We start from the raw sequence: 72,089 nt of genomic DNA, 5'->3' as shown, positions 1-72,089 counted from the left end.
TCCTATAAAGCTCAAGTTGAAAATGAACTTGGAAAGAAAATTAAAATTGTTAAATCTGATTGTGAAGGTGAGTACTATGGTAAATATGATGGATCAAGTGAACAACGTCTAAGACCTTTTGCAAGATACTTACATGAATGTGGCATTGTTCCTTAGTACGCCATGCTAGGGACTCTAGGTCAAAATGGTGTAGCTGAGAGACGAAACCGAACCTTGAAAGATATGGTAAGAAGTATAATAAGTCATTCTTCTTTACCAAAATCACTTTGGGGAGAAGCCTTAAAGATTGCAGTTTATATCCTTAATCGAGTTCCAAGCAAAGCGGTAGCTAAATCCCCATATAAGCTATGGACTGGAAAGAATCCTAATATTAGGCATCTTCATGTTTGGGATTGTCCAACTGAGGCTAGGCCATATAAGCTTAATGAAAGAAAACTAGACTCAAGAATAGTAAGCTGCTACCTTGTTGGGTATTCAAAAGGGTTAAGGGGATTTAAGTTTTATGATCCCTCAAGTAAGTCCTTTCTGAGACGAGCAAGGTTAAATTCATTGAGGATGTTGAATATGGTGGGAGTGCTGGACTCCAGAGCTTTGTCTTTGAAGATGAATATGTTATTATTCATATAGTTGCAACTAAAAATGATTAGGTAACTATGCCTGCCATTATTTAGGATGCAAATCTAAAAAATCTAGACACTCTTGAGTTACCTCCTACTCATAATGAAGAACCCATCCCTATTCATGAGGTGGAACAACAACAACCTCAATTGGAAGTGCCATTAAGGAGATCCATTAAAGAGAGGAGAACGACGATTCCAGATGATTATATCATGTATCTTCAAGAACATGAGTTTGATATGGGATTAGAAGATGATCCAATATCTTTCAGTCAAGTCAAACAAAGTGTAAAATCCCATAAATGGATAGAAGCCATGAAAGATGAGATGAAATCAATGAAAGATAATGATGTTTGGGATCTTGTTGAATTGTTTAAAGGAGCGAAACCGATTGGTTGTAAATGGATTTATAAAACCAAGTAGGATTTGAAAGGCAATGTCGAAAGATATAAGGCACGTCTAGTTGCCAAAGGTTCACTTAAAAGGAAGGCATTGATTATAAAGAGACTTTCTCTCTAGTTTCAATAATAATAAAAAAAAAAAACTCTTTTAGAATCAGTATGACACTTGTAGCTCATTATGATTTGGAGTTACATCATATGGATGTGAAGACTGTGTTTCTCAACGGTGACACTAAAGAAACCATATACATGGTGCAACTAGAGAATTTTGAATCCAAAGAGTCAAAACATCTAGTATGCAAATTAAATAAATCCATCTATGATTTAAAGTAAGCATCTCGTCAATGGTATCGAAAATTTGATCAAGTGCATACCTTTTTTGGTTTTGAGGAAAACACTGTTGATCAATGTATTTATAACAAGATCAGTGGGAGTAAATTTATTCTTTTAGTGTGAGAAAATAAAGGCTATGCTTAAATGAGAAAAACACCCAAGAGGGGGGTGAATTGAGTTTTTTAAAACTTTTTCAACACAACAAATTCAAGCACTATATAATCAAGAAATAAGGAGATAGAGTTAGAGAATTCAAACTCAGATTTTATAGTGGTTTAACACTTCCTTGCCTACGTCCACTCTCCTCAATCTCCTAACCGAGCGAGGGTTCCACTAGTTTGAAGCTTCAACCAAGCTTCCAATTCTTTACACTTGGATTCCGGCTCCAATGAGCTCTTACACAATCTCTTCAAGATTCAAACCTCTTGAAGGCTTTAATACTCAAGTTTTACAAGAAAGAATCCCTCAACCTAGCTCAAAGATAGCTCAAATACAAAACAAATCTAGGATGACTCACAAGGGTGTACTAAAAGATATGCAAGTGATAGTTTAATGCACTAAGAAAGAAATGAGAGCTTTTAATCCAAGAACAGGTAGGTAGACAATTGATTGCAAATATTCTCTCTCTCATAAATGAAGTGGAGTTCTCAATGTATAGGTTTCTAAGCTTGGGAGCCAAGAAAAGCAAAAGGCAACCTCGACCGGTCGAGCTGGGGGTTGACCGGTTCACTAGCTATTGGAGCATGAACCGTGAAGAGGAAGCTGCTGGATGAGAGAGAGTGTTTTTGACACTCCTCGACCGAACCTCGACCGGACAAGGGCAACCAGTCGACCAATTCTTCAACTGGTTGAGCCGGTTGGCCAGAGCCTCGACCGGTTCAGCCTTTTGGCCCCGAAGACCTATACTTTTCAATTCCTTTCTTTTCTAACACTTAGTCAAGGTCTTTAGGTAAATTAATATGCCAATTTTGAAACGTTTTGCCTAAGGTACATTTGATAAAACTCGGGTTTTAATGAAATCGAAATTTTAAAGAATAAACTGAGTTTTCAAAGATGCATGAAAAGGTATGAAAAACCTAAGTGCACTCAGACATTCATCTTACATTCGTTTCTTATGATCAAAAGTCTTCCAATAGTCTCAATCTTGTATCCCTTTGGTCCTTTGATGAATTTCCGAATTTATACCTGAGATTCTTTATCATTTAAACCAATTAGTCACTTAACCATGGTTTGTTATCATCAAAAACCGATTGGGAGAACCCTTGGGCTAACATGGTGTTATATGTCGACGATATTTTGCTAGCAAACAGTGATATAGGCTTGTTTCATGAAAGTAAGAGATTTCTTTCAAATAATTTTGAAATGAAAGATCTTGGTAATGCATCATTTGTGTTGGGCACACAGATTTATCGAGATCATTCTTATGGTATTCTTGGCTTATCACAAAAGGCATATATTGATAAAGTGCTTATTAGATTTGACATGAAGGGTTGTGAACCAGGAGATACTCCCATTGCTAAAGGTGATAAATTCAATTTGCTTTAATACTCAAAGAACAAAATTGAGAAAAGAAAGATGGAGAACATCCTTTATGCATCAGCAATAAGGAGTCTCATGTATGCTCAAGTTTATACACGTCTAGATATTGTGTACGTAGTTAGTATGATTGGCATATATTTAAGTAACCTAGGAATGATTCATTGGAAGGTAGCAAAACAGGTCATGTGGTATCTGTAGAGAATAAAAGATTTCATGCTCACATATCGGAGATCTGATCATTTAGAGATCATAGGGTATTCTAACTCCGACTTTATTGGTTGAATTGATAGCTGAAGATCTACTTCTAGCTATGTTTTTATGTTGACTAAAAGAGTTGTCTCATGGAAGAGTGTTAAACAATCACTCATAGCTATTTCCACCATGGAAGTAGAATTTATAGCTTCTTATGAGGCATCGAACTAAGCAATATGGTTGTGGAATTTTATCACTAGATTGCATATTGTTGATGGAATTGAGAGACCATTAGGGATAAGTTGTGATAACAAAGCTGCAGAATTATATTCTAAGAACAATAGAAGCTCGTCAAAATCGTAGTATATTAACTTGAAGTTTCTAGTTGTTAAGGAGAGAGTTCAAAATTTTCAAGTGTCTATTGAACATATTAGTACAAACTTCATGATTACGGATTCGCTTACCAAATGTGCACCACCTAAAGTGTTTCATGAGCATGTGGCTCGTATGGGTGTGGTTCATCTTGGTGATATGCTTGTGTAGTGGAAGTTTGTTAATTGATGTTCATTAGTTAATGACATGTTTTTCTGATCAAACTTAAGTATTATTCTTGTTTTGCTTATTGAAAACTCTAAAATAAGTATTAATTGATGTTCATTAGTTAATGACATGTTTTGTTGATGAGACTTATGTATTATTCTTGTTTTGCTTATTGAAAACTCTGAAATAAAGTTATATTATTTCAATTGCAATTTTGCATAAAGTTTGAAAGTGTAGTGAACTTTTTTGAGTTATAAAGTTGGACTAGTTGGAAATAGGCATGATATGGGATCACATTACATGAAATTTCAATGCTACACATCCTACTTGATCTATGTTGTTGGTTGTATTAATGTGGTGATCATTGATGGGTCTAGTTGCAAAAGATGTAATGAATACCGCTTTGATTCTATATTGATATAATTGATGGACCAAATTGTTTTGAGATGCTTACAGTTAAGATAACAAATATTGAACTCATATTTGTGATGTTCAATTGTTTAACGACATGCGTGACCTAAGTGGGAGATTGTTGGATATTTTGGTAATTATGGGCCTACATATTAACACATTGTACATTAAGTTATCTTATTTTTGGTCTAATTAAATGTGATTAATTAAGTTAATAATGAACCTTTAAAGTATCTCTCTCTATATAGAAGCTTTGCAATGTGTACAAACCAATTTTATTTTATTTATTAATGATGAGCTAATAAATAAAATAAAATAATAAGGGATATAAATAGGGTTATGGTCCTAATGTAAACGAAGAGATAGAAAAAATTGCTTATTATTTACATCCTATTAGTGAGTGATTTGAAACTATAATACTCATTTGAGACATGGAAGACAAAACCTAAGTATATAATTTCAATGGATTCAAGTATGTGTTCTGATATTATTATCCAATTGATTTAGTATGAGATTGTAAAATATTTATTATCTAGATGAGTATGATATAGGATTCTCCAACACCACCTCCTCAGGTAGGGAGATAGTCGCGGCATTGAGGCCTCTGTCTCAATCATTGGCGGAGGGACATCGGGCACAGTTAAAACTTCCTCGGATGCCACCGTCTTGGGTGGCACCGAAGATGTGGCAGTGGAGGAAACGCGATATCAGTTTCATTAGCCAGTTTTTGCTGTAGCAGTGGCGATGGGAGGTGGTGTAGAATGAGAGTAGAGGTGGTGGGGGAATCCGATGTTGGAAAAAGAAAAGAGTGAGGACAAGGAAGGACACGTGGTAGACAAAAGCAACTGATAGATATACAATCTATAAAATATTTTAATCCATACTAATAAATACTTAATAAAATATGAATTTTTGGAAATAATAATTTACTATTTTTTAAGGAGAGATATTACATATGTTAATTCTTATCTAGAAACAATTATTTTTAATATCATATTTATTAATTACATAAATGAGTTATTTTTAGCATCATTGTATTTGACTTTTTATTTATTTGAAATTAATTATCATGCAAGTAAGCATTAAAAAAAGTGATAAAATTGATTATTGATATGCAGTGATTCTTGATTAAATTTAAATAAAATTATTTATTATTTTACCATGGAAGGATTTATCATTTTAGCACTGTTTTTGTTATTATTATTATTATTATTATTTAAAATTTAATTTGTTAACTTATTTTATAAAAGATTTTCTACTACCTTAAAATTTAAAATTTATGAAAATAATTTTTAAAAATTATTTAAATCTATATTTTTGTGTAATATATTCTATTTTTATTTTAAAAATAAAAAGGGAAAACACTTATTGGCCTAGCTCATTTCATAAGTCATGAAACTCATGGATAAATTTTCTAATAATGAGTATAATACTATTATAATAATTTTTTTTATTCTTATAAAAATGTTTTTCATAGAAACACTACAGAAAGAAACACTTTTAAGAAAAACACTTCTATTAGAATTACTGTCAAACGGTTCTAAATTACTTTCGAAGGCTTAGAATGATGCATTTTCGGTATAATCAAACATCAATTTTAAATTAGAAATAAAGATTTACAATATCCAAAAATATAAAAATTAAGATATAAGTTTTCATAATCTAATATGTCATTTCTATTTTAAAATAAAATTTTATAATTTATGAAATTAAAGAACACGAAAATGTCAACTTGTTATATTCTTTTAAAATCTATATATATATATATATATATAATTATCTTATTTCATTTTTCAAATGAAAGCTATTGTTGTTTTAGTGGACTTATTTAAATACTAATTATGATAGTAATAAAACTATGAAATTCTATTTAACTCCTTTCTCTTTTTTTTTCTTTAAATAATTCCTCTATTTATATAGAGTTATAGATAAGGATACATTCATTTCAAATTTAAATTTAAATAATTATTTGAATTTAAAATGTATTTATTTTATAGGTGTTTTTTTTTTTCGATATTTATAAATGTCTCAACTTTTATATTTATTTTTCATACATTATGGAAGAAGATTATGATTAATATATATATATATATATATATATATATTTGAGTTTTACAAGAGTTAGAAATCTTATTTGAATAAAATTCTTATTTAAATTTTCTAAAAATTTAAAAAGTATTGCGTCTAAAAAATATTATTTAAATAAGATTAATAATATTGAAATTTTAGAAAATCAACTTCTCAAACAAATCTTAAGGCATAGTCATCATCGCAGAATTGAATAAATAATAAAAATGATATAATATTAATTTTATTGGCTAACTGTTCACGTGCCTTGCATGTGAAACGAACCTAGTTTCATTAGAACGTGGAATCCAAAAACAATTGCAAAATTTGAACATATTTTTTATTTAAAAGAACTGGAGGAGGAGTAGGTGTGCGGTGAGGGTCGGTGGCAGTTGTGGGGTTGTGATAGGAAAGGGGATTACGGAATAGAATCGTAGTAGAGTCAGGTTCCCACCCAACCTCCACACTCTCCACACGCGTCTACCCTTAAAAGTTAAAACTCCCCGACCCGTTTCTCGAACCAATTCTTCACGTCACCCACGACGATCCCCCTCCTCTCTCTCTCTCCCTCCCCCCTTTTCCTCGGAGACCCAATTGCTTCATCAGTTTCTCAGCAATCCTTTCCTACGTATGTGAATTTCGTTTTCTTCTTCTTCTTCTTCCTTCATTTTGTCTTTTCTTTTCCACGAGTAAGCATCATTCTCGGTTTGTTTTCTATTTTGGTCTGTTGCTTTTCCTATTGGGCTGATTCGAGTTTTGGTGGAATGATAATTGTTGCCCTATTTCTTCATCATTTAGAATCTGTAATGTGATGCGTATCAATTGAGTTTAAATCATAGTTTTTCTTTTTTCTTTTTTTCTTTTTTTATTAATTTTTTACTTTTTGGGTGTTGAAGTGAGATCTTTACCTTGACTTTGTGATAAATACCATTTTTTTTCCCCAATTCCTAACTATGGGATCTCTCTTTGGTCTGAGAAGTTGCCTCTCTTCTTGTTCCTATTCTGCTTCTTAATCAATAAACCCCATTGGTAAAGAATCCAAAATTTGGTATAGTTATCTTGATGTAGGCTTTGAGTGTAAATTGTATGCTTTCTTCTATTGGGTATTGGGATTCTATTAAAAGCGGTTCTTAATATAGGTAATAAGTCTTTTTTTTTTTCCTTTCTTTTACTGGAAATTTTATATCAATTTGGTATTTTTGTTTTTCACATGATTAGTACCTGTATTTATACTTAGAATTGTATATAAATGCTTTGGGTTCAGAAGGTTTTAGTATGGGCACACTGGATAAAACTTCCCATTTAAAGGTAGGTAGAGAAGTCATTATTTTGTCATTGGCTTATGACTATCAATTTGGAGTGGAAATTGATTAGGTATGGGTTAAGCTGTTCTTGATAGAATTTTCTGTGGCCAAGATAACCAAAACAAATGTAGGAGAAAGAGTCAGCTGAAAATTTAAGATGATTTAATCGCGACTCATATGCAGTGATGAGCAATGGCTGTACCCAGAATAAGGAATATTATGTTCTTTTGTTCAATTGAATTTTTTTTTTTATGTTTTTCTTCAAAAAATAACTGGAGAACTATTTGATATGTTGATATTCTACTAATTTCTCTCAATGTTCAGAATACATGATGGTATTCCTTTTGACATCTCTATATTTTTGCTAGTCAGATGGTTGATATCAGTATTTTATTCCTCACTTAGAACAAGGGAAAAATATTTCAGGTGGCAAAGGTTGATAGTGCTGAGGGAAATTGGTGTTTTGAATTATATTTTGGTATTTACTTTTGTGCCTAATATCATAATTTTTTCATTCTGAACTGATGAACTTTGTTATGGCTCTCAAACAATGGAAAACTCGAAAGAGATGGTGTAGGAAGCAATGCACGCTTAATAAAAATTTTGGCTTGTCAAATCATCATGATTTCCATCAAACTTGATTTTATTTAGAGCATTTTGTATTGTTTAAAGGAAAGGACCATGGTCTTTTTGTATGGTCTACAACTTGTGTTGGTGTTATTATTGGCAAGACGAAGCTTGGTGAAAACATTTCATTATTTAGTTATAATGAAGCACCATTTTATTAGTGCAATTGCCTAATGTGCTCTTGAGGCCTGGCTCAAGTGGTTAAGGGTTGGGGTGGGTTTGTGGAGGTTCCAGGTTCAAGTCCTAGTGGGGACAACAAATTTACCTATCAAAAAAAAAAATAAAAAATTAGTGCAATTGCCTAATGGACTGCCTTGAATGGCTAAGGAAGAAACCAAAAATGCTTCACATGAAGAGTAACATTTGTTTGGTGCCATAATTAGTTTGTTTAAAAAAGTCACAAATGTGTTATGAGTGGATAATGAGTTTGTTTAAGAGTTAGTTGAAACTTCCCACATTGAGTAATTTTTTCCCATCCCTCTTGCTTCTGTTAATTCTCAAGTGTGATTTCTCTCTACAAAGTACATGCACAGTGATAGAAATTGGATTAAGATGGTAGACACCAATCTTGGGATTTCATGAATGGGTTGATAACAATTTGTTGGTTGTGTTTTGGACTTGTGATTGTGCAGTTTGCTTGAATTTTTTCATTTGATATGTCCTGATAGCATGTGTAGCACATATTCAGAAAACTCGTTCATTAACAATTTGTTCTTGTGATTTGATAGGATTCATGCTAGCTACATAATGGGCTCTGCAAATGGATTAGTGAGTGTACAGGGGAAGCAACCACTTTTTTCTTTTGGGGTTATCTCTGATGTCCAGTATGCTGATATTCCCAATGGCCAGTCATTCATGGGTGTCCCCAGGTACTATCGGCACAGCATTCATGTGTTGCAAAGGGCTGTCCAAAAATGGAATAACCTTCAGAAGCTAAAATTTGTGGTCAATTTTGGGGATATTGTTGATGGGTTTTGCCCCAAAGACCAATCTCTAAATGCTGTCCAGAAAATAGTTGATGAATTCAAGAATTTTGATGGTCCTTCCTATCACATGATTGGTAACCACTGCCTCTACAATTTGCCTCGTAACATGTTACTTCCTCTACTGAATATTCCCAGTTTTGAAGACCGTGCCTATTATGATTTTTCTCCAACCCCCACTTACAGATTTGTAGTTCTTGATGGCTATGATATAAGTGCCATTGGTTGGCCTTCAGATCACCCAAAAACATTGGAGGCTTTGAAATTTCTTCGAGAGAAGAACCCAAATTTGGACAAGAACAGTCCAGTTGGACTGGTAGGCCTTGAGAGACGGTTCTTGATGTTCAATGGAGCAGTTGGGAAGGAACAAATGGAGTGGTTGGACTGTGTACTTCAGGATGCGACAAAGTTAAAACAGAAAGTAGTTGTCTGTTGCCATCTGCCTTTAGATCCTGGTACATTGTCCCCAGAAGCACTTTTGTGGAACTATGATGAAGTAATGGATGTGATACACAAGTACAATTGTGTGAAAGTTTGCCTATCTGGACACGATCACAAAGGTGGTCACTCTATTGATTCCCATGGGATACATCATCGCGTCCTTGAAGCTGCCCTGGAGTGTCCTCCAGGCTCAGATGCATTTGGGTATATAGATGTTTACGATGACAGGTTAACACTTTCTGGTACTGATCGAATGGAGAGCACCGATATGATTTTCAATCCTTGAGCAGACTCCAGAGAGTATCAGCGTTTAGAATCATACAGCTCATTATTTCTAAAATGTTTTAGACTGTACACTAACCATAGACGAACCATTATCAAAGCTTGAGATGGCTCGATGTTGAGTTCGAGTTTCTTGCAAGTGATTGGGATAAGTAGCCAGTGAGTTTCTGCTCGAGGATGCAACTGAATAGTCTCCCAAGTGCACAAATTTACATGGGACTCCCAGGTGTGCTCTGCCTTTGGTTTCTGCTAGAATCTATAATTCTAGAACCTCCCTTGGACTGGCTTATATACAAACTTATATTTATCAGAGTAAATGATGGAATGTTTCTTGTACTTTTTAATATCTTGGTGTTACAAATATGCATCTCAGAGGCGTTTCAATATTTTCTTCCCAAGTCATCAACTCATTTGATTTGGATTCTTTTTATTATGTCTTAGAATATATGTTGTTGAAGTATAAATTGCTCGAGTTTCTTGTACAGTGTCCCAACCCCTAGGTTTGACCTTGAGGTTTCTAGTATCTTTCCTTGTTAATACAATCTTCCACGATAGGATTACAATGAAACAATTTAGAAGCAAATTGATAGATCACTTCAAACTAACTTCTATGTATCAAATGGAGTACACTATTGTTAATACATTGCCAAATAATTTGATATGACAGGTAGTAAAACCCATTTGTTTCATTTTCATTTTCTTGGCAAACAAAGATAGATGATCACTCCCTACGACAATCCCAAAACAAGTAAACCACAGATACATCCTCCCCACAACCCCACATCACTTCATTGTAGGACCGTGTCATCATGGTCACAGATACATAACTAAAAGGAAAGCAAAGGAAAGGAAAGGAAAGGAAACAGGGAAACAGTCATAGTGGCTAACTTCTATGATTAGGCACCACTTTACTTGGCCACTCTACTCTTTCTCTTCTCCACCCAGAAGAACCCGCAAAGTGAAACCACTGAGAAAGCAGAGAAGCAAACGGCAGCAATGTCAAGGGATGCATGGCGGCCTGTGATTGCTTCAATGCCAAAGAGATTAGTGGTCTTGTGGGCGTCTGTGGTTTGTCCGTATGCCACCTCTTGATCCTCAGCGTCATACGCGTAGGCGCGTATGAAGTACGTGGCTGTCGGCACGTCTTTCTCTATAGTCCACTCTACGGAATTGTTGGAAGCTTTGTAGGGCTGTGAAACAATCTTGTGCTGGCAGGTTTTGTCTTTTGTTAGGTGGTCCACCGTCTTTCTCCAGGCGCGGTCCACTTGGCTTATCGGCGCGTAGCAGAGCTTGACCTTCACGGTCTTGTAGGCTGAGTCTGTCCCGGCTGGGTAAGACTGGTTTAGACCCCATGTCACAGTGATTTTGTCTTCTCCAGATTTTAGAACTGCATTTTTATTTCAAAATTAAATTAATATCCAAGAAACAAACAAATGACAAGATTCAAATTCATCACCTTCAACAAGCAAATAATTAGATTTGAGGATGTAATAGGTTTCCAATTTAACCCAGAAAATTAAATTGATTAGATCAGGGATACCAGCATCTATTGGGTAGACTGCAATCAAGTATAGAATAAAATCGAATTATTTTTTTCTAAAGTTCAAATTTTTTATGACCCAATTTGAAAAGAATTTGGGTCCTTTTCAGAAAACTTATTGGTGTGTGAATATGGTGCCACTTGGTAGTCCATGGTAGGCCATTATTTCAAGTGGCAAATTCAGAACATCTTAGTTGACTTTGAATTCAGAAAAGGAAAAAATGAAGGGAGAAAACAAACGGTTTGATGATGTCTTGTTTCTGTTTCTGTTTCTGTTTGATGAGCAAACATAAAAGAAAACAAAAACCTCAAATCTTACAAGAGGTGGAATTGAAGGGTGGTTGTGAAATTTCGTTTTTCATTTTCTGCAACATCTTGTAAATTCAACCCACCAGCAACTTGAGAAAATTTTCTGAAATTTTTTGCAAATTTCTGTTTGGTGGGAAGAAACCGACGGCTAAGAAAGAGAAAGTAGAAAAAGAAGAGAGGTGATAGTAGTACCTTCTCCAGCTTTGGGTGAAGCTGTGACAATTAGAGTTCGTTGGAGAGATGAAAAATAGGCACCAGAACAAATCTGCAACAAGCAAGAGAGAAGCAGTGAAGTCAAGAGAAACGCACGCGTAGCCATAGCTTTAAATCTCAGGTAGACACTGTGATCTCTTAATGGTGAAGAAGACAGAGACAAAGAGGGATGAAGTGGTGATCCTCTTGTAGGTCTCTATATATATAGGAACTTTGTGGGTGTAGGGTATTGCAAGCGGAAGAAGTCAAAATTTATAAAATATTGGGTGCCACCTTTTGAATAACTGGGAGAGATCTGAAAACAAAGAACAAAATATCTATGAAGTAGTGGCATGAGGGCTTTAGAGCATGTTGAAGGGGCAGGGTTTATGGGGATTTTTTCCCCTTTTTTTTAATTTTATTTTTAATTTTATTTTTATTTTTTTGGCATGTTGAAGGGGTAAGGCTTGGGTGGCAGTTTACTCGTTGACTTTGTTTTGGATGCATTGTTCTTTGGGATTCATGGGAATTTATAAATGATGTGAGGATATACTTGCATACATGATTCCAACCGTATAGTTCTATTTCTTTTTCAGTTTTGGGTTTGTCCCCTAGTGTATTTGAAAGGAGCAAAGAAAGACACCCCCTTTTTCTTCTTTTGGTTTGATGAAAGGGGCCCAGGTTGGGATAAGCAGCCAGTGGAATTTGTGGTTCTCATATTTCCTTGCTTTTTAAGATCTTCGAACACATTATTTCTCAACAAATTAAACTTTGATTGATATTATATAGGTCATTGCATTATCTGAATTCGGGATTGCTCCACGAATTGCAGGAGTGATTGAACCTTTCATAATCATTAGACTAATGCGATTAGAGCGCTCCCACTTTTTATATAAAACCTTTTGTTCATTAGTACTTTTAGAAGTAGGCTTTGTGGGTGTAGGCTCTCTTAAGGCATAGTCCAAATCCATGCAACCAAGAACAATTCCAATTTGTTCCTTCCATTTTTTAAAATTTGCCCCACTTAATTGTTCAATACCAGACAAATAGCCTCTAATAGCAATAGGATTCATTGCTGCAAAATAAAATTTAATTCAAAAGGAAAATTATTTTATATCATGACAATATTTAACACCACACTTTACAATAATCTAACTACAACAAAAACTAAGTTAGATATCATATTAATCATAAACATAAAAGATCATATCATAGTTCTTTCGTTGGACCGAACTACAATTACATAATTCAAAAGTATATTATTATAATCCCTCTATTGGGTTGGATTATAATAATTTATAAATCATATGGATATGACATAATTATTAAAATAAAAGTATTGAAACGTAAAGAAATTTAATACCGTTGGGTAAAAACTTCATCAACCTTTTATTATTAAACTTTTGTCATATAATTAAACATGATGATGATCATCCGTTGGATTGATCAACACTTGTTTCATAAGTTGAACAACACACACATAACTAATTGTTTATGATCCAAAATTGGTTGGCTCTGATACCAATTGTTAACCAAACTTTCATAAACTTTATGCGGAAATAATTATTTTTGAAAACAATTTTGGATACATAAAACAAATAAATGGAAGTACTAAAATAATTGTCATATTCTTACCTTGATCCATGAAGTGAGATTGAGTCACCTTGTGAATTGTATTGTCAAGGTTTTCAACTCACAACTCTCATATCGTGGATGAGTCACTTGTATGGTGTATGTTGTTAAAAAATAAACAACAAGAAAGAAAAAGACATAAGAATGAGAGTGTAGCTTGGGATCTCAATTTATAATAAGTTGTATATCTCCTAGTCTTCCCATCAAAGACTATATGAGAGTTATACTCATTATTTATATCCATTATGTACAAATTAATGGGTAATGGTGGGTTATGAACTTGAATGCATCCATATAATTGCATAGGTTATACCTTTCCATTTTCCTCCATTACTCATAAATATAATGTACAAATAAATTTCATAAAGATGGGGTTACAAAAATTGTAACATCACATTCATATGAGTTAAATTTTCTAACTCCCCATTTGTAATTTGAGTCTTCCATACATAAGACTTTTGGATGCCCAATTAATTGATTCACCTACCTATCAATTGATATCCTTAAATAATATTCATATAAATATAATTATATATGACCACACATTATAGGAAAAAAAAGTTAACAGCTTAAACACCCAAGCTAGAAAACCGAGGTTTTATGCTTCAATGCAATGTTCTTGTTCGATTAAGGTTCGAGCAAAAAAGGCCCCTTTTTAGACTTGAGAATTTATTGAAAAAGTTGGGTTAAATAAGTAGAGCTATTTTTAAGAAAATATTTTTATATTTTCACACTAAGAGCTGCATTTTCTCTTGCACCCCATACTCAAATCTCACCCATCATCTTACTAATGTTATAAATATATTAGAGGGTTGATGCTGTTGTTTTGATTTCAGGATGTAGAATGAAAATCATACGGGGATCTTCGAACACATTATTTCTCAACAAATTAAACTTTGATTGATATTATATTAGATGATCAATTTTTAAAAAGTTTATAATGCATATCATACTTGACATTGGAGTTGGTTATATTGATTGATATTAAGCCTCAACTCAATTTTCTCTTGCACCCCATACTCAAATCTCACCCATCATCTTACTAATGTTATAAATATATTAGAGGGTTGATGCTGTTGTTTTGATTTCAGGATGTAGAATGAAAATCACACGGGGATCTTTGAACACATTATTTCTCAACAAATTAAACTTTGATTGATATTATATTAGACGATCAATTTTTAAAAAGTTTATAATGCATATCATACTTGACATTGGAGTTGGTTATATTAATGTAACAGTTATCTATTGTGATGTACATCAGTGAGATGGTGTGGCGGTGCCTAGAATGGTGTAGGTGGGTATGATGGTGTGGCAATGCCTATAATAGTTTATAGTGCTTGTGGAAGCGATAGTAATCAAGGATGAAAATATCAGTGATCACAGATATATTGATATTTCAAATTTATGGATATATCAGAGATATATCAGTGGATATTTTGGAAAAAAATATCAATAGTCCTAAAATTGATCAAAGTTTATAAAAATATAAGAAAAACTTCATAAAAATGTAATTAGAAGTATAATATATATATATATGATTTATCATATTTAATAATAATATCATATGCATCGATAAAAATATGAATTTTATAAGTATTATTATTAAATTACATTAAATATTATTTCATAATAATAATATAATATTTTATTATAATATGTCTAATTTTAAAATATATATTAATATTAAAATTATAATTGATTTAATTCAATTGTATTAAATAATATAAAATAAATTATGATATATGTACAATTTTTTAATATTTAATTAATTTATTAATGATATTAAAAACATTATGAACAAATATTATGATAATTTTTATATTTTTTGTAATAATTAAAAGAAATTTTTATATTTAATTATAAAATAATTATAATTAATTTACTTTTTAAAATATTCTTTTAATATTTTTTTTATATAATAACTTTAAATATATATATTATTTAGTGCATAATATTTAACAAGGGGCAAGTTTATCCCAGTGGTAAGTGAGTTGAATTTTAAACCTTCCCCTTAATGGCAAAAAAGACATTTTTGAGGCAGCATGATAGCGCGTTTGATTTCCCGTTGACTATCCGATATACGGGGAAAAAAAATCGGCCATTTAGAGCAATGCCTTGGTGGTTAATGTAGGCATTTTTAAGAGTGGTTATGATGATGTGGTAGTGGCTATGGTGATGTAGTAGTGCTAATGACAGCAATATTAGCAATAGTGCTAGATATAAACGTTCTTTCAAGGGTAGTTATGGTAGTGGCAAAGACGATGGCAAGATATTTAATTCTTTATAATATTTTATTGGAAATTGAGTGTGTTTTTAAAAAAGTAAAGTAGCCAATTTTTTAAATTATTGAAAATGGTATAAAACCTCAATTTTTATCATAGAAGAAAATGTCTATAAACTTCTATTTTTGTTTTTAATTTAGTACCATGTCAATAAATTTTGATATTAAAGAATATTTAAATTATATTTGTTTGGAAGTGAGTTATGTTGGAATGATTACTTCTTCTTTATGTTAAAAAAAAAAATTATGATGACCTTTCTTTAGAAAAGTAATTTAAATTGGTATCAAAGAGTAACAAAGACTTAAAATAAGAACAAGAATGAAGATGCAAAAGACTTTTTAGATTAAGATATGCATTCGTTGTCTTTTCTTGAATTGGATAATTAATATTAATTTTATAATTTAAAGTAGTTAACTTTAATTAGTAATTTTCTAAAATAAATAATACTTCTAAAAATAAAATTAGTCCTAACTTTTATGTAAAAATCAAGAAAGATATGATAGGAAAAGTATTATTTTTATGAAATTTGATCTGAATGTTGTATTGGTAATAACATATTTTAGGCAAGTGGAGAATGTTTTACTTTTTTTGCAACAAGATTGAGATAAAATAATTAATAAGTAATTTTTCTCCATTTTTTTTTTGAAAAAAAAAAGTATGTGATTTATATCTAATTTATCAAAATTTCAAGGAGAAAAGCTTGTCTTTACCCTTGATTTTCCCCAACTAGTTAATAATTTGTTAATGATTTAAAATATTTTTCTAAAATTTTGACAATTTTCCCAACTATTTAACCTTCCTATTTTGATATTGATATTGAACATTGAAGCGATAAACGAAAGCTTATGGGCCAGAAACGATAAGTCCAACGAGGCTTGACCTGTTGTCCTTATGAGCCAGCAACAATAGCCTAATTATAAGGCAATCAAATTTATTTTATTTTATTTTTTTTGGAAAAAATGAGTTGGAGCGGTTCTTCGAGAATCATCCGATTCGAAGATTTGACCGTTGGTTTGAACAGTTCAACCTCGATTCAATCTAAGAATAGTTTAATTGAGGTTACTGAACGAGATCAATTACCAATTGATAGTCCGATTGGTTTGACTAGTCGATCCGATCCAGTTTTTAAAACTATGGTAATTTTACTATTTGAGCTAACGATTACTTGTAAATTAGTGAGTTGGAAAAGAAAAAAAATGGGTGATAAACTATTTTATACATTGCTTTCTGAGTTTTTTTTAAAGTTAAAATTTCTTTTATAAGATTATTTATGTATAAATAAGTTTTTTTATTAATTTAAAAAATGTTTTTGGGTTTCAAACAATGAAGAAGGGCTTGAAATAAAAATAAGAAAGAGACATGAAACTTTTTATATTAAAATATAGCTACATTGTATAAGATAGCTAATGTTACTTTTATTATTCAAATTATTTAACTTTAATTTTAATTTTATAAAAGTAAATAATACTAATAAAAGTAAAATTAGTTCTAACTTTTATGTAAAAATCAAGAAGCTATAAAAGGAAAAATATTATTTTTTACAAAATTTAATTTGAATGTTATTGTGAAACCAAAGTTTGATTAATCTCATTATGATGATAACAAAATAAGGTTTGGAACTAATGATTACATTTCAAGTGTGATTAGACAAGAAGATTTTTAAAGTACCAACTACAAAGACAAAATCAAGCCAAAAGGAAATCAATAAGAAAAAGAAGACCTTAAAGAGAATGTTTTTCAAAACCTAAGCTTCATAAGATCTCTTTATAAAGTTGTTAGTGCACTAAGTTTTTCATGCATTATATTCTTTACTTGTGTATCAAAATCATCTGAAATTTATTTTGTTTTAAATCTTTTAAATTTAGATGAAATCATGTTTTCAACTAAAACCTTGTGTCAAATGTTTTCCAAACTTGTTTAAAAGGTTTTAAGTTGAAAAAGATGGTTGTTGAGTAAAAAACAGCTCAACTGGTTGAATCGGATAAGGAACCAATCGACCTGTTTAGCTCAACTGGTTGAGAAGTGCAAAAACCCCCTCTCTCTTCTAGAACACTTATTTGACAGGACAAAACCTCAACAGCTAGTTTGGTTTTTCTCCTCTATAAAAAGGCTCTTATCTTCATTATTTTTAGAGCTTAACTTTTCAAAACATTTTTTTAAATATATTTGAGTCTTGGGAAAGTATTTTTGAGTGCACATTTATTTTAAAACTTGCATATCATTAGTGCATCATTTAATCCATATCTATCTTGTATCTTTTGAGCCTAAATTTTGTACTAGAATTTTGTGAGAATATTTCATATCCTTATATATTTACATATAATTGTCTCTTACATTCATATAATTTAAATTTATAAAAAGAGATCATCACCCTATTCAACCCCTTTCCCTCTATTTAGGGTGATTACCTTAGGTTGAATTAACATATTTTTTCTAACAATTATATTGGTAATAACATATTCAAAACAAGTGGCAAATGTTTCACTTTTTTTTATTCTTTTCCATTTGGGCAACAAGATTTGAGGTAAAATAATTAATAATTGATTTTTTGTCTTTTTTTTTAAAATTTAAAATATGAGATTTATCTCATATTTATCAATGATTTCAATGAGAAGACGCATGAGTCGGCCTAATTTTATCCCTAGTTAGTTGATAATTTAATAAGTTTTCAATAATGTTTTGCAATTTTGACAATTTTCCTAAATATATAACCTCCTTGTTTTGATATTGATACACTACAAGAAAAAGAGTCATTGTTGACATATATTATCTTTACTTAAGGTAGTATATGTCAATATTTTTTATTTAAATGGGCAACTATGACACATAAAACTTAGTTAAAAGAAATAATGACATATATGAATTCCAGTTATTATTCCATGACTTATGACGATGCAACCTTGACAGAGAATTTATAAGTCAATATAAAATTAATATATTTGTATGTCAAGGTAGCTAAATAAAGGCAATAATGACATATATGGAATTTGTTAAAATTTTCTTTAATTCATAGTAATACAATCTTGATAGAAAAATTATAAGTCAATATATATAGTTAAAATATTCGTATGTCAAGGTTGGTAAAAGCTATCTTGACAAATAATTTATAAGTCAATGTAATTTCATTTATAAATCTATTAAGGTTATATTAGTAAATATTGAAAATCTCACTTGTCATTTTTTTTTTCTTTTAATTCTATCTAGACCCATTCCCATCTAGAAGCAACTTGAAAGAAAATCCTAAGAGGCCACCAATAAAAATTTTGTGAAAAGTTAAAATATTTTTCATGAAAATTTATTGGACTAGATATTTATTCTCCTTGCAAATATATATCCTTTATAGGGTTTAAATTTTTGTTTTTTTTTTTTTGTTTTTTTTTTTTTGCATTTTTTATGACATTTATTAAATGATGTAACATGACTTCCTTTTATTTGGTTTATTATTGCAACCATAATAATTATGAAAAAATTCATTATAGTATTTTAGGAAAATTTGGAACTTAAAAAAAAGTGGTCCTTAATTATTTTAGGAAACTATGGTACTGTTTAGAAGTACCATTATATAATTCATTTGGACAACAAGAGAAGACATAAAAATTGTATATCAAATTTCATTAATTATAATTTTAAGATAATGAAATTGTTTTATATTTATGCATAAAAAGTTGAAAATAAAATATGTAATATTTTTAATTCTCTCTTATCTAAGTCCTAAGGATGCTTTGATCTCATAATATGATATAGACCACTGGCATGAGGTTGTCCATAATCTAACCTTAAATATGAATGAAAATTTCTTTGATCTTGAGCTCGGGTTGTGCAAGGAATGCTTACTCAAGGTTCAAGAACATTAATCAAAGGAACATGAAATTAAAGCCAAGTGAAAGGCCCATGAAATCTCCGTCTTTGATCTTGCTGCAATTCAGCTGCGCACTCTCTGTTTTTGCTCCTCATGGCATGTTTTGCTGGTACACACCCCATTGGTCCAGTGCCCGTCACAAAAACCCTTCGTGCTCCAAGCTTATATAGCCTCTGCAACCATAAGTTTAGACCATACATATAAGTCACTAAAATATATAACATTAATACATTGTATTTTGTTAGAAAATGGGACAACCCAACGCACAAAATAGTAATAGTGCTTATTTATAAAGTTTACATGCATTGGAAAAGGCTCTAATGTAACAAGTGTCTCTACCTACCAAAACAAGTCTCTTGTGATAGACTATCATATATGCAATACCATAATGCATTTGCCCTCAACTCATCCCCAATTCCTCATTAGATTCAATAGTGAATATTTTATGCAGATTAGGCCAAAATGTAACACATGCTGGGGAGAATTACCATTAGATTTTTTCGGCACTTGGAGATGAGATAGCAAACATAATTGGGAAGAATAAATTGGCGAGATCTTGTAGAGTTGGGCACCAAGTAGTAGTTGTTGACAAAGTCGTTTCTGCCTAGAGTGATGAGGACGAGTGCTTTAAACAAAAGGAAACAAGACATGTTGGCCACATATTATTAAAGAACACCTGGGAGAAGTGGAATGTACAAGTTGCACCATGTATGGAAGGCTAATAAAAAGTTATTTCTAAATCGTAATTATTTTTTTAGATGTTGACCACAGATTATTGAAGAACACATGGGAGAAGTGGAATATAAGGATGCAACACATACCAAAGGCTACTGCCTGAAAATGATGACAGACCAAGCTTGAAAAAGAAAGTGAAGCACAGGGTTGTCTCTGAAGAAATTATTAGTTGGAAAAACGAACTCAAAATCTCGTTAGTAATAGGATATCACCCTTGAGATTGTGGACCAAAAGCGAGATGGATGGACTCTCCCTATGTCCTCATCTTCCCTTTTCCGGTTCAAGGTGGCCACCTCAACGCCATGCTTAAACTCACCCAAGTACTGCATGTTGAGCCTCCAGCTCAAATACCATTGCCACAGTTTTTTTAATCCATACAACTTACAAGAAAAACAGAAGCATTCCAAATTCTAGTAAATGACATGCAAAAAATAAGTAAAGAAAACAACATAAAATAAACAAAATGATTCAAATGGTTCACCCAATAAAGCTGTATTGATAGGCAAGGGCAGTGAACAAACTTCACCAATTATATAAAAAAAATTTCCCAACCATAAAAAAAATTATGTCTAATATAATAACTTAATATTATAAATTAAAATAAAATTAATTTTGATAAATCAAATTAATGACTTAAAGCTTAAACATAATTTAACTTAATATTAAGTTTTAACAAATATAGTTTTAATTAAAAAAAAAAGTTTCATTTGAAATGATTTTACTATATCTTGGGTTTTTTTTTTTGGAAATTTTCATTAGGATTGCAATATGAGTAGGCCCAAGCCATCCAATCTAGAGCCCAGGTTGACCTAGAAAAAATTTAAAGAGCCTCGTCATTGTCATTCTACTGTATATCATCCTAATCCTTGACTGACTTAGATTTAGAAAAAGGAATGAGAAAATCAAAACCACACACACAAAAACAAAAGGGAAGAAAGACTATGCATTGAGCGAGTGGGAGGAGATGTATTCTATCGTGGGAAAAGAATCTGAGTCCACGTCTCTCAAAGTCCACTCTCCACAGCGTGGTCTCTGGAGTAAGAAAAGGGAGACGAGGACCAAAGAAAAAGCCAAAGGAAAATTGCAGCTGGGTTTGATGCCAACCCAACAAGTCACGGACTCGGCCCACACCTAATCCCACAGTCCTCACTCCTCACCCCCGAAACGGCTGATTCCACCGCTATTCTCGCCGTCTTACTTCCTTGCAATTTCTACATCCTCTATCATACAAATATGCTCATCTTATAAAAGAAGTATGCACCATACTATGATATTTCACGTCACATTTTGATGATTATATTCCAAGGGCAATACACATACTACTGCATAAACAAAGGGGCAAATTTCAAGGAACAATTTTTAGTTTCACAACAAACATTTTCTTGACCATACAAAAAATAAGGGGAAATTATTGAAAGCTAAAATGGTACTGGTAGAAGAGAGGAAACAAAGAGATGTAAGCAGGGCAACTCTCTTTTGTTAACATCTCTAACATTATTACAAGCGCTTTTCCAAAAGGCCAATCCCCGCCCCCCACCAACAACTAATCGTACCTAAATATCATTCCTAATGATAACCCTTATAGACTCTCTACTTTTCCCTCCCAGACAACTTTTATTCCTTTCCTTTTTCCAAATTCTCACCCTTGAAATCCTGAAAAACCAAAGAAGAAAAATCTCAGCAATATTTTGCTTTTGATCATTGTCTATCATTTTTTTCCTTTTCCTTTTTTCTATGTGACTTGAGCATTTCATCATAAGATTAGAGGGGCTTCATCAAGTGTCAGTGAGTCCATCCCCGAGGAACATCCATCTCCTGGTGCTTCATTGCAGGAGGCGCCGGCCAGTGCTGCTTCTGCGGTGGATACAGGCTGTTCCTTCGCCCTGGTGCCGCATCTACAGTGATTATCAACAAGATGTTTATTGAAAAAAAAAGATCAATTATCAAAGGGAAGTTTGTATAGTACCATGTTGCAGAGAGAAACGGCCACCCAGTGATGGTGATACAACACCCATTTCATCAAAGTTGAGTTTCAGGGCCTGGGCTACTCTGGCTGGTATAAGGGCAGTGGAAACTCCTGATTAAACCACAAGACACAACAATTAGAACAACTCCCAAGTGCCCATTTGAAAAAGGAAAAATGAGAACATGGGAAAGCAAACGGCAAAGATGCAAGAAGAAAATCTGTGAAAAGACCCGGCAAGTGGTCCCAAAAGAACTATTCCGATTCACATTGTCAGGTTATATCCAAGAAATAAAAAAATAGAAACCAGAAGATTAATCAGAATCTTTGAAATCAAACCATGCCATGAAAAGAATCAAAATTCAAAGCAAGTTGTGGATATTTAATGTAGTGGAGGTGTATTTTTAAATGAATAGTAACAGATCAGACAGAGAGAGAAGACAATAAGCAGGTTAAGAAAAGGCTCAAACGACCCAAATGGGCGAAAATGGTACCCTGTTTCTTGCGTGAATCTAAAGGGTTGCCGGTTCCACGAGGGAAGAAAACACCGGTGCCACAAGACCCACTTCTGGAATCAGACCCAGGAAGGAAAATGGCCCTCAGACCATAAAGCTTGAAACAAAAACTGTTTTAATTCAATTGATTTACCCCAAAGTCCACAAAAATTAATATCTAAAACAAGAGCTGAACACTTGTTGCATGTCGGATTCCACACGGTGAGTTCCGATGGAGTTGACAACCGAGTTCTACATGATGAGCTAAAAAAACGTTTGGGTCGAGCCATCCCCTCCACCTCTTCACGAATCATTTGCTGCATATTGAAACTGCTATGGTGTTTAGTTTGAAGGAAAGAAGAAGACGACATCACAGTGAGAGTAGGTGCTGCTGATCTAAATGTGCATGTGTGGAGGGATAAAGAGGGAGAATTAATGGACGGGAAGCATGGATATCATTATGACAAATGGGTTTTGGGCAGCCCAAAGCATGGGCTATGTCAGAAGAAAGAGGCGTGATGTCTGATGAAGGTGGTAGGGATAGGTTTTTTTTATTGCCTAAAGAATAGGTTGTTGCAGGGTATGGCATGGTCTGAAGTACTTGTCTTGAGCAACTAAAAATAAGCTTTAAAGAGAGAGTGGTATGGCAGATACGTTTTAAGCCATCTGAAATATGAGCAGTAACAAGTAGCAACAAAGCACAATTGATGGGTGAGAGAAATGGGAAGCTAGGCTACTATTGATGGACGGACGGTTGATGCATGGGTTAGTTTAAGGTGTGTTTGGTATGTTTTAAATTAGATGAAATCTAAGTATAAATATTTCATAAAATCATACAAGTTGCATATTTGTTTTTGATTTAGAAAATTAATTTATTTTATGTTTTGATATGTGAATTTTAATATCATATAAACTTTACTTATGATTCATGATATCTAAAAATAATAACTATTTTGGCATGTTTATTATAAAAAAAAAATAATACATTTTGTTTTATATTTTAAGACATGAATTAGACAACCATAATAAACTCAAATTTTAATTTTGTTTTTGGTTCATAAAGTATTAAAAAGAGAATTGCTTTGATATATTAATAAACTAAAATCTTTATTTTGATTTAGGATTCCTGTGATGTTAAAAAAATTAAATTATTTTATCATAAAATGAAGCTTTGAATATATATTTAATAACCTTAACATATTATTTCTCAATTTAATCATTCAATATATTGATTAATACCTCAATTTCTATAATTTATAAGATAAAGTTAACAAAAAAACTTGAATCTTATTAAATCATTCTTAAAAAAGAAAAAAGAAAAAACTCATTCCAATTCATTATCAAAACCTTATTGTATTTTATATTTTTAAAGAATATGATATCAATTATTATATTATTTTAAAACATGAATTTATTTGTAAGAATTAAGGTTTTAGAATTATAAACAAACCTAAATATGATGTAAATCAATAATAAATAAAAAAAACAAAGTCCTAAACTAATAATTAAGGGTCACTACACACAAAATAGGGATCCACTTAGTCTCTCCAAAATATCTAATTGAAAATCCAAAACTAGTGATCAATATAGTCTTAGTGGACCATCAATTAATAAGAGCTAAACACAACTTAAAAAACGACCACAATTGCACACTAAAGCATCAAAGGATGTAGGAGGACAATCCTATATGGAATGTGTCAAGAGAACAAAATACAAAGTTTATAATATTCTAAGAAAAAAAAAACACATTACCATATACATAATCACTTTGTAAAAAATGTTTTCATTAGGATTATAATTGAAATGTTGATATAGAAATTAAATAAGATGTAGAAATTCATTATGTTTCTTATATATTATTGTATTTGGATGCCATATTAAATTATAAATAAGAATTCATTGGAAAACAAATATAAATCTTGTTTAACTAACTATCAAATGAAAACTAGATGAAGCAAAATATAATTTTAAAGTATTGTGTTTTCCTTTATTTGTATTTTATAATTTTTAATTTATTTAATCTTTTCATTTTTTTTTTAAAGGCAAAAGAATTGCTCTTAAGAAGCTCCCTATATTGTTAATGAAAAAACAATTATCTGATAATGTTGTTAATTTCCAAAAATAATATTTAGTTTTTAAAAATGAAACTATATTTTGAATGGTACAGTGGAACTATTACAAAATATTGTTATGATTGACTAAGTTTTCTTACCTCATAAAACAAAAGGTTCTCTCTCCAACTACAAAATGTATGTTTTGAGATTACTTTATTTTATTTTTTTCTTATTTTCTCTCCTTCTAAGCTTTCTTTTTGTTTTATGATTCTCTAATATGTGTTTGTCTTTATATTTATTATAATAATTATAAGAGATGGATGAATGCACCTCTCTATTTCAATTTTAATTTTGGATTATTGGTCAAGTTGTAATACCATTATATATATATATATATATATATATATATATATATATATATATATTATTTCAATTCTTCAAAGTACAGTGATCTTTCTCATTAGCCATTTAAAAAATATATATATTAATACAATAAGCTTTAAAATTTCATTTCCATCTTGAATTTCTTGAATAAAAGATTCATTAAGAAAATTAGAGGAGAGAATGTATTAAGAAAATTAGGGGAGAGAAAATTGATGAATGTGAAATTTGAAAAAAAAATGTTATATTAAAACTTCATAAGTCCTTTTCTAATATGTTATGTAATCTAGATTATAATATATGTTATATTAAAAAATATTATTATTTTTTAAATATCCCATTATTCCAACAGGTGGTCTTGGTAGTGAGATACTAAATGAGTATACGTTTACTCAATTCCAAAATTGCAAGAAGCATGACAAAGAGGCTATTGAAAAATATATTGGACATGTTATCCTAGCATCCTGCAAGTGTAAAGGCAATGTTGGAAAAGTTTAGAGTAGAGCCTTGGAGGTAGTGGAGTCACGTCATCAGCATCCTAACTATCAAGTGCTTAAATGCTGCATGCTAGATGGGAAGTGGAAGACTACTTATAGGCTATAGGATAGTGGAGAAAATGTCATCTCTCCAATCATCATCCCTAAATTGTTAGCTACTTATAGCTTGTCAAAATATTGAACATTACCACCCATTCGGTGGAGAAAAAAATAATTAAAAAGCGGGAAAAAAATCCATAAAAAAGGTGTTGAGTGGGAAAAAAATCCATAAAAAGTTGTTGCTATATATTTAAACGTTTTTGATATATATAATTAGAATCAAGGGTAAAAATACCAATAATTACGAATATATTGGTACTTCAATTTTAGGGATATATAAAAAATATCAGAAAAATATCAATGAATATTTTTTCACAAATATGGGTGGAGCAAAAATTATTTAACATTCATAGAAATGCTCGGAAAAACTGTAAAAATGATAAAATAAGCAACAATACACATTTTGAAATTATTTTGTAAGTATAATTGACATAGATGTGATAAAAAGAAAAAAACATAAATAAACAAACATATATCGGTAGATTCAATATTTCAATTTTAAGAATAATAAATATGCATTTTGAAAATGTATAAAGTTAGAATAGAGTTAAAAAAATATTTGTTTTTATTGAATAAAAATAATTTATACATATGACATTGCAATAGGACTTAGTATCAAAATGAAGATCAATATGGTTCTATCATATTGTTAGATGAAGGGAGCCTATTTTGTTGAAGACAATATTTATTTTCAAAATTTTAAAATACTTTTATCATAACATGTTTTATTACATTTTAAATGAAAAATAAAATTAATTTATATCAAATATTTCATTTGAGATTTATTAAAATTATTAATAAATTATCTTATAAAATTAATTTTAATTTCTAAAATATGGCCTTTAGAAAGCAAAATTGCTGATTTCATCAAGCGAAATTTCTCATAATTTGTTTCATTGTTTTTTTTTTTTTGTACTAAATCTAAAAATAAAAAAGCCACCCACTTCCTTTGACTCGGCCATGAAGAAGCCATTTTTGAAGTTGCCTTCCACAAGAGAGAATCCCTAAAAAGGCCATTGTTTCCTTTGCCACTCTCATTGAAGTTGCCTTCCACAAGAGAGAATCCCCAAAAAGGCCATTGTTTCCTCTGCCACTCTCATTCAACGCAGGTACTATTCTAATAAGTTTATTATTACTATTATTATTATTGCAATCTCCATTTGATTCCCATGAAAATCCATCACCCATTCCATTTCCAGGAATATTCTTCCTTTGTTGATTTCGGAGACAATCCATGCAAAACCCCCATGGAAAACCATAAAAAAAAAAAAAAATGCTTTTTTCTTTGCTTTGTGTGGTTTCTGGATGTGTTGTAAGGGTCTCTTAGCTTTTGTGCCATTGGATTTAAATATTATGAACCCTAACTCCACGATTTTTGAGGTAGGCTAAAAAAACTCAACATTTACCTGCAAATCATGGTCATATTATTGAATAGCATGTTATGTCTTTTTTTTTTTTTTTTAAAAAAAAAAAACAAACAGATTTTGTATCCTGTGCGTGGCTTGGACTAGTAGGAAATATCGGTAAATTTTCCGAAAAATCGGTAAAAATACCGATTAATATCGAAATATCAGATAGATTTTGGAAAATTTACCAAAATTTCTGTGGACCAATAATTGGTTACGAATTTTGTGTTGGAGCCGGCTGATCAATGATATTTCTCTCTGAAATAGTATTTCATTTATAATTATTATGAAAGCAATGATAAACAATTTATTAAAAAACATGACAAATTTTATGGTAAAATTATTTATTAATAAAAAATTGTTTATATGAAAAAGATAAACATTAAATATGAAAATTCTAAAATTATTGAAAGAAAAATATTATAAAATAAATATCATAAATAAATTAAAATGGATATTTTATAATTCTAATTTATTTATTACAAAATTCATTATAAAATATTTTATTGCTATGTAATGATGGTCCACAATTACCAACCCATTGTAGAAATAAGCAAAGCTTTCTCAAACTGCATGGGTACGTAATGATGATCCTATCTTTTTATCCAAAAAGTAGAACAAGAAACATGAAACCTGGATAAGAAAAAGGAAACAAACAAGGGGAAAAAGAACTAAGAGTTTTAATGGATATTGATGTTCTATTTGTTGTTTAAAAGCTCATATCCTTGTACCAAAAATGCAGGTCCTCCTAATCATGGGTTAGTGTTTTAATTTCTCAATCACTAGAGGACAATTTCAAGGGACAAGTCTTGTTAAGGTAATTCTTTACTCTCTCCTGTTTCTCTCTCTCTATACTTTCCCATGAAACTCTAACTTGTCAATACTTCATTTTTTTTTAAAGGAAATTGAACATATATAATCAAACTTGTAGTTGAGTTATTTGATGGTTAGTAGATTTGGTCTAGTGGGTGGGTTTACTTTTGATTTAATTTGATTCCATTGAATGTGACGTTGATGACTTTATATTTTGAGTATTAACTTTTGTTTGTTTGTGGCCAAGTGTAATTAAATTTCTCTACTCATGAGTTTTCAAGTAAATATATTTCTTTTTTCCGCTACTAGGCAAATAACAAATATGTTAAAGGAATTAAATGTATTTCATTTTAATGTGTTAAGGATACTTAGATAGAATTTAAATAAGTTCATGCATGAAACATTAGACTTCCCGTTCTAGCATCCTTGTATGACAAAAATTTCTCTTATTACATGCTAAGGACATTTAAGTTGTTAAAGAATGCAAATGGTTCATTGATGAACTAGTTTGAAGTTGACAACTTCTAACTTAGTCTAGCATGTGAATGAGACTTTTTTTCTACAAATGATGCTTGAATTGTCCAATTGGACAATATAAGGAAAACATAATATCTTTGAAGTTACGCTCTTATGCTTCATTCATTTTTTAGAAATTTCGACATTCGTTCCTTTTGTTCTCTAGGTGCATATTTGGACAAGGCTGAATAATATGCCTTCTCCATTTTGTGTACTTAGAGAACTATAGGGAAATGCTGTCGAAAGTTTTCTAAAATGAAACGAAACATAATAGTAGTTGACATGTAGGGATTATGTTTTCCTATATGGGATAGGAACCACCACCTAAACTAGGAAGTTGGAGATGTTAGAATGCATAAGACATGTAGTTTAAGTTGATTTTAGTTTAACAAGATAGAATCATGAGAGTTAATTATGTTTCTTGGTTTAATATTTTGATATATAAATTTATTTTAATTTTACAGAAATATGCATAATAAATGATCTTCGACGATTCGCTATTGAATAAAGACTTGAAAAAGTGTAACATATATTTATTTCTCATTTGTATGGTAGTGCATAAACTAGATAGGATCATAATTCTATAAGAGAACCACATTTTTTACTTTGGTTCAATACCTAATGAAATTAAATGTATTTAATAAGATGAAATATCATGAACTAATAGGAATTTTAAATGGATAATTTGTGGCATTACCTACAATGACATGAATTGAATATGACAATTTTTATAATTAACTATCTCACTTTGATATACTTGTAGACAACATGGCTATATTACATGATGAATCCTTTTGATATATGACACAACATTAATGTTAAAATTCCTCATGATTAATTCATTGTGTATTTCAATCATAGAATGAATCGAAGTTGGATGTCTAAAGATAGAATGTCACGGGAGTATGAGGAAGGAGTTGAGTACTTCATTAATTTTGCATTAGAACATTGTCCGAATCAAAGTGGAATTCGTTGTCCTTGTATGTGATGTGGAAACTTAATACATCATACACCTAACAAGATTCGGGAACATATGTTTTTCAATGGTATTGACCAAAGTTATCATACATGGTATTGGCATGGAGAAGCAGGTCCTACTAGTAGACAACCAACTGAAATGGCACAATGTTATGACACGATGGATTGTGGTGACGTTGCTAGTACAGTACAAATGGTTCATGTTATAGATGATGAGTTCATGACAGACCCAATGTCATTTAAAAAATTGCTTGAAGATGCTGAAAAACCTTTGTATCCTGGTTGTATAAAGTTCACAAAGCTTTCTGCATTAGTTAAATTGTACAATGTGAAGGCACGGTATGGGTGGTCAGATAAAAGTTTTTCAGATTTACTCCAAATATTAGGGGATATGCTACCGGTCAACAATGAGATGCCCTTATCCATGTATGAGGCAAAGAAAGCATTGAATGCATTAGGGATGGAATACAAAAAGATACATGCATGCCCAAATGATTGCATACTATACAGGAATGAGTTAAATGATGCATCTTTATGTCCTACTTGTGGAACGTCAAGGTGGAAGGTAAACAAAGTTGGGGCAAGAAACACTAAGAGGATTCCTGCAAAAGTGTTGTGGTATTTCCCACCCATCCCTAGGTTTAAGAGGATGTTTCAATCTCCCAAAATAGCCAAAGACCTAAAATGGCATGCAAAAGGTAGAGAAAATGATGGTAAGCTTCGACACCCAGTGGATTCCCCAACATGGCAACTAGTGAACCAAATGTGGCCTGAATTTGCTTCAGATTGTAGGAACCTTAGACTTGCTATTTCAGCAGATGGTATCAATCCTCATAGCTCCATGACCAGTAGGCATAGTTGTTGGCCTATTCTCACAATAACTTACAACCTTCCCCCTTGGTTATGTATGAAGAGGAAATTCATGATGTTATCTTTGCTAATATCAGGACCACGACAGCCTGGTAAGGATATTGATGTTTATTTGGCACCATTAGTCGATGATTTGAAAGCATTGTGGGAGGTAGGGGTGAAAGCCTATGATGCACATCAACGAGAGTTCTTCACATTAAAGGCTATTTTGTTATGGACGATTAATGATTTCCCTGCATATGAGAACTTGTCTGGTTGCACTGTTAAGGGATATCATGCTTGTCCAATATGTGGTGAAGAAACAAATTCACATTGGCTAAAACATGGGAATAAGAACTCATATACTGGCCATAGAAGGTTTCTTCCATGCAACCATCCATTTAGAAAGCAAAAAAAGGCATTTAATGGTGAACAAGAGTTTAGGTTACCTCCAAAAGAACTTACTGGAGAGGAAATATTTACAAAGGTTGATATGATTCATAACTCATGGGGAAAGAAAAAGAAGGTTAAACAATGTGAATCCTTTGCTAATCCTACAAGTTGCTGGAAAAAGAAGTCTATATTTTTTGAACTTGAATACTGGAAATATTTTTATATCCGACATAACTTGGATGTCATGCATATAGAGAAGAATGTTTGCGAGAGCATCATCGGAACCGTGCTTAACATTCCAGGTAAAACAAAGGATGGAGTAAAGTCTCGACTTGATCTTCTCGAAATGGGCTTAAGGCCTGGCTTAGCACCAACCTTTGGGTTGAAGCGAACTTATCTTCCCCCTACATGCTATACTCTAAGTAGAAAGGAAAAAAAAATAGTATTGCAGACTTTGGTTGATTTAAAGGTTCCTGAAGGTTATTGTTCAAACTTTAGAAACCTTGTGTCCATAGAAGAGCTAAAGCTTAATGGTCTTAAGTCCCATGATTATCATGCACTTATGCAACAACTACTACCAGTAGCAATAAGATCTGTGTTGCCTAAGCATGTCAGATATGCCATTACAAGATTGTGTTTTTTCTTTAATGCACTTTGTGCAAAAGTGGTGGATGTGTCAAGATTGAATGATTTACAACAGGACATAATGGTGATTTTGTGCTTGCTAGAGAAGTATTTTCCACCTTCCATCTTTGACATCATGCTTCATTTAACAGTGCATTTGGTAAGAGAGGTTAGATTATGTGGACCAGTGTATATGAGATGGATGTACCCATTTGAAAGGTACATGAAAGTTCTGAAGGGTTATGTTCGAAATCATAATCGTCCAGAAGGGTGTATTGCTGAGTGCTATATCGCTGAGGAAGCCTTAGAGTTTTGTACAGAGTATTTATCGGGCATGGATGCAATTGGAATTCCTTCTAGTATGAAAGATGAATGGAAATGTGGGAAACCATTACTTGGTGGTCGTGCAATAACTATTCATGATTATAAATTGGTGGAGCAAGCACATCATTATGTTCTACAAAATACAACCATTGTACAACCGTTTATTGAGTAAGTGTCATATATGTGAATATATGATTTTAAAACTCTAACTAATGTTTATACAAACCATGACTTGCCTATTTTTGCTTGATAGTGAACATATGAAATATTTGAAGACAAAATATCCTCGTCAATCAAAAAGAGTGAAGTGGCTAGAGGATGAACATGTGCTCACATTTAGTCATTGGCTTAGAAAAAAGGTATGAAACTATTCATACTCCCCTTAAAATTTAATGCTTACAAAATTTAAATTACATTAACTTACATATCATTAATGAACCTTATAGGTTTCAGATGACATAAGCAAGAAAGAACCTATTGAAAAGGAACTTAAGTGGCTTGCACAAGGACCAAGACAACAAGTTCTTACGTACCTTGGATATATAATTCATGGTTGTTGTTACCACATCAAGAACCGTGATGAGGCACGAGTCAACCAAAATAGTGGTGTTAGTATTGTGGCATCGACCATGCAAATTGCAAGTTCCAAAGATAAGAATCCTGTGCTTGGTGACATGTGTTTTTATGGGATTATCACAGAGATTTGGGACCTTGATTATAACATGTTTAACATTTGTGTTTTTAAGTGTGATTGGGTTGATAGCAAGAATGGTGTCAAAGTTGATGAGTTTGGTTTTACATTAGTTGATTTGAGCAAGATAGGACATAAATCAGATCCTTTCATTTTGGCAACGCAAGCCCAACAAGTTTTTTATGTAGAAGATCAAGTTGATCCAAGATGGTCTATTGTATTATCAAGGCCAAAAATGGAGTTGTTTGACATAGAAGGTGATGACAACATAGCCGACAATTGTATGGAGCATCACCCATTTGCGAATGGGATGCCTAATATTAAGTCTTTTGATGAAGTTGAAGATTATGATGAAATTTGTATGCGTACTGATTGTGAGGGGATTTGGATTGAAAATTAAGCTTAATACTTTTTTTTGGTTGTGATTGTGATTACTAAGTGTATTATGTGATTTTTGAGTTATTGTTAATATACAATATGATGCTCAACAATGTTATGTTTTTATTTTATTCTTGTCAAATATATTTTTATTATTATATACTTGCTAAGCTATTTTAAATAAATGTAGTTAGCATCATATTTATATATTTTGAATAGTTTGAACTTTCATTTGAACTTAATTGATATGTAGTTAAATAAATGTTGCTTATATGTTGATATTGTATGTTTAATTTAAGATTAGACAAGATAAAGCCATTACTCACTTATTTCATATTGATTCAACTTTTAAATAATTTAAGGGGTAATTGCATTGAAGGTTTCCATAGATTTGAATTAAAAACTTTAAATCAAAGTGTTAAACTACGTACTATGCAAAACAAAGCAAAAGGTTTTATGGGAAGATAGATTGAATCCACCAACCCATAATGAACCGGTTTGAAACATTAATAAATAACATATATGAATTAACTGTAAACATAATAACAACCTACATTATATGAAGTTGATCTTCGTTAGGAGTCATCTAACAATGGAAAAATATGTTTTAATTGATAGTTTAATATTCTTATTTCCAACTGAAACGGTGTATGAATACCATAAATTTTATTTTCTTGCTCCTTCCTTTGTTTTAGGTCACTTGTTTATGCTAGAGAACAAAACTTTTGAGAGATAATTGATCAAGTTGCAATTTTTGTGTAATTGAATAACATTAGTTTTAAAAAATTCAAATAAAGTTTCATTAATGTGAATTTGGTGGATTTTTGACTTTATGTGAATTTAGAGAAAATCTTCTTCAATTTATTTTACTTCAACGAATGTAGTCTTTGGTTTGTTATTGTTAACTATTAGTGACATTACTCCATCCTCAATATTGTGTAAGTGAAGCCATGTATCCTAGAATCATTAAAGTTAAGGCAACCACATCTCATTACATATGATTAATACTTATATGCTTAATAGTAGGAAAATCAAACACCTTGCAATGCATCCTCAACCCACACTCTTAAACTTCATTTTATGAGTATTGCATCCTAACTAGAAACATGCATTCCAATTAGGACCTTATAACAGTAGTGACTAAAATAGATGTAATTTAACTAAGCTATAATGGTAGAATGTGTGTGTGTGTGTGTGTGTGTTTATAAGATAAGTCATGGTAATTTTCTTTAAACTCGATGATATGTTGTTGTTGAGGTTTAGCAATAGATTAGCCTATTAATTTTATGCATATTTCATAATCAACATTTAAGATTAATTTTCATGTATTGCAAAGTTTGTACAACAATGATTTATTCATACTTATGAAATCATTTCGTAACTAATTTCTTTAGATTTAGTTGAGATACATTTTCAAGTGTTGTTTATTATTGCCTAATTCTGAATTATTTGGGAACTTGGGAGAAAAGTGCTACATTTTTACGGATGGCTCCACCAATAAGAGATAAAAAGCAGGTAACTATTAAAATATCATGTTTTACTTTTGAATGTAAGATATATATATATGTATGTATGCATTATGAGATTAATCATATTCTTTTGATTGTCATGTAGATGGATGAAAAGGAAGGAAAACAGAAGATTACTTCACCAAAAAGGTTAAGAGGCCCAACTTTAAAACCTGAAATTGCTAAAAAGAGAAGTGAAGGACTGAAAATTGACATTCAATATAATGATGATGGTGAGGGAGTGGGTGAGGGATATGTACAGCTTGTATCATACATGGGTGTGTTAGCACGAACCATGGTGCCAGTTTATCATACTGATTGGAGAGTAGTGCCTGTGGAATTGAAGGAGAAATTATGGGATTGCGTTAAGGTATATAGAAATCTATTGAAATTATTTTTCTATATTTTGTGTAGACTGACATGATTATTAAATAATCAATTTTTTATCAAGTATGTAGTAATCTAATGAAATTATTTTCCTTTATTTTGTGTAAATAATCAAGATCTTATATTTTAGGGTGCATTCTTGGTTGATGAGAATAGCAAAAACAACGTCATATCATCCATTGGGACTAGCTTTAGGTCATTCATGCACAGATTGACAAAAGAGTATATCCTGCCTTATAAGGATAAACCCGAGTATCTTTTGCAGCCACCAACTGAATATAATTACATTCCAATTGAAGATTGGAGAAAGTTAGTGGCTAATAGGTTGTCAAAAGAGTTTCAAGTTAAATCAAAAAAAGGAAAAGAAAGGAGGGCAAAATACGTTTATATTCATCGAGTGAGTAGGAAAGGATATGCAAGACTTCAAGAAGAATTGGTAAGTTGAATTAGTATATTTTATTTTGTTGGACATTTACTTTTGTAAAGTTTAATTACTTCACTTTTTTGTTTTTTGATAGATGCAAAAGACAGGTTCGAGGAAACCTATTGATAGATGGGTCTTGTGGAAGCTAGCAAGATTGAAAAAAGGTGAATATGATGAAGTTACGAGGCCTGTAGTGGAAAAGATTGTAAGTTGTCAAACCTATACTTAGTTTTAGTCAATTTCATTTGTTTTTTTTTTTTTATTTAATATGACTTTTGAAGTATCTCATATTTTTTTGGAGGATGAGTTGACAAAGGCTGTTGAGGAAGGGAAGATCACATGTGTTGGCCAAAAGGATATCCTCACTTTAGCATTGGGTACATTAGAGCATCCTGGACGGGTTAGAGGAAAAGGTGGAAAAAAAAGCCTAAACAATTCTTCAACACACCAAAACCCACAAAAACTCTTGAAGAGGAGGAATGTCAAAGGATGTTAATGGAGAAAGTCAAGAGCTTGGAAGAGGAGATCATTGCTTTGAAAGCTGGAAAAAAAGAACCCCTCACACCCCGCTCTGAAGTGAGCAGCACAAACATAAGGAAACAATTGTTGCAACATGAAGAAATAGGAGGGAAGACTCATGATAGTGCTCATGTGGAGAACCTATCAGTACAAGGGACTCGAAAAGCTTCTCCACTAACTCAGGTATATATGCCTTTTTCTAAGTTAAATTTATAAAAACAATATATAAAATAACTATAATGAAAGACTAAGGATTACAAAATATGTTTTTACAGGTTTATAAATGCAAATTAGCTCTTGAAACTGAAGATAACATTGTTGCATATGGAACTTATTTACGAGATTCACAGATTTCCATTGATGGTGCTGATATATTAGTAGTCATCCTTTACCCTCTTCAACCTAATGCACTTTTTCCATTCCCACTTTCTGAAAACATTAGGACAATAAGGGAGGGTGTTGGATATGAGGTTTTGTGGCCTATTGCATTTGTGATAAATGATGATGATGAGGTGAATAACGTTATACCCAAACTTTCAAAGTTGAGTTATATTTTCCTACACTCTTGGTTTCTTTATTTTTCATTTTAATGTCATGCATCTATTTATGTGTTTAGGATGTTGGCAAGAGGAAGAATAAAATGAAGAAGATACAAGCATTCCCAAAGAAAATCAAATATGAGAATCCTAGAGATGTACAACTGTTTTCTAAAACAGTTTCAACAATGTTGGAGGGTAAACCGGCACCCAAAGTTGACTTTCCAATCAATGTTTTTGGGATGAAATTTCAAACTTTCCTCTTGACAAGTGAAATGAATGATGTAATTTCTGCAAAAGAGTTGACTATGAATTGCATATGTTTCTATATTTGGTGAGATTTTGTTGTAAATCTTTATGTTACATTCATGATATAAATAAGTAGAAGCTGTTTTTTTTTTTTTTGTTAAGTAATTCTAAATTGGGTGATATTTCATTAGGCGGTTGCATGAACATCTGGATGAGACACTACAGGAGAAAATTATATTTATTCATCTAGGAATGGTGTCCAAGGTTGGAACAATAGCCCCACAAATTGAAAAAAGAGCAAGGTTCATTGCTGATCGCCTAATTGACTCTAAATTGGCAGACTTGGTTTTTCTTCCATATAACCCAAGGTAAGTTGTTAATCATAATTGTTTTTAATTTCTTAGCCTTATAAATGCTATTTATCTAAATTATATGTTAATATATTGCAGGTTTCATTGGGTTTTGGCTGTAATTGACCTCAAATCACAAATAGTCTACTATTTAGACTCGCAATTGCAACAGCCATACCAAGATATAAAAGATATTGTGAACATGTAAGCCTACCATAATTTTAGTTTTCATATCTCAAAACGAACACTAATGTAATCTTATTTTTTGTAGGGGGTTTCGAATTTTTGTATCTCAAAAGAAGAAAGGATCTAAAAAAGAGCTCAAGTGGATGGTTGTTGAGGTTACATTTTTTTTTTCTCCTAAACTTTTTGAAGACTTACCTACATTTAAGTTGCTTTCTTGAATGAAAATTTACTTGATTTTTGAAATGTAAAGATTCTATATGGCTTTCTCTCACATGAATATATACCTATATATATATATATGAATTTTCTTAGTTTATAATTGTTTTTGTTATTATTTCCTATTTCTAACTTGAGTTGAGAAAGATACCATATATGTTTGTTTCACTACCTTACGAAAATATAATCTAAAATGCTATGAATACAATGTACTCATATGTCCATTATTCCACTATTAATTAATGAAGTAGTACTAAAAAAGAACAAACCCATTTTTTCATGTGATTGAAAGATTTATGATCCATTTTTACCTTTTACAATTAATATTTCAAGAAATAGTAATAGAAACTAGAAGAAAAATAGTAAAATTTTTGTTAAAAATGCATGACTAGAAGACTTTTTTCAATTGTATTATGATGTGGAAGATCAAACCTTAGAAAATTCAAGCATAAAAAAATTAATATATACATAATTAGTCAATTTGAAATGTTGGTCATAGGAAGAACAATTATTAAATTTTGATCACTATATCCATAGCATTTACAATCCTTTAGAACAATTTAGATGTGTGTGTGGGTAAGGAAGCAATGGGGATCCTTTAGATTGCTTTGATCATGTTACTTAGGTGTGAGTTGTTCTTTATATCTTTCTTTTAACCTTAGTATGTCTTATATACATCCTATATTTAGTTTAGATGTTTCTTGTAAGGCACAACCTCTCTCTCTCTCTCTTTAATCAAAACTCTTTACTCTTTTATCCATCTTCAATCAAATTGTTCATATGTAAAACATTTATTCCTTATAATTACTAATTGCATTTCTCTTCTATAATGTCAATCTATGAGATGTAAAATGAGGTTAATACTACATATTTCGAAATATATTATCGATAATTGCTCTTGAAGCTTGATTGATTTACCTTAATGAAGTCTTTAAAGTCATGATCTTTTCTAAGGGATATTCTCACATAGACAAAAGTTAACTATTATATTTTTTTAAAGTTAATCACTATTCTTAATAAATATAATTAATCATTACCTTTATCTATTCATTTTTTTTTTCTCCATATTTCACATAGACATGTTATTGTACATTCTTATATTTTACCTAATTTAACCCTCCAAGTTGTAAACATGGGAGCTTAAGGTATTATGCTAGACATGTATTGAGTATAATTTAGGTGCAAATTTTACTTGAAACTAACATTATGTCATTCATTCTTTTTTTAAATTTAAAATGTGAATGATGAAAAAATTGACCAAATTTATATGATGTCATATTTGATTGTGAAATTTTGTTGCTATAATTTTGCTCATAGGGGCCCAAACAGTTGGATGGTGTCATGTGCGGATATTTTGTCATGCGATACATGCGAGACATAATTGCAAATAGAAGTCTCTTAACATCTCAGGTTTATCTGCCTATGTATTTTCATAAGTACATGAGAGCTTATACATATATTTAATGTTTCACAATAACATATTTTCTCTTGTCATATATTTTAGTTTGAAGGAAAAAAAACCTATTCACGAGCTGAGTTAGATGAAGTGAGATCTGAATGGGTCTCATTTTTGAGCACTCTTATCTTAGACCAAGTATAGTGGGTATGTTAATTTATAATTTTTTAATAAAATTTTAGACATAAATTTCAATTAATGTTGCATCTTTTCTCTTTGCAAGGTTTCGGGTGACATTTGCAGTTGTTGCAATTTTGAGATGACAAGATCATATGTAAGATCTTATTGTCATGCATAGATGCTGAAGTTTTGGATACTTTTGGGTACATACCTATATCTTTTAAAAGATACATTTGATGAAAGTACTAATTCATGTTTTTTTTTTTATTATGTATGTTTGTTGGATTCTTTTCGTATAAATTTTGGTACATGTTAATATCATTTTAGTAAAATTTCAAATATAGACTTAAAGTAATGTTGTTTTTTTTTTTTACTTGCAAGAGGTTGGGTGGCATTTGTAGCACTTGCAATTTTTAGAGTATAAAATCATGTATAAATTCTTGTTATCATGCATAATTATTTAATTTTTGGTTCTTTTTTAGTAAACATCTTATATATATATATATATATATATATATATATATATATATATATATATATATATATATATATATATATATTTGATAATAGTATAAGATCATGTATACTTGTTAGGTTGTTTGTGGATACATTTTGATATATTTAGGATACATATTTATATCTTTTTAATGAACTTTCAAACACAAATATAAAATAATGTTGTTTTTTTTCATACTTGCAAAAGATTAGGTGACATGTTTAATATACATTGGATGTAGATTTTATGAATAAAAAATGATACATAATCTATCTAAAGCAGATTTTACTTGGCTGTCTTAGTAATGCTACAAAATGAGTTTAACCTTGCCTTTTGTTAATCTTGCAGGTTCATAGAAATGTTATCCAACATAAAGGAAAGTGCCACTCTTCCTCTCCATTGAAATGGTGTTCACCATGGAAGGAAAACTCCTCTCATCAATTAGTTTTTGGTTTGCCAATGCCATAACAAGTTAAGGTTAGCTCCTTGCTAGTGATTAAATTTGAGATTTCAAAATTTTCAAAGATCATATCAACCTGAATTTGGTTTAGGAGTTGAATGTCTTAGTCCTACATGGTATGCATTTTAAATAACACATCTTGTCTTTCATTTCACATCCATGGATTTGAGGTTGTAAACATGCTATCAAAATCTAAAGCTGCAGTCCTAGAAGTTGTCCCAAACAACAAAGGGCACTCACAACCAAGTAAGTTGAAGAATAATCTTTCAATGCATTTCTCTTTGGTTATTAATGTGTTGTAGTACAAATTAAGGTCATAAGATAAGTACATTGTGAATTTTGTATATACAAACAATGGTCTTTGCCGATCTGATAAGATGTCTTATTTGTTGCACACCATCATGTTATTACTACAGATCATTCTTCTTCTCTATTATAATAAAATAGGATCTCTTTCAAAGATGGAAAGGTCAATTCACCTCAAAACTTTCTTGCTAGTACCCACTTCGATGTTGTTCATTAAAATCAAATGACTCTCTTCAATCCCCCATTTGTATATGGTTTTCTCACCTTTTGGACTTCAACTGCTTCTCAAGTGCCATCTTCTAAGTCATATATCAAGCAATCTAAATCAGGAACATACCTTGATTCCTTCATATTCCCAATCAAATTTTCCAGAACTTGATATATCCCCTCTATTTTGGGGCCCACCTCATCCCCAACAACAAAACTATAGACATGATTTCCTACCTCGACCCAGCTCCTACCAGTCTCCTTCTTATTTCCCATTCTTTTCATCAACTTTCTCAGTCTTACAAACTCCCCCACTTACCATCGGCTGCATATATATTTGATAGCATCACATAAGTCCCTACCATATTAGGCCTCAGATCCAATATCTTATGAGCAGCTAATTTTTTGGAATTGGGAAACCTGTGTGCTTTACAAGCTCTAAGAAATGGCCCCTAAACGCACTCATCAGGCTTGAATGGCATGCTCTCTATGAGTTCATAAGCTTCCTCAACTTTCCCAGCACGTCCTAGCAAATCCACTTCACACCCATAAATCTCCTGGTCTGGACTAATGTTATAATCACCCACCATTAATTTAAAATATCTCAAGCCTTCATCTACAAGTCCAGCATGACTGCAAGCACTAAGAATGCCCATAAACAAGACTCAGTCAGGCTTAATATCTGACCTGACCATCTTGTCAAACAATTCAACAACCTCTTCTCCATACCCATGAGTCTCATACCCAATCATCATGGTAGTCCAAGAAACCAAATCTCTATGAGACATACCCCAAAAAACTTGGTGCGAATTAGTAATATTTCCACATTTGGAATACATGTCTATAAGGGCATTAGACAAGGCCAAATTCCCATCAAGGCCTCTTTGAATAATCCTCCCATGAATCTGTTGTCCACAATTCAAAAATGCTAAGGTCACGCAGGCAGCCATAATGCTGGTAAATGTGAAGCTAACTAAGATAAGAAGAAATAACATGTAGGTTAAATCACTCAAAGAGGGTATATCCGAAGTCTCAGAAGAATTTGACACTGGTTGGATAAATTTTATACTTAAACTGAATATAGAATGTCTACCCACCTGGTTTGAGTGAAGATCTAATGTCCCTAAAAGAGAAAGTGCCCCAATCTCTGCTGGTAGCAAAGACAACACGTTATTCTTGAAACTTGAAGCCACAACAACTAGATGAATATCAAATATAAAAAGATTTAAAATGAAAGAAAATCTACGTACACCAGACACTCCCAAATATCTAATTTTTTTTGCAACAAGGAATGAGAATATGACCCCATATAAAACTCTGCAAGGGAACAACAGCCCTTTATTGATGTTGGTATTGATGAAATTCCTGCATAACTCAGATGCACATGTTTCATTAGAAGAGTTGAGAGAAAATAGTTCAGATAAAAGAGTATACTTAAAAACCACTATTAATTCCTCTAAAACTTTACATACGTAATGGAAAAACCTTGTAGAGACTAGATTCACTCACTGTTCTGATGAAAGTCAAGACGAATGAGATGTGAAAGCCTTCCAATATTCTCTGGCAAGCCAGTCAACAAGTTTCTTGCTGTGAAAATAGCAAGCAAACACAGTTTTGAGAATACTTTAAGTATATTTAAACAAATAATCAGATATTGGTGGCATCAAATAAAGGACTATTTACATGTCTCAGTTGGATTGGATCTTTCATATCCCGCGATCAAGGTGTTCCATGTGATCAAATCCCTTTGATTCATTTCATAGAAATATTTATTTGCTTCAGAGAAACAACTACACCTGCAATACATGTCTAGTATAGAATTCATGATAGGAAGATTGGATTCAAACCCATGTTTAGTCACTGCTGCATGCAGTTTTGGACTAATTGAATTGAGTTTCTCACTATGAGTGGAATTGGATGAAAATGAGTGGTAGATAGTAGTCATGAGTGGATACATCTAGCATTCTAATCTTGGTTCAGAACTATGTTTTGGACTATTTGATAATAGTATAAGATCATGTATACTTGCTGGGTTGTTTGTGGATACATTTTGATATATTTAGGATACATATTTATACCTTTTTAATGGACTTTCAAACACAAATATAAAATAATGTTGTTTTTTTTTCATACTTGCAAAAGATTAGGTGACATGTTTAATATACATTGGATGTAGATTTTTTTTCATTGAATTTTTAATAAACTTTAAAAAATAAATATAAAATAATGTTACTTTTTTCTTTCTTGCCAAAGGTTAGGTGACATTTGCAGTGCTGCAGTTTTTAGAGGAGAAGATCATGCATGAATTTTTGTTATCATGTACAGCTACTTGATATTTGGTTATTTTTAGGTAAATATCTATTATTTTTTCATATATATTTGACAAGATAACAAGATTTTATATAGTTGTTAGGTTGTTTGGGAATATATTTGGATACATGTTTATATCCTTTTATTAATCTTTCAAATATAAACATATACTGATTTTTTTTTCTTACTTGCAGAAGATTTGGTGGCATTTGCAGCAATTACAGCACTTTTGAAGGCACAAGATCATGGCTACATTATATTTATCATGTATAACTATTGGATTTTTGGGTACATATTTGCCTTTTTTTTGGATGTATGTGAGATAATATAAGATTATGCAAGGATATTAAGGTTTTTTTTTTTGTCAATATATTTGCCTACATGTTCATATTTTTTTTAAAGTATGTTTTATACATTCATGTACTTTATATATATATATATGTATAGACACACACACAACAGGTTCAATTTTGATGCAGATTATTTGGGCAACAGGTTAGGTTGTTGACATGTTCCATATGCAACCTTGATATGAAATAAAACAATTTCCTTTATATGAATAAAGAAATCTTGACATAAAAGAAATTGTATTCCTTGACATAAGAATAAAAGAACCTTAACATATTAAAATTTCAACTTTGAAAAAAAAAAAAAACAAAAAACATCCTTGACATATGTGTAAATTAAATTTAAAAGCATATAAAACAACATTGACATATATCATACTTAAGCTTAACATATATTGAATATAATCTTGACAAAACAATGAGTTAACCTTCACATATGTTTAACCTAACCTTGACTAAAGTGGAAGAAACGTTTTAACATATGTCATATTAATAAGATTCCTACATTGATAGAAATAAGGTCTACTTAACATATGCATATGTCAAGCTAGCTTTTATCATTTCTTGACACTGGCATAGACGACATATGTGAATACTGATCTACCTTAACAGATATACCTTATCTTGACGATGAAAAACTGTCAATGAAGACCTTTTTTCTTGTAGTGATATCTTTATAAACAAAATATCAACTCACACTATTGATATTTTTGTCACTAACAACAACAACAATTACTTGAGAAGAATTGTGACTTTCTTAGCAAATCTAGAAATTTCTAACATGAGGTGGTTCTAAGTGTGATTAGTAGAGATGGTGGCTTCAGTAGTGATTGATTTTAGAAATGACGGTGGATGAAGGAGATACTATTTTTGAAACCTAGGTTAAGTGTTGATTCTTTTTGTAGCCTTCTTCCGAACTATGATTAGAGTAGGGTGGCCAATGGGGATGACAAGTGACTAGGCACGAGACCAGTGTCATGGCAGTGTTGCTAATCAATATTGCACTAGGGGATAAGTGAAGGTTATGCTAAAGGAAATAGAGACTAAAAAAGGATAATGGTAGCCTAGTCACACACTACTCTTATTAAGGTATAGAGTAAGTCAATATCTTGTGCTTCGATCCTTAATTTGTCAAGTCTAGTCTTCTTGGAGCCCATTGCTTAATTAAGGCATGACCAACTTTGTTAAGCTTGATAGGACATAAGCAAGTTTTTAATCCAAGACACTACCATGTATCAATTAATTTACATGGCTATGGGTTGGGCCCCATGAACCAACAACTTGTAAGGCAATGAGTCAACCACCTCGAATTAGCAACTGTTTGAGCTTACTAAAAACCATCAAGAAATTTGAAAAGAAAATCAAGACAAAGTCAAGGGATACACGATGACTTGTGATTGTTAAACTCTTAAATTCTAACAAAGGACAAGTCTTAAAAGTTCAAGATAGGTTTAGAAAGTTAAAAATCTTTTAGAAATTCTAAAACTTTTGAATTCATCATTAAACTCTTAATCTAATTTTTAGAAAAATAATTATTAAAAAAAATGTTTTTCGAACACTAGTTACGTTAATGACAACTTGTGTAAAAGTTGTTGCATTACAAATGTCAAACCAAAAAAAAAGGAAAATGGTAGGATTGGAATTGGGACCATGCTATGAAGATTGATATGTGTCTAGGGAGTTTTGTTATGTACTAGTAATAAATTTCTAGGACTATCTATTCTAGTACAAATTTTGTATATAACGTTTGTTGCATCAAAACTAAACTATAAAAATGTTTAAAATATTATTAAGACAATAATAAATTTTTTTATCTATTTAAAATAATGATGAAATTCATACCAAAATCAAATCTAGATTAAGAGAAATATAATTTTATTGACTAAATAATTAATGTTATTTCAAAATTATAAAAGAGATTGATATAATTTTTACCTTAATTTGAAACTTATACAAAAATGATTTTTGTGATACCATTAGCAACATATTGTAGAAAAAGATTTCAATTAGTTTGATGACCTTTATACATCTTAAATAAGTATCTCCTAATCCTTATGAATGTAAATGTATACATGTAATTATCTTAAAACTTATATTATTCTTATTTTTAAATCTTAAATAATTTTCACTTAATCCTTATAAATGTACACCTCCATCTCCACTTCTAATTATCTTAAAACTTATATATTATTCTTATGAATATGGAACTCAACTTTTAATTGTTTTAAAACTCTTATTATCATTAACTTTTATGCAAAACCTATGAAAATGTTTCTAATTAATTGTATTATTTCCTGTTATAAAATATGGGATTCTACACCACTATAATAACTTGTGGATGATCATCCATAAATATCTGGTGTAGCTCCCTATAAAATGGAAGGACTCCTAATGAAATTCAAAAGAGTTTTTCCATGTATTCTATTACCTCTTTCTTGCTTTCTTCTTTTCTCACTTTGTTTTACAATACGTTATTAGCACAAATAGTCTCTACAAAAAAAATAGAAAGATTTTTCTCTATTTGGAGAAATAAGAAAGATGTTCTTCTCTTTAGAGGAAAAAAAAAGACGTTCTTCTCTTCAAAGAAATAGAAAGACTTTTTTCTCTTCTTTCTCACAAAAAGGTATGTGATAAACTTGTATCATGATTTTCTATTTTATTACCCTTTGATTCTCTATTTTCATTTATTTTATTTGAATGCATAAATATGTACAGTCTCTATAACTAGAAGTTATGGGATAAGTTATAAATTATAGGGTAAATTCATAACTAGAAGTTATGAAAAATATGTGCAATCCCTATACCCAAAAGTTATGGGAAAAATTACAAATACATGACCAGAAGTTATGTATATGATCCCTAATTATTTATTTTTAATTATACGGTATAACTGGAAGTTATATCAAACAATATTATATAGCTAGAAAGTATAAAATAAATAAATAAATGTTCATAGCCTGAAGTTATGTATAAATCTATATAATGAAAGTTTATAGCTTGAAGTTATGCATAAATCTACACAATGAATAGTTCATAGCCTAAAACTATGCACAAATTTATATAAAAAACAATTTATAGCCTGAAGCTATGTACAAATTTAAATATTTTCTTGTTCTAACAAAATAATCATGGTCTGAAGCTACGAAAGATATTAACTTTTGATTTCTTTAAATTTTTTTAATTATATTGTGTAACTAGAAGTTATACATAAATAGTTTATAGCTTGAAGCTATGTACAAATTTGAATATTTTATTGTGTTATATATGCTCTCGTTGCTTTTACACAAGTTATTAAGTTAAGTCATCATCAATGACTAATATTTTTCCATTGATTTTAACTCTTTCTCTATGATAATATTTCTTCAACTCTATAAAGACGAGGTCTTTATGACAATGTTTTATGACTTGTTACTTTGATGAAACTCTTATATCATTAATTGCACAACAATGATGACAAACAATGTTAATACTATATCAGGTGATATAGAAACTTGATTAAAGGCTCCAGAAGAGCTTATACTATGTCACTAGTAGTATTCGATTCCATGTGAATGACACTTTATATGATGATAGATCCAAAAGAATCTTGTAAGACCAACTTGGTCACCCGGGATAAAAGGTCGTATGGATGTATATTATAAACCAGAAGTTTTTATTCAGTGATTAGTTTACCTATACACTTAAAAGGTAGAATGACATGTTGTGTAGATTATCATTTTAATGAGACAATTTCCTCACCGTTAAGGGGGAGAAAAGCCAGTTCTAGAAGAATGGCATGAAATTAAGCATTGATTTTGACTTATCTTAATTCCCGTACAAATCAATGTGAACTAGAAGTTCAAAGGATCATTCATTGCAAAATCTTGCAAATCAATTACCAAATGCTTTCATTGATACAAAGAAAGCGACAAAGTCATATATCCTGATTGCAAATACTCTAGCACGGATTGATGTCCATGTAAGATAGTTAACAAATGAATCTAAGATATGCCTGAAGCATGGTAGACATCTCGGCTCAAAGGATGTAACTCCTCGGAAGACGAGAACCCAAGAAAAACTTGGCACTCTAGAAGAGACCATCAAAACAACTGATCGGTTTAAAATTCATAAATCTATAACCCTAGAAGAGGCACAAATAATACAGAAAGCCCCTGGAGAGGCACATATTGAACGAGAAGCCCCCGAAGAGGCATAGGTACTTGAAAATTGTGAAATCTCAGTAATTTATGTACATACGGGAGAAAAATGAGATCGAAATAATAATATTATTGACAATATTTTTCGCTTTCCAAGTGGCCTCCAATATCATAAGAAATGATGAAGATCCCGAACCACGAAATATGGAAGAATGCCAACATAGAAATGATTGGCCAAAATGGAAAGAAGCTATACAGGCAGAATTAAACTCATTAACAAAACGAGAATTTTTTAGACCTGTGGTCCAAACACCTAAAGATGTAAAGCCTATTGGGTACAAATGGGTATTTGTACGAAAACGCAATGAGAATAATGAGATCATAAGATATAAAACGTGATTAATAAGTACAAGGTTTCTCATAGAGACCTGGTATTGACTACGAGGAAACATACTCTCCCATCATGGACGCAATCACATTTCGTTTCTTAATTAGTTTGGCAGTCTTAGAAGGACTAGATATGCGTCTCATGGATGTTATTACAACATATTTATACAGATCCATGGATAATGATATATACATGAAAATCCCTGAAGGATTTAAATTACTTGAAGCAAATTGTACAAAGCCTCGTAGCATGTACTCAATCAAGTTACAACGATCCTTGTATGGATTAAAGCAATATGGATGCATGTGGTACAATCGTCTTAGCAAATGCTTACTAAAAGAAGGTTATATGAATAACCCTATATGCCCATGCATCTTCATTAAGAAATCAGAAACCGGATTTGCAATTATTGCAGTGTATGTTGATGACTTAAATCTTGTTGAAACTCCTGAAGATCTCACAAGAATAATAAATTACTTGAAAAAAGGGAATTTGAGATGAAAGATCTTGGAAAAACAAAATTTTGTCTCGGTCTGCAGATCGAGCATTTTCCAAATGGAGTTTTAGTGCATCAATCAACATACATTAAGAAAGTTTTGAAGCATTTTTATATGGATAAAGTGCATCATTTAAGTTCTCCAATGGTTCTCAGATCACTTGATGTGAAAAATGACCCATTTTGTCCTTGCGAAAAAGATGAAGAATTACTTGGTCCTGAAATATCATATCTTAGTGTTATTGGTGCACTTATGTATCTTACTAATTGTACACATTCAAACATTGTTTTTTCTGTCAATTTATTAGCAAGATACAGTTTAGCTCCAACTCGAAGACATTGGAATGGTATCAAACATATATTGCGTTATCTTATGCGGAACTACTAATATGAGTCTATTTTACTCAAAGGAATCAAAACAACAATTGCTTGAATATGTAGATGCAGAATATCTTTCAGATCCATATAAAGGTAGGTCACAAATAGGATATGTGTTTAATTACAATGGTACTGCTATTTCATGGAGATCTATCAAACAATGGTGGTCACATCATCAAATCATTAAAAAATACTAGCAATTCATGAAGTAAGTCGTGAATGTATATAGCTAAGACCTATGATCCAGCATCTTTGAGAATCATGTGGACTCTCTTCTATTCACAAAGGCATTGTCAATGACAATACTCGAGAGGCTCATTGGAATACGCGGACTCAAAGATCTCCATGTTGTGCTACTAGAGAAAATATAATCATGTCTACATGAGGGGAAGCTAATTGATAAGAATATCCTCTAATGGTTCTCAGATCACTTGATGTGAAAAATGACCCATTTTGTCCTTGCAAAAAAGATGAAGAATTACTTGGTCCTGAAGTATCATATCTTAGTGTTATTGGTGCACTTATGTATCTTGCCAATTGTACACATTCAAACATTGTTTTTTCTGTCAATTTATTAGCAAGATACAGTTTCGCTCTAACTCGAAGATATTGGAATGGTATCAAACATATATTGTGTTATCTTATGCGGAACTACTAATATGAGTCTATTTTACTCAAGGGAATCAAAGCAACAATTGCTTGAATATGTAGATGCAGAATATCTTTTAGATCCACATAAAGGTAGGTCACAAATAGGGTATGTGTTTAATTACAATGGTACTGCTATTTCATGGAGATCTATCAAACAAATAATGGTGGTCACATCATCAAATCATTCAGAAATACTAGCAATTCATGAAGTAAGTCGTGAATGTATATAGCTAAGATCTATGATCCAGCATCTTTGAGAATCATGTGGACTCTCTTCTATTCACAAAGGCATTGTCAATGACAATACTCGAGAGGCTCATTGGAATACGCGGACTCAAAGATCTCCATGTTGTGCTACTAGAGAAAATATAATCATGTCTACATGAGGGGAAGCTAATTGATAAGAATATCCCTACACTGCACTCTTTTTTCCTTCGTCCAGGTTTTGTCCCATTGGGTTTTATTGACAAGGTTTTTAACGAGGTAGTTGTAGTAATCCAAAAGAATATTGTACTCTTTTTCCTTCACTAGGGTTTTTTTCTCATGGGGTTTTTCCTAGTAAGGTTTTAATGAGGCATATTCTTATGATCATCCAAGGGGTAGTGTTATAAAATATGAGATTCTGTACCACTATGGTAACTTGTGGATGATCATCCATAAATATCTTGTGTAACTCCCTATAAAATGGAAGGGCCCCTAATGAAATTCAAGAGAGTTTCCCCATGCATTCTATTATCTTTTTCTTGCTTTCTTCTTTTCTCACTTTGTTTTACAACATTTCTAAAATTTAATGAATTTTTGTTTGTCCCTTATGAACTTAGCTTTTTAATTGTCAAAAATTTTACACCATCAATTTTCGAACATGTAAGTAGATATCAATCTCTCTCCTCTCCCTCAATAAGAAATGAGTAATTAAAATAATTGCATTTCTAATTCTTCTCCCAATTCTAAATCACTTTTTAGAAAATTATATTTTCCTTTTTCCAACCTCATTGGAAGCTTGAATTTTCAATTATTTATATTAAATAAATTTTTTAACTTGATAAGAAATTCTAAAGAGTTCAACTCATTGGAACAAATTATTTCGTGGCAAAAGCCCTAACAACTTTCGATGGGATAGAAAATAAAATGATTATGTTACAATAATTTTATCCTCATGAAAAGTGGATAAAAAGTTTATATATGGGAGAGGTGAATTGGGTGTTAAAAAGGTTTTTCAAAATAATCAAATAAAACAAAAAATAACGATTATGAATACTAAATAATTTTTTTGACTTGGTAAGAGATTTTAAAGGGTTACAACTCACCGCAACAAATTGTTTTGTAGCAAAAGTCCTAATAACTTTCAATGATAAAAAAAATTAAATAATTATGTTATAATAATTTTAACGTTATGAAAAGTGGTTAATTAGTTTAAATAGGGGAAGAGTGAATTGAGTGTTAAAAACTTTTTCAAAACAATCAAATAAAAAAAAAAAAATAATAAGTAATGCAAAAGTAAATTAAAGAGATTGAGAGAAAGAGATATACAAACTTGTTTATAGTGATTCTGACACCTCACCTATTTCCACACTCTTGAAGTTCCTATCAAGAGGGGGTTCCACTATCATCAAGTCTTTAAGGCTAAAGTCTTCAATCTTTTTACACTTGGATTACTAGGTTCTATGGACCTTTACAATGTTTTCAAGTATACAACCAACTTAAAGTCTATTTTTTCACCATGAGTAAATAATGAATAAGTTTAATTTTTTAAATCCTAGAACAAATTAAACTCACAATACAAAGGAAATGTATGATGAATTTGAAAATTACACTCAAGAATTTGTAAGTGAGAAATCAATGCACTTATAAGAAGAGTTTTGAATATGAGAAAAGATAGCTTTTTAAATTGAATGCAATTGTTTTCTTGTTCATAAATGTAGTATAGTTCTTTAATTTATAGGTTTTCAACTTATGAACCCAACAAGCCATAAAAGCAGCTTGATTGGTTGAGTTTCAGTTTGATTGGTTGACTAGTTGTTGGACATTATATGCTTTGCAAGTGACTATTAGGGTTTTTAAATTTAGTTGGAGGGGTGATTTACCATTGACCGAACCTTGACCAATCCACGACTACTCAAGGCAAAACCTCAATCGATTGCACCTTAGTTACTAAAAGAGAGAGAAAAACTTTGGTACCCTCAACCAAACCTCAATTGGTCAAGCCCAACAGGTTACCTAATTGGTTCAACTAGCTTCATCATCCCTCAATCAATTGCACTTAAAAATGCCTAAAAAGACTTGGATTGAGGTTTGAAACTTCCAAGAATTGGTGTAATCCTTCGTAGAACATTTCTAAATTAGTTTAAAAAGAATTAGACTCAAGGTTTTGAATTAAAACAAAGATTCATCCAATTTTATGATAAAAACACTGTTTTTAAACTTTAGTGAGGATGAAAACTAGTTTTTAAGTGTGTATGAGAAGAGTTTTAGACCTAAGTGTATCAATAAATACCATCTTACATATTCTCTTATAACACTTCAAGTCTTTACAAAAGCCAAGTCTTTATGATGTTGACTTTCTTTCATGTTTAAGATTTCTTTTAAATTTTATCATTTAACCTTGAAAACTTTACTTAATTTAAATCATTAGTTAACTTTCTTTTATAATCATCAAAACTTACTTATAAAAACCCTTGGACTAACAAACACAATAAAAAAACTTTCTATAGTCTTTCCTTTATTATTATATTAAGTTTAACATCATATTTAACAAAGAAAATGAATTTTAAATTTCAAATGGATATCGGTTTAGTAAGTTCTTTTATTTGGAAATTGGACTGATGAACTTACTTTCTCGTGAAGTAAACTATACTATTATTAAAAAGAGTTAATTTCACTCAAATCCATGCATATTTGGTGTAAATATAGTCAATAATAAAAATACCGGCTTTTATGAATATACTGATAGTTAAATTTTACAAATATATCAGAAAACATCAATAACAATTTTGGAAAAAAAAAATCGACGGATGGAATTAATAAAAACTAATAAAAATATTGATAAAAACTTCAAAAAATGATAGAAGAAATAATAATACATGTATTAAAGTTTTGTTGAAAAAAACTAATATATGTATAATTGTGTGATATTTAGTAATAATATATAAAACTTTGTTAGAAAAATATGGCTACTTCAAATTATGGTAATCACCCTAGAGGGGGGGGGGTAAATAGGGTGATGGTCTCTTTTTCAAAAATTTAAACTATGCAAAAATAAGAGACAATTATATGCAAGTATATAATAAACAAAATAAAGACAATTGCATATAATTTAAAAGAGTTAGGGAAAAGAGAGTGCAAACACGAGAGTTTATAGTGGTTCGACACTTCTTTGCCTACGTCCACTCTTCTCAACCTCCTAACCAAGTGAGGGTTCCACTATCTTGAAGCTTCAACCAAGCTTCCAATCTCTTTACAATTGGATTATGGTTCCAATTCACCCTCTTGGACTTTTGGCTCCAAGCACCCTTTACACTTCTCAAGAGATATCCCACTCTTGAACAACGCCTCAAGTAATACCCCACACTTGAGAAAATTCCTCACAAAGATATACAAATAATGATCTCTCAAAATCCTAGTAATAGAACTTTAGGCTCAAAGATATAAGAAAAACTAGGATTGAATGGTGCACTAAAGATATGCAAGTTATGAAACAATGGTGCACTCAAAAAACACTCTTCAAAGGCTCAAATATAATCAAGAATGATTTGGGAAGGTTAAGCTTATGAAACAATGAAGATTGAAGCTTTTTTATAGAAGAAAAAAAGTCAAACTAGCCGTTGGGGGTTTGATCGGTCGAGTTAGGGGTCGATCGATTGACTAGCCGTTAGAAAAAGTGACCGTTGGGCCTCAACCGGACCTTGACCGGACCTCAACCGGTTGAGATTCAACCTTGACCGGAAAGAGAAGGCCACTGGGAGAGAGAGAAACTTTTTGGCCTCCCTCAACCGGTTCTCGACTGGACGAGCACAATCGGTCGACTGGTTGAACCGGTTGAGCCATTTTTTTGGCTCAACACTCAACCTTTTTCAACTTAAAACCTCTTAACACAAGTTTGAAAATCATTTAACACAAGGTTTTAGTTGAAAAACATGAAATCATCCAATTCTTAAGATATTTAAAACAATATTACTCTTGGATGATTTTGGTGCATAAATAAAAAATGAAATGTATGAAAGTCCTAATGCACCAACAACCTTACAAAGAGATCTTAAGAAGCTTTGGTCTTGAAAAACTCTTCTCTTTGAGGTGGTCTTCTTCTTTATGATTTCTCATTGGCTTGATTTGTCTTTGGATTGCCACTTTGGAAGTCGTCTTGCCTAATCACACTTGAAATATGATCATTAGTTCTAAACCTTGTTTTGTTATCATCAAAATCAAAATTAACCAAACCTTAGTTTCACAAACTTGAACATAAATATGTATCTAATATAGATGTATTCAAAGATATAAAAGAAAAGATGATATATATATAATTTTTGAAAAATGTTTATAATTTTATTTTCAAATTTGTATTCATCTTGTATTTAATTAACATATAAAAAAAAAAACAAAGAAAGACTCATTAAAAAAACTGTGATAATAGTTTTTATATTTTAATAATTAAAATTAATTTATTATTAAAATTTTATTTTAATATTTTTTATTTTCTAGAAATGTATTAAAAAGCATATTCATTTTTAGAATATATTTTTTTTAATAAAAATAAGATAAAACAACTTCAATGTGTATATAATGTTATCAAGTTAATTACTAAGGGTACAATACTCGTAATGGTTGATGCCTCTTCTTTTAGTTGGGGGATGGGGGTTTTGTCCTAGCGAAGTTTTGGAAATTTTTGGAGTTTGATGTTTATTATAGATTTTTTCCACTACGTTATCTTATTTGTTGCCCATGACAACAACCCGAATTTTAGGGAAATTTCGATGGTATTTTTTGAAATTTTTATTTTTAAGCACACTTGATTATCATTGGTTTCAAATTTCATCAATTATTGCTTTTATAAATTTAATTTTAGAGGGATTTTAGGTAAAAAGATTTTAAGTAGGCACACTTAACAATTCTATAAAAAATAAAGTGAATATAAAAAATATATCTGTAATAAAATTTGAAACAAAGGTGGCTTAGTGTATTTATACTAAAACTCATGGGATATGAATGAAATTAACCTTTATATATATATATATATATATATATATGTATACATCAAATGATAAATCTTTTTTATTGTCTTTTGATAGAATTCACTTAGTAAAATAATTTTGATGAATTAAACTAAGTACATGTGGCTTAGATTTTTTTTTTTTCACTCCTAATCCAAATTGTAAAAAATCATTAATAAAAAATTAAAATAAAATCAATCCTCTAATATTATTCCCAATATGCCATATGGGTCAATAGTTATTTAAGATGAATTCATAAATAATAACAAATGTTATCTTGCTTCATAAGTCCAAATGGAGAAGCAAATGTCTATCCAATCCTTGATGTGCATAAGCACTCATTCACACCTCATGATAAAAAGGCTTTGCTCTTTGACATCTCCCAAAGGACAATGTTACATTATTCAACTTCCAATGAAACCATGTTTCAACCCTTTGACCATTTCAATGCAGCCCAAGAGGAAAAAGGAAGCTAAATAAAAGGGAAGAGAAAAAAAATGAATGCTTACTTTTCTATTCATTCAATTTAGACTACATTTCTATCAAGAGAAAAATCAACATGTCATGATTAACATTTTTTTATTTTAAATATTAATGCTATATCAAAATTTGTATACTAATATCAGAGTGTAAGCTAGTGATACTTTTAGTTACTGGACTTTCACCATCTAGGATGCAATATTCCACTACTTTGCCTAGTAGCATCACACTTTTTCCCATAATCCCATTTCAATTTTATTTTTTATTTATTTTTAAACAAAATTGCGGGCAATCCATTTTTTATGCTTTTAATTAACTTCAAAAGCAGGTGTAGACCCCCTGTTTTGAACCAAGTGTATTGGTTCAAGTGATATGATTTTTATTATTATTGCCTTCTTTTATTATAGATATAAGTTGAAGCAAGGTGGCTTTTCAAGGAGGATCCCAGAGTGGGATTTAGTGAGGAGGGGGGACCTCCCTTTCGGCATGAAAGCAGCTACGAGAGATGGGATGTGCAACAAGTCAAGATGGCAGGGGCCATGCTGGTGATTGGAGGGCCATGCTGCTGATGCGAGGAACAGTAGGGCAAGTAGAGACTTGCCAAAGAAGATAGGAACAGGGTAAGGAGGAAGGGGGGAGGAGACCAGTTGAAAGAGGAAGCTTGGGGGGAAAAAAGCAGGGTAGCGGACGGATTTTCTGGAGAGAAGCTTGGAGTCCTGCTGGTCTTGCTGGAAAAGACTTCCTCAGGTATGAATGCAACTGGTTATGGTTTGATTCGGATTCTTGCTATCCCATGAATGCAACAGGCTATGGTTTATTTCGGATTCTTGCTATCCCTCTGCATTTTCTTATTGATATTTTGGATATTTGTTGTTTTGTTTCGAGTGGATAATGAAGGCCACTTGTTGCTTATTGAGATATAACCGTGCATTCATGTTTGGCATTGTTAGTCTGAGCATGTCTATCTCTGTTGCGAAATGCCCCAAAAATCATGCCAATATTTGCATTTGATATTATTCTTCACCTAGTCAGAGGGCTCACGGATGACCCAAGAATGAAGTCTCATTTGAGGATATTTTCATCTCTTATTTTTCATGCTCTGTTTCCATGATTTCTTCTTTGTTGTGGCTGTTCCTTGTTCTTGGACCATGTTCAGTGCATGAACTGTGAGAGAGGAAATCTGCGTTTGACTGCGAACTTTTGCAAGGGTATATGTTCACAAGGTTTAGATGACATGGAAGAACAGAACTGAATAGAAAAGACTTCAAATGATTCAACACTCCGGCTTCGTTAGCGTTATTCTTTTTTTTGGCAGCCAATATGGTGAGAATAGATCATGGTTTGAAGAAACGTTCAATGGGTTTCCTCACTAAACGGCATCATTACAGAGCACTGATTTTCCCATTGGCATGAATAGCAGCACCTAGACACCAACTAGACATCTTGTATTTTCATCCCTCTTAGTCGCCCTGAATCCTACCGACCCATTATAACCTCTTCATGAACCCGAGGCAATAACAGTGAAAATACATTGAGGTGTCATGAAATATCTAGAGAGCTATTATGGAGAATAAGGACCTTTGTGGCAGACATTTGTATCATCTTTATGAGTGTATGAACCGCTATCAGTTGGAGGTGCAGATGACCCTCATGAGGGAAGATATGACTTTGATGGTGCAGAAGAAAAAAAAAGGCCTTGAATCCTTTATAATCCAATTATTTGCGTTGCTGTTGACCATTGTGGGTGGCAGAAGATTGGCAAAGGCTGCTGCAAATAGATTTAGTGAGTCACACGAGTTCATTCACTTGCATTTAAGCCCCACGTGGATTGGGTTGATGGGAAAATGGGTTTCTATGGGTTTGTGGCCTTTTTTATTATTATTATTATTATTATTATTTGTTTGTTTGCTTTTCTTAAGTGCAAGCCTGTTTGCCACGCTAAGGCCACTCCTATTTTTATCATTTTCTTAGTTTTTCCAACTTTTGATGCCAAAGATTCATTTTCAAAATTTTATTTTTAATTTAATTATTAAAAAAAAATCCTATTAAAAAAAATATATATATACATATATATATATATAGTTTTCACAACTTTGACCTCCCAAACTTAAATTATTTTATTTATTTTATTTATTTATTTTTAAAATTTCATCCTTAATAATTTTTCGGGTTTCTAATTTTTGGAAATTTAATTTTTCGGCGTTCCGTCCTTAAAATAATTTTTCGGGTATCCAATTTTTGAAATTTAATTTTTCGACATTCCATCTCTAAATAATTCTTCAATTTTCCAATTCCCAAGTTCACTTCCCAATTTTCACAACTATTTTCCTAATCATCATTACTATTATTCCATTCGTTTATCTATTCACTTATTCTTTCATTTAAAATCTCATTTTTAAATAACTCTTCAAACTTTCAATTTCAAAGATTCCACTATTCACGTTCATTCGTTTAAATATAATTCTCATTATTATTATTATTATTCCATTCATTTTATTTTACAAATTCCAATAATTAAAGTTCAAATTTTCAAAATTCCGTTTTCTAAATTTAATTTTCAATATCAGAAATTCCACTATTCACATTCAGTTGTTTAATGATTAATTTCATCATTATTATTATTTCATTTATTTATTTATTCACTCATTCGTTTATTAAAATTTCGTCTTTAAATAATTCTTCAAAATCTCGATTCCTAGATTTAGTTTTCCGAAATTTTAATTCCTTTCAAATTTAATTTCTAAAATTCTCATTCTTGTATTTAGTTTCTAAAATTCCAATTTTCAAATAATCTCTAAGACTCCAATTTTCAAATAAATTTCAAAAATCCAGTTTTCCCTTAAACTGTTTTTAATATCTATTTGGTGACGCATGTGATATGTTTTGTGCTCTTTATTATACACTGACTCCATTTTTATGATAGTGCATTGCTCGTTCGTGGCCCAGGTACGCATCCCTTCCCATTTCGATCATTCTCTATGCATATTTTGATTCCCACGTGTGCATGGTCGATTTGAGTATCCATTAATTTTCCCATCAATTGCCACGTCAGCTTCATTTTATTAGTAGAGACCCGATTTTAGGGACTTAGAGGGGTGCTATGGTTTTTTTTACCGTACCTTCCCGATAAGTAACCTGACCCCCGAACTCGATCCGGTTTTTCGTAGACTAACATTTTCCAAAACAAGGAGTCACACTTAGGGTTTTTCTTTCTTATTTTGTTTACCCTTTTAAAAATAAAACAAAAATAAGTGGCGACTCCAAGTCATTTTCTTAATTAATAAATCATTTTTCAAAATAAAAAATGAGCTCGCCATCAAGTGGGAAACGCATCGAGCCGAAATGCGGGGTCCACAACAGGTCTTAGAAAAACAAGAATTAAAAAAAATAATTTAATTATCATTCAAAAAAACACTTAAATTATCCTTAAACAAACCAAACAAGCTCTGGAAAAAAAGTTATGTATATTAGCGGTAGGTATAGAAAGCATGCAAAATCGTTAGGCAAAGGATTTCCAAATTTTTGGCTGTATGTCAGTATGTGGCTATGCTACTAGCCTATTTAAAGTGTTTGTTTCTTTTTTCTTCTTCTTCTTCATCTTTTCCCTTTTTTTTTTTTTTTTTTACATTTGAAAATAGTCACCAAAAGTACAAAATATAAATGAATTATTTCATTATTCTATTAAACTTTTATAGACTTTTCAATTTTACACAACTCAAAATTATAATATAAAATTTATTAAGTTTTTTTCCATGTGATTCATTAATGTTAAAAAAATATTTAATTTTATCCGACTAATTAATAATTTAACTATAATTGATAATTATTATTATTTTTTTTAATAAAAAGTTCATTCAAAGTGTACTATAAAAATTATCATTTTCTTTTTAATCAGAACAATTAGTCAGCATTTCACCATTGTTTCGATGGTAGCTTCAATTCTCTTGTTCATAAGATTTAATTTTATTACCTTTTATGACGTGATAACAAAAGATTACAATGTAGTCACTTAAATCATAAGTTTCTTTGAATGTTTTAAATAGTCATTAATAAATTTTAAGGTAAAGACCTTGAAATAGCTGTCACTTGTGAATTTACAACATAACTTTTTAAAATAAAAGGAAATTGATAATTATTAAAGTGGTTATGGATCAAAACAATCCCTCCAATAAGTTTTGGATGGTACATGAGATAATAAGGAGGTAGGTTTGGGACGATTTACTCCAATATCAAATCTATTTGGATTATTTAAAGGATAAAAATAAAAAATAAAAAATAAAAAAATTAAATAGGTGTTGTGGGGTAGGTATGAGAATTTCCATACCACCCTATCTCATCTAATTTTAATTTTAATTTTTTTAAAATTTAAATTACTTAAAATAAATATTATTTATTGATAAATAAACATATTAAAATTTATAATTTATTTTAATAAGAACTATTGTTTTTTTAGAATTTTATATATGTTAAAAAAGACAAGAATCAAATGGGATATGTAAGATAAAATAATACTCAAACCAGACTAGTATTTTTTTAAAAAAATTCCAAATTCACGTTGCATTTGATACTCACAAATTCATCTTATCAGGGAGATAAATATTACAAAAAACCTATTTCATTGTTATCCCTATGTCCTGGTCGTGTCTAAGGTCAAATACTACTAAATAGGTCAATATAATAATTACGTTAAAAACATAAATCCAATCTAATTATCAATCAAATAACATGACATACAACTCATTTAATAATCAAATCTAATTTAATAATTAAATCTAAGTAAGATCTTATCATAATTAACACGACTATTGAATGGAATAATTCGAATCAAATTTATGTTATGTAAATCAATGAAAAAAATATTTTATTTATTAAATGGATTATATATATGGATACGAATTTAATTCAAACACTATTATACTTAACTCAAACCCACAAAAAACATATCAAATTTGAATACCGTTATGCCAAATTTTCTCACTCGGACCTATCACGAGGCATACCCATGAAGCCTGGCAGCTGGGCCGTAGGAGTCCAAAACAATTTGTGGGTGTAGGAGTGTTGGGGGGATCTAGAGCCATGCATTTGGTAGCGAGTGAAAGACATTTTACGTTACAATGTATATATATATAGCGATACCATTAAGGTGGAAAGTAATAAATTTGTCATGGAAGTCTCCTTCAACACTAACCTCCATTTCTTTTCATTTGTATGGAGTCTGGTGTTCAGTGAGAAGACCACCCTATTTATGGGTTCAGTGAAAGTTAATGGCCTGAAATGCCTTCATGTACTATACCACAGAAATTAATGTGATTCTGATATCCAAATATTGGGCCACTCAATTCAATAATCAAACACTGCACAATGTCTAATTGCCCATTAATTACCAGCAATATATATAGAGCTGACAATAGTTTTTCTGCCTGCAGGGATACGTAAAATTTAAGATCCTATGATGAGCATGAATGCAGCTAGCTATATAAACTGAGAAAATTATATTCATATATATGGGTTATTCAGTGATGAAGGCAGCTTTCCTCATCCTCGTGCTGGGGCTAATCTATACCAAAATCAGCATTGGACAACCATCGTACCAGGGTTTTACGGCTGATCTCCGACCTTGTGCCATTGCTTTTGTCACCAGTGCCGTTGGTCTTAGCCTGTCTGATGGATGCTGATATAGCATGCGCCAAATACAAGCTCTTGAGCCACCATTGGAGCCAACTTGACATCTGTATGCGCCCAGAATGCTTTGTTGAGGGCTGATCCTAATGGCGTCAGTGCTGATCCATCCACTGAAATCCAGGCTGCATGTGGTTTCAACCTGGGTTTCAATATTTCTGGTTCTGACGACTGTATGTGATGATGTTTAAGAAGATGGGCACATGCGGTTGGTAATTAGATTGTGTAGCTAAATTGACAACATTGGAGGTACCTTAGTCAAGATTCTTGTGATGCTTTTCAATCCTTGTCTCTTGGGCTAGGGGTAAAGACTAAAGACTCATTATCTTCAGCAGAAAATGGATCTGATCTTGTGTTTACAGACACAATGAAACTGTCATATTCAGAAGAGAGGCCTTCAAATATAGCTTCAATGTGGTCTTTGTTAGAAAGAACATGACCCACTAAAGACAAGATATTTACTATATGCTTAATTTTCAACAAATATTCATTAAGAGTCAAATTATCCTTCTTAATAGCTTTTAATTGGTCCTTTAACTGAGATACCTTAGCACGAGTCTGAGACACGAAGTATTTCTCTAATGTTTGCCAGGTCTGGGACGCCGAATCACAGCCTACCATTCCCATCAAAATTGATTCAGACATTGATGATAATAACCGAGAAGCCAATAGCTGATCTTGTTGCTCCCATTGTAGAAAACTCTGATTTATCACACCTGAGATTTCATCTTGAGGTTGTAGGAACATCGATGACACTAACTGACTAGTGATGAATTGTTGAAGCTTGTGTCCTTTGATACCCACCATTACTTGTTTCCATAGTAAGAGGTTCTCATTGTGCAATTTCACCGAGAGAGTGCTGGAATGTAACCGGACTAAATTTCACCATTGATGATGAAGCTCTGCCAATGGTGGTCGAAGAACTATCTAGAGCTCTCCCTTCTAGCTCTAATACCATGTTAAAGAATTAAGAAGGAAATTTCTGGAAGAATGAATAGATTCTCATTTCTTGATGGTGGCAGAGTACAGAGGAGTTTATATATTTGAGAGAATAACAACAACCTCCTCTAACCGGTTTATTTACAAGCTTTTATATTTAGTAACTAATCCTAATAGCTCAATAAGTTGTTCTAACAAAATAAAACTTTGTAACACCTTTAGGAAAATTTGACCTTCAAATTATGGACTTTTTATTACAAATATTTTTTTTTTTTAGTTAAACAATCAGCAATTCTATTTGCTTCCTTATAAATATGACAACAATTGTTAATATTTAGATCCGTAGATAACTTTTAAATATCATCAATTAATAACACAATAGAACTAGGAATATTATTCTTTTTATTATTACAATCTATTACTATTTTTAAGTTACTTTCAATCTCTAGGCTTAAGAACTCAATGTTCTTGACAACTAACACATCATTTCTCAAAACCATAGATTATGCAATAATTATTGAAGAATTGCCTATATGCTTACTTACAGTTATTTTTATAATTCTATTAGTTTCTAATAATCCATCTTGATGCACTTTTATTCTCTATTCTTGAACCATTAAAATTTAATTTGAATCTTCCATTAATTGGAGGAATCCAACAAATTCATTTTTCAACCATTCGAGGGACACTATGTCCTCCATTTTGAAGATATGAGTCAATCACATATTATTGTAGATTTTGGAAGTTTAAGGTAGCTTTCTTAATAATGAGAAAGGAGTTGGGTTGGATCTTCCTAAACACTACTTGATTTTTATGAATTTATACATTCCACAAAATAATGACAATTTTTTCCATAGGAGGGTTAAAATTTTTTCAATTAAATTTTTAGTTTTTATACACCATTTCAATCCAAAATAGAAAGTCATCTTCATATAAAAGAGGTGTAAGACAATTATACTTAATTGGATCCCAAAATCCTTGAACAAAAGGATAATTTTATAAAAAAATTGGTCAATTGTTTCACTATTTGATTGCATAGATGACACATGTTTGTAATTTCCAACCTTTCAACAATTAGATACTCACATGTAGGGAGGACATTTCTAATAACTAGCTATAGGAAAAATTTTACTTTTGGCATAATATTTGAATTCCAAATCCAATGTAGAATATTGGATCTAGGGTGTGCCAAAGGCTTTGTCAATGCCCAAGTTATTGACTTAAGGGTGAACTTATCATCTTGAGAGAAATCCCAAAAAATCCTATCATTGATGGGAAAGGAAGGGATATGAATTGTTTAAATATCTGCTAAAATATTTGGGGAGAGGATTGACAAAATAGAATGAAGATTCCACTCCTTGGTATTCTAATTTATAAAATTGTGCACTTTGCATCCTAGTTGATGTAATGTAATTATTTTCATCCACAAAAGAAACAAGACGCAACATATGAACTCAATAGTCTGTCCAAAAGCAAACTTTTCTACCATCTCCTATGCACCATTTTAGGCTGGGTCCAATATATTTTATATGATTAATAATGTCTTTCCAAACAATATTGGAATCTCCTTCATTTTTAGAGATCTTGAAAAGTTGTCTTTAACATAATTTTCCTTTATGATCCTAGCCTAAATGCTATCATTGTTCGTGAGGATTCTCTACCCTAGTTTAGTAATTGAAACTTTATTAACATCTCTATTCTTCCTAATTCTTAGACTCCTTCACATTAAGGTTTACAAAACTTTTCCCAGATTCATTAAACCCTAAATTTGGTGACCATAATAAATTCTTGTAAGTTTAAAACAATTCATAAAATGAACATGGCAACTCACCAAATTAGATGAGGACCTTGAAGTGGATATTATAGTTATTATTCATGTTCATAAGAACATGGATAATGAATTGTATTTTTTATAAACATAAACAGAACTGTGTTCTCATGAACACGAGCTAAAATCGTGTACTTGTGAACACGAACGAAACCATTTTCTCACGAACACAACGAAATCATGCTTTAATGAACATAAACAAAGATTTGTATTCTTATGAACACGAACTATAGTCTATGTTAATAAGAACATGAATAGAAAACCATCTCCACGTGAATCCGATTATGAGGATTCAAGGAATATTTTCTGTTATAAACTGTTTCGATATGAACTATTAAGAAGATGACACGTGGATTCATGAGAGGATATAAAAATTGAGGAATATTCTAGAAGAAGGCAGATGAAAAATTAGTGTGACAACAAACCCAATTACACATTTTTCTTTGTTTTCATATTATGATATTGTAGATTTCGAAAATGCTATAAAAGAATCAAAATGGCGAAAGGCTATGGATCTTGAAATTGCGGCTATTACAATGGTGAAAGTGTAAGATATTATGAAAATAGAGGTAGGTCAGAAATTATCATAAAAATATTGAAAAATGGTAATGATTAGTGGTAATCAAGGAAACAAATACTTTGAATAGTTGTAATAAAAGATTTTGGTGGTAACTCTTTGTGTGGCTATGAAAATTGCTTTGGAATGAAGATGAATAATAATATATCACATCCAAAGAAGGTTGCAGTCATAGTATATAAATGATAGTAATGAGAAAAAGAGGACAATTACATTATTGATAATATTTAAGAGTTATTGAAAGAAAAAGGAAAGTAGACAACACCCTTTACAAGCAAATTGTGTGAAGCTTGATGTATTTGACTGCAATAAGGCTTGATATAATGCATGTTGTAAGTCTCGTTAGTAGGTATATGGAGTGCTCAAGAGATATGCATCTTCTAGATGGTAAGAGAATTTTTCAATACTTGTAGAGTACCACAAACCATGGGATATTCTACAAAAGGGGTGAAAAGTCAAATCTGTTTAGCTTTAGAGACAGTGACTATGAATGTGACTCAAAAAATTGCTTGGCATTTACACCATGGCGAGTTCATTGTATAGAATGGGCATGAAACTAATGTTCTTTAAACTAAATAACACTCAGTTTAAAGGGAGGAATTGTTGGAAGTATTTACTTATTATTTTATTTATTTAAAATGTTTGGTCATGAGTTATTTTAGTCTTTTGGTGGTAGTGGAGTTTGTTGCATGTATTTACCAATTCTTTAGGCTTACTTTATGTTTTTCTTTTTTGTTACTACATGTTGGACACTTTTCTAGGATTTAGGTGGTGTTTGTTTTTTAGCTAAATAGAAAAAACCAAAATATTTGACTTTTTCTATTCGACTAAAAGTAATTTGTTGATATCAACCAACATAATTAAATTAAAATTATTAATGACAAGTTCACTTAAATTATGTTGGTTGATATCAACATGTTACTTTTAGTTGAATAAAAAAAACTAAATGTTTTAACTTTTTCTATTCAACCAAAAAACAAACACTACCTTTGTGGTTATACATTTGTACTTCTATGCATATAACCGTTAGCCATGTTTAGTTTACCGCATATATCATGAGATATATATATATATATATATATATTTGTAGACCCCTTTTAAAAACCAAATGATATTATTTTTATTTATTTCTTTTATAGCATTTGGAGGTTTTTTTGCTCTCACACCTGGGAAGAGCTGGCCACACCTTAAAGGAGTGGGGAACCTTTTTCTGCTGGGAACCAGCTGCATGGACATGTGGCAAAGAGCATGACTCGCCATGGTGGTGGTTGAAGATGGGGACTTGCTGAGCAATGAACAGGAGAGCAGGTAGTGGCTTGCGGGAGAAGACAAAAATAGATGAGGGGTATTCAAGGTCCATAGGAGAGGTTTTTTTTGGCCGGGGAGGTAAGTTTTGCGGGGGGACAAGGAGCAGACTGGTTTTTTAAAGGTGTACTCCTTAGCTTAAAGAGGAAGGCTTGAGGGGGAGAGAAGAAGAAGCTTGACCATCTTCACTCGGGGAGTTCAGGTATGGCAATATTCTCACTTCTTATTTTTGGCTATTTTGCTCGATTTGCTATTCAATTCCAAACAGTAACCTGTTGATTAGGAGTAGGCATAGAGGATCCTATGTTGGTTCTGACCTCTAAGGTGCTTTGAAGGTGTTCTAATGTGTTCATTTTTTTTTTTTTTTTGGTTTTGTTGGCGTTGGGTTTGGCTCTGCTCTTTCTTGATACTGGCAACCATGATATCCATTTATGTTTGAAATATCTCATGTTTATCCCACTTATATTTATTCAAGTATTGTTTCTATTTTTCCTCATTTATTTTCCTCTGTTTTTGGCTCCCTATGGGATGTATTTTCCTCTGCTTCTGGCTCACTATGGGATGTATTTTTTTTCTGGAGAGGATTTTGTAATGTTTCGAGGTGTTTTCGAGTTTGACGTCGAATGGCTGGGTTTATTCCCACTTAGATCAGTTTCTGGGTTCTTCGGATATGGATATTTCTGATAGAAAATCATAGTTCCTGGGTATTTGAAAGTGAGCAAAGTTCTCTCCACTGGTGAAGGGTGTTTTAATGCTTAAGAATGAGTTTCTCTTCATTGGGTTATGTTCACTAAACAAAGGAAGGTTGATGAGATGTTTCTAGACAGTGTTCCACTGTTACTTTTTGGCCCTTAGATCATCCTACCGGATCCCAAGATCAAACCCAACAATAAATCAAGCTGCAGAGGGTTCATCATCATGCTATAATGCTCCTTCAGGCCCCACTTTTATCTTCCAATTTTCATTTGAGAATCATTCGCGGGATTATATGGCAACAATGGCTCAGTGCATGAGGTTTACCAATGCTTTTATTTCCACTGTCAAACCCATTCCATCTCATAATCTCCTTCCAACATCCACCCAATCATTCCTCCCACTTTCTATTTCATTACTGATACCTTCGTCTTTCACATTCCACCTCTTATTTTATCCCCCATCTTGCAACATGCATGTCTTTATTTTTCACCACCTACTACACTCATTTCTCACTAACTCCCTCATACCCGTTTCCACATACACCCTTACTTCATGCCCAATGTATACCACATTTCTTTTTAACACCACGTGTCCATTCCCTTCCCTGCCCATTGTCATTTTTCTAATACCCACTGCCATATTCCCCTATACCCATTTTTTTCTTTATCCCCACCATGCAAATATCCTCATGCATATACCCATCCAACCATACCACTAAACCCACATCTCTCTCTAATATTTCCATACCCACCGAACCAATCTCACTATCCATCCTTCATACTTCCCGTATTCACCACGTGCATGTATATTCATCCCATTTTCACCACTTTTACATAATACCCATGAATTCTCTTCTCTTACTACCCATTTCACCGATGATATTCACACCATGTACCCTACATGGTCGTTGCTCTACATGCACGTCATTTACTTCACCATACCCTCCATAATCCACTTTTTGACCCTCTTCCTTTCACTCTTCATGAACTTGAATTCCCATGTAAGCTCATCACCATTCATACTCATCATGCCCAAGATGCCTCACTAGCTACCTGTTTCACACTCACCATGCGCATAGCTATCCAAGCACACCATTGCATCTACTTCTCTCTCTACACTACACCACATACCCATTTCTTTCTTAAAAACCCATCACACCCATTTCTCCTCACATTTGCATGGCCACGCATGGCCGTATTAATCTCCATACCTATCCTTCATGCTTCATGTATATCCCTATTCTTTAACACCACATACCCACTTTTCACTCACACCCATTAAATCCACTCCCTCTCATCACTTTCTCATCCTTTATACCCACCCGTCCAACTCATTTTCCTCTCACTTCCATTATTCTTCACGTGCATGAACCTTGCATGCATGGCTACCCATCATACTCTCCATGCCCGCCATACCCACTTCCCACTCACGCCCACTGTCGAAGCCACCCCATTTCATCACTTTCTCACTTTCCATGTATGAGTATACTCATTCCATGCCCATTTTTCCATTAAACCTTTTCCATATCCATTTTTCTACATCATGTATCCCTCACGTAAACGGTTTCATTAATGCACCCATCCTTCTCCTATTCTCATGCACATAGCCATCCTCATCTCTCCACCTTCACACACGCTAAACTCCTCATACCCATTTTCTAATACTCTACACCACGTACCCATTTTTCACTCACTACCCATTCCTCTCACTTTCTCTCACTAACTCATGTACCATTCACACCCACTGCCCATTTTCATACCCACCTTCCAATGCCTCTCAAACCCATTCCCCTCATCACCTTCTATCACCGTTTTCGTCATACATTTCTCACCCATTCATTCCCTTCCATTTTCCACATATATGAAGCTCCAAGCATGCAAGACTTCAAGAGAGATGGCAATATGTGATGTAAAAAACAGGTTTGTGGTGCTCTCTGGTAGTACATGGAGTGGGTTGTGAGTGTTAGCAATACGTGGAATAATTTCGATTGGGGTAATCTTCTTATATGGCATACATGGACATTTGGTGGAGCCACAGATGAAAAGTGCATGTTTGTAGGCACGTTGCATGGGTAGTAATTCTTTTCTTTTGTTGGTTTTGGGCTGCCATGATGTTCCAATCCCATGAATTTTACTTCAAAGCCTTTCTCCACCTTGGGCCCACCACTAAGTGTGGTCATTTTGGCTCACCCCTATCTTTTTTTTGTTTGTTGATATTTTATTAACTTTTCCAAACTCCATTTTTTTAAATACCTTTCATAATTCTACTTATCAAATAATATCAAAACTTTTATTTTAGAATAGTCTTTTTAGTTCCAATTTTCAAATAATTTCAAAATTTCCATTTTTGAATAATTTTCTAAAAATTCCATTTTTTACATTTATTTATTTAATCATCATTATTTTCATTATTATTATTATTATTATTATTATTATATTTATTTATTTTTAAAATTCCATCTTTAAATAATTCTTTAAAATTCCTAATTCCCAATTTCCGCAATTCCAATTTCCGAATTCAATTTCCAATTTCCAAAATTCCAATTTTCCAATTTCATTTCCAATTTCCAAAATTTCAATTTTCACATTTATTTATTCAATCATTATTATTTTCGTTATTATTTTATTTATTTATTTATTTATTTATTTTTAACCTTTAAATAATTCTTCAAAATTCTGATTTCCAAATTTAATTCCCAATTTCCGCAATTCCAATTTTCCAATTTTCCAATTTTCGAATTCAATTTCCAATTTCCAAAATTCCAATTTTCGAATTTAATTTCCAATTTCCAAAATTTCAATTTTCACATTTATTTATTCAATCATTATTATTTTCTTTATTATTATTTTATTTTTTTAATTTATTTATTTATTTTTAATCTTTAAATAATTCTTCAAAATTTCGATTTCCAAATTTAATTCCCAATTTCCGCAATTCCAATTTTCCAATTTCCAAATTCAATTTCCAATTTCCGAAATTTCAATTTTCACATTTATTTATTTATCATCATTATTATTATTACTATTATTACTATTATTATTATTTTATTTTATTAAAAAAAACTCCATTTTCAAATAATTCTCGAGACTCCAATTTTCAAATGAATTTCAAAAATCCAGTTTTCTCTCGAAAAGTTTTAATTTCACTCCGGTTCTCAAATGATCTTCTATTTCTTTTGATTTTACATAAGCATGAATGCAATTTTCGTAATTCCAGAATAATGGAATTTGTGAGACGAATTCGTGCAAGATAGATTGGGTGATTACTACTCAAAAAGTGCTATTTCATAGCTTGTAATTAATCCTTTTAAACACTTTTGAGTAGTAGTTATTGCCTTTTAACCCAATTAACATGTTAAGGATCCTTGCAATCAATTTTGATCAAATTGTGTAAGTTTTGGTGTTTTTGTTAGTAATTTGATCACCAAAACAATCCAAGAATGAGGGAGAATTGTATATAGTTCATGGCAAAGCTTTTGGAAGCTCAAATTCATGAAGAAACCAAGATTTGGAGCCTCATAGGCCTTTGCCAAATTCGTTCAAAGTATGCAAGGAGAGAAGCAAGGAGAAGAGGAAAACAGAGTGAAGAAAACAGAGGACAAGCAGCTGCAGTCTTCATGCGCACTTTTGGAGCACTTCCCGAAGTCTATTTTCTACATTCTATATACCATTTCAAAGCTCAGGAAGTCAAGAATCCAATGCTTCAAACGGTGCGCGATTCGGAGTTGAAACGAAGGAGTTACAGCCATTACAAGCAGATCACTCCAAAGTGTTGCGAAATCAGCCTTTTGTTGCGAGAATTTCGCAGCCTTTTTGTACAGTGCTATGGAATTCCTCCTGAAGCTACCCGATACATGCCGCAAGCTGGAACGCTGAGAACCTCAAGGTGGAAGCCAATTTCGCAGCCCTGCGAGTTTAACTTGTTGTTGCGAAAATATTTCGCAGCCCTCTTGAGTGTCTGCGAAATCTCGCAGACACCATTTTCACCTGCGAAATGTCCTTAGTGCTTCCTGATATTTGTGCACCGACTCTTTTAGATCTTTTCTTCAGATATTTTTGTATAAATTTCCATTTTTCTCCTTGTAAGCCACCAACCACAAGATTTCTTAGCTAGGAAGGTTGGAAAAACTCCTCTATATATATTCCCTTGCATCCACTGTAAAAAAAAGGGAGGAGGATCATATATGTAATATCGATCATATATAGAATATACAGAGCCTTGCTCTGTTTTTCCTTCTCTTTCATTTTTCATTTACTTTTCTTTCTAGCCAACCAAACTCTGAGGATTTTTCCACAGAGGATGAGAGGCTAAGCTTTTTGTCTCTTGGAGTAAGGAAAGCCGGGTAAGTTTCCACATGCATAATTTGGAAGTTTTGTTGTTTTAGTTTTTAATGAAGAGAAAGTGTGACCCGTTAGTGATTTCTATGTTTTTAGTTAACTTAAAACACCTTTGAGTCACCTGGGCCAACACTTGGTAAGGCAAGTGATTTCCAACCATGGAAATGCACTAGTTTACCCCTTGCGAGCCTCTGGTAGGTGACTTCAAGGTAGGATTTTCCGGAATTACCAACACTTGGTAAGCTTTTGGACTCCTAGGAGACATCCATTAGTTATCTCTTGCGAGTTTGAGAAGGGAAGTCCAAGGTTAAAGATCTCCTTGAATGGTAAGTGCTCGTGAGAGGCATGAACCATTGCAAGGTGCATCAGTGAGAGGGATTTAGTGTTTGAACCCATTGATGGGAAGCATCTGTACAACACCGGTTGGAGAAGGAACTATATGTTAATTCTCTAATGCGAGGAAAATAAACAAGTGACCGGAACTCCCTTTTTGTATGAGGAACCTGAGCCTAGTGATCTAAACTCCAAGAAACACTTTTCTTCATAAGTAATTCCCATTACTTTCTTTTTAGTTAGCTTAAAACCTAAACCTTTTTCATTCAAAAATCTTTATGTTTTCTTTTAAAGCTAACCTTGAAATGAAAAGGCACCAATTCAGCTTTGAATTGATATCATTTGTGAAGTGAAAACCCATCCCAGTGAACGATCCTAGAGCCACTATGCTATAGTAGCTTTGTCTTTGCTACCCTAGTATATGGTGTAATAGGTTATAAATTTTGTTGATCAATCCCTCAATCAAGGAGCACCAGCTGGACACGAATCAGCTGAGACACCAATTGGGCATGAATCAAATGGCGCCGTTGCCGGGGATCAAACCTCGAATCAAATGGTGCCATTGCCACTGCCGCTGCTAGGGACGAATCAAATGGCGCCGTTGCCGGGGATCAAACCTCGAATCAAATGGTGCCATTGCCACTGCCGCTGCTAGGGACGAATCAAATGGCGCCGTTGCCGGGGATGGTGCCACTTTACAGTGATATCACCTTTTCTAGAGTACTTGTGATCTTCATCACAAGTTTGGTGACTTTTCTTTTCCTTTTGCTAACTCTTTTTATTTCTTTATTGTTCATATTTTAGTATACCTTTTATTTAGTTTTTAGTTTACCTTAATTTTCTTTCTTTGAATTGTTTTTCTTTTGTTTTCTTTTGTGTTCTCTGTTTTTAATTCACAAATTGCTAGTTGTGCATGCCATATTCAATACCATAGCAGAGGAAGCCATGAACTTCATGAGTTATGTGGCTAAATTCTCAAGAGGATGGGATGAACCAAATGCTAGAGATATGGGAAGAATGATGTCTCAACCTAAAGCTAAGGGTGAGATGTATATTTTGAATGACGGCATGGACATGAAGGCAGAGATTGCAGCTATGGAAAGGAAATTAGATGAGCTAGAAATGAACCAGATGCAAGAAGTGCAAGCCATCTCTCAAACACCATTGCAAGCTATGCCTTGTGCCATTTGTCTATCTTATGAGCACTTAGTGGATGAGTGTCCTACCATTCCATCCGAGAGGGAAATGTTTGGTGATTGCAACACCTACAATTCCAATTGGAGGGACCATCCAAAATTCTCTTGGAAACCACAGCCACCTCAGTATCAGCAACCTGCTCAAGCACCACAGCAAGCCTCAAACCTTGAACAAGCTATGGTGTATCTTTGCAAGGTCGTGGGAGATTTTGTTGGAAAGCAAGAAGCCATCAATGCTCAAATCAATCAAAGAATTGACAGAATGGAGAGTACTTTGAATAAAAGGATGGATGAAATGCAAAATGATATGGCCCAAAAGTTAGATATTCTCCAAGATTCAATCTCAAGGCTTGCCAACCTCAACACAATGCAAGAGAAAGAAAACTCTCCTTCTCAACCTTATCAAAATTCCATGAGTATCCATGAAATGGAGGCTCAAGAGGGAGAATCTTCAATGGTGAAGGAAATTGAAGAAGTGATCACTCTGAGGAGTGGTAAAGAGGTTGATCTGCCCACATGCAAGCTAGAGCATAAGGTAGGGAATGAAACAGAGAAAGAAAATAGGGAGGAAATCAAAGGAAAGAAAAAGGGGAAAAGTATAGAGAAAGATGACTATGATTTTGATATAGATGAAGAACCA

The 72,089-nt window shown here is 31.9% G+C and overlaps 4 protein-coding genes, 1 long non-coding RNA gene and 1 pseudogene across 9 annotated transcripts; 3 read left to right on the top strand and 3 right to left on the bottom strand.

The window, feature by feature from the left end:
- Nucleotides 1-6,468: 6,468 nt before the first annotated feature.
- LOC100265684 (manganese-dependent ADP-ribose/CDP-alcohol diphosphatase) lies at nucleotides 6,469-10,081 on the top strand. 5 transcript variants are annotated; one of them, XM_003634169.4, is made up of 2 exons: nucleotides 6,469-6,728; nucleotides 8,760-10,081. In XM_003634169.4, the coding sequence occupies exon 2, from the start codon at nucleotides 8,779-8,781 to the stop codon at nucleotides 9,739-9,741; it is 963 nt and encodes a 320-aa protein (XP_003634217.1). In that variant the 5' UTR covers nucleotides 6,469-6,728; nucleotides 8,760-8,778; the 3' UTR covers nucleotides 9,742-10,081. The 5 variants fall into 5 exon arrangements, with proteins under 5 accessions (XP_003634217.1, XP_010663083.1, XP_019082204.1 ...); XM_010664781.3 differs by having other exon boundaries at nucleotides 6,557-6,789; XM_019226659.2 differs by having other exon boundaries at nucleotides 6,557-7,129.
- Nucleotides 10,082-10,391: 310 nt separating this feature from the next.
- Nucleotides 10,392-12,185, bottom strand: LOC100258771 (high-affinity nitrate transporter 3.1). The gene is made up of 2 exons (XM_002279825.5): nucleotides 11,779-12,185; nucleotides 10,392-11,124 (listed from the first exon to the last, which is right to left on the bottom strand). The coding sequence occupies exons 1-2, from the start codon at nucleotides 11,903-11,905 to the stop codon at nucleotides 10,646-10,648; spliced, it is 606 nt and encodes a 201-aa protein (XP_002279861.1). The 5' UTR covers nucleotides 11,906-12,185; the 3' UTR covers nucleotides 10,392-10,645.
- Nucleotides 12,186-21,612: 9,427 nt separating this feature from the next.
- LOC104882271 (uncharacterized) lies at nucleotides 21,613-23,237 on the bottom strand. The gene is made up of 3 exons (XR_787986.3): nucleotides 22,747-23,237; nucleotides 22,256-22,366; nucleotides 21,613-22,184 (listed from the first exon to the last, which is right to left on the bottom strand). It is a non-coding gene; the product is annotated as an uncharacterized LOC104882271 (long non-coding RNA).
- A 6,413-nt stretch (nucleotides 23,238-29,650) lies between these two features.
- LOC100854961 (uncharacterized) lies at nucleotides 29,651-31,852 on the top strand. Its single transcript, XM_059733967.1, has one exon. It carries the CDS (start codon nucleotides 29,651-29,653, stop codon nucleotides 31,850-31,852), a length of 2,202 nt encoding a protein of 733 aa, XP_059589950.1.
- A 4,185-nt stretch (nucleotides 31,853-36,037) lies between these two features.
- On the top strand, nucleotides 36,038-38,724 carry LOC132252831 (uncharacterized). Its single transcript, XM_059734168.1, has 6 exons — nucleotides 36,038-36,457; nucleotides 36,564-36,740; nucleotides 36,822-36,926; nucleotides 36,994-37,063; nucleotides 38,442-38,534; nucleotides 38,629-38,724. Exons 1-6 carry the CDS (start codon nucleotides 36,228-36,230, stop codon nucleotides 38,722-38,724), a joined length of 771 nt encoding a protein of 256 aa, XP_059590151.1. The 5' UTR covers nucleotides 36,038-36,227.
- A 1,511-nt stretch (nucleotides 38,725-40,235) lies between these two features.
- Nucleotides 40,236-60,288, bottom strand: LOC109124324 (putative pentatricopeptide repeat-containing protein At1g56570; annotated as a pseudogene).
- Between the last annotated feature and the right edge of the window lie 11,801 nt (nucleotides 60,289-72,089).

Source organism: Vitis vinifera, chromosome 17, assembly GCF_030704535.1.
Source record: "Vitis vinifera cultivar Pinot Noir 40024 chromosome 17, ASM3070453v1".
Classification (NCBI taxonomy): Eukaryota; Viridiplantae; Streptophyta; class Magnoliopsida; order Vitales; family Vitaceae; genus Vitis; species Vitis vinifera.
This window is presented reverse-complemented; position numbering and strand designations above follow the sequence as displayed.

What these genes read in the sequence shown, in the direction of transcription:
- LOC100265684 (XM_003634169.4), top strand. Translation starts at nt 8,779, where the DNA reads ATGGGCTCTGCAAATGGATTAGTGAGTGTACAGGGGAAGCAACCACTT.
- LOC100258771 (XM_002279825.5), bottom strand. Translation starts at nt 11,905, where the DNA reads ATGGCTACGCGTGCGTTTCTCTTGACTTCACTGCTTCTCTCTTGCTTG. An exon ending in TTCACCCAAAGCTGGAGAAG is followed by an intron (nt 11,125 to 11,778) that starts GTACTACTATCA and finishes ATAAAAATGCAG; the next exon opens with TTCTAAAATCTGGAGAAGAC.
- LOC100854961 (XM_059733967.1), top strand. Translation starts at nt 29,651, where the DNA reads ATGGATTGTGGTGACGTTGCTAGTACAGTACAAATGGTTCATGTTATA.
- LOC132252831 (XM_059734168.1), top strand. Translation starts at nt 36,228, where the DNA reads ATGAAGAAGATACAAGCATTCCCAAAGAAAATCAAATATGAGAATCCT. An exon ending in TGCATATGTTTCTATATTTG is followed by an intron (nt 36,458 to 36,563) that starts GTGAGATTTTGT and finishes ATATTTCATTAG; the next exon opens with GCGGTTGCATGAACATCTGG. An exon ending in ATAAAAGATATTGTGAACAT is followed by an intron (nt 36,927 to 36,993) that starts GTAAGCCTACCA and finishes TATTTTTTGTAG; the next exon opens with GGGGTTTCGAATTTTTGTAT.